We start from the raw sequence: 72,089 nt of genomic DNA, 5'->3' as shown, positions 1-72,089 counted from the left end.
GATTAATTTGGAGTTGGAATTATGATCTAAGCTTGGTGTTAAATGATTTCGATCGATTGTGTTTAGGTTTGGCTAAAGAGGCTTGAACAAGATCGCACTTGGGTCACTTTGCCGCTATTACTCGAATTGAGGTAAGAAAATTGTAACAGACACATAGAGTAAGGCATAGGCCCCAATGTTTATATTTATCATTAATAATTGTTTATTGGAAAGATAAGTTATGGTTGCGTACCTCATCTATATCTATGTTTATTGCCTTGATTGCATTGTGTATGATTCATAATGATCGGTATAGGTCGTATTCGGCAATACGTGCGGAATGTATGCCGTGATGGTGTGGGACAACTGTTGAGTGTTGTACACACTTGCTTGACATGTGGTCGTACGCTTAGTACCGGGAGAAGCACTTCGCTCGGCAATAGGTCATGTAATCTGTTTATGTACTGATATGAGTTATTTAATATCTGTGAAGCATATTGTTTGCTATTAATGTTTATTTGGTTAATTATTATGCTATGTTGGGTTTTCTTGCTGGGCCTTGGCTCACAGGTGCTCTATGGTGCAGGTAAGGGCAAGGGAAAATTCAACCAGCCATGAGTTGGAGGGATTTGGAGATGCTCTTACATGTTCAGCCTACTTGGACACCACGGTAAAGTCATATGAGGGACTTAGGATATAAGTCCAGTTATTTCACTTAGGTCAACTATTTTGTAACTTTTGTTTGCAATAACGTTTAATTAACTCTTTTTGGGATCCCTTGTAGATACATAAGTTATAAATGAAAAGTTTATATGTTTAATAAAAAAATTTAATACCTAAACATTTTTTTAGCTTTAATTACACTGTTTAGTCCAAATGACTTACGCCCACAGAAATCAGCCCAATCAGGCGAGGCGAGCAGGGACTGCATCAAGTAGAGTGGAAGTCCCTATAAATCCTCCATCACCTTAGCCAGCAGTCCAGGTGAGAAATAAGGGGACATTTCAATCAGTTCGCGACATAAGGGTGGATAACAGGCAAGATAGCTTGGTACCTTTTGATGGGAGGCGCATCGCCTCATCAATTATGCACCTTCCTTCACATATATGCCATCCAACACCCTCACGACCGCAAAGAAATGTTCCAGCTTGTGAGAACAACAGGAGAAATTCTGTACCCGTAGAAGATACATACGTCCCACGACCTCAATCACGAGCAGTAAGTTTCATGAATGACAGCTATTGGATAGAAAGCCATCGTGGGGGCAGGTCGGAGAATATTCACAATTACTCTCAAAGGCATGAAAGAGATCTGAGAAATCAATTTAGCTCAGCTCAAATTTACATTCCAACCCATAGTTTGATTTGCATGAACATTTGAACGCTTAGAGAGGGCAACCGCCCCATAACAATGATCTGAGTTATACTCAAGAAATGGGAGATTTGTTAAATGTTCGCGATAATGGGAATGTCCCAGATAATCAAGCTCTGGCTTGGAAGGACAATGACATGTATAACATACACAACAGGATGGGAGCTAATTAACAGCTCCCAAGTAACCTGGAGATGAAGGATCCAACCCTTGAATGATTGGATCTGATGGAGGAGCAAAAGAAAAGAGTTTTGTTCGGGAAAAAGGTGGACGACTACGATTTTGATGAGGAGCTTGAGGCGTTTGCCCCCCATTGCACCAACTCCATATCCCATTGGCTTCAAAATTCCAAACAAGCCAACGCACGATAGAACCATTGACCCATCCACATTGGGACCTTCAACACTTTGATGAGAGCCCATAACGTCAACATCGACCTGCATTGCATTCTATTCATAGCCACGTTGACAAGACTAGCCAAATTGTGGTTCAACAAGTTTAAAAGGAACTCGATCACTTCCTGGAAACAATTATCGAATGAGTTTCAAAAGCAGTTTCGAGTTGCGAAAGAAGTTCAAGTAGAGGCCAACTCCCTGGCCAATATAAAATAGCAATCGAGTGAATGCCTTAAGGCGTACATCATCCGGTTCACAAACATAGCAGCTCAAGCTAGGGACGCTGATGTTAGTGCCAAGCTCATGGCCATGTGGTGAGGATTCACTGAAGGAGGGGAATTGTGGAAGGAACTCCAAATGAAATGAGTGAAGAGTACGGACGAGTTCTTGGCCTGAGTTCAAGAATGGATTAATATGGACAAAGCAGAGTCTGCAATCACTGGAACTAGCCAAAATCCCATTAAGTCCACTGGAGGGGCAATGGATGATGTAGCCATGGCTTAGCCTTTTGCTTATAATAACTAGGCAGGGGGTAACAAAAGAAACGGGAATGGCAAAAGCAACCAGACCGAGTTTAAGAAGAATAAGCCCGAAGAGAAATACACTTCCATATTCATCGCATATACTGACCTAACAGATACACGAGAACATATCTATATGGCTCATTCTGCCCATCTTCAATGGAAGAATACATAGCCCATGAAACACCAGCGGGCAAAGAGAGATCTGGTCAAATTTTGTCGTTTTCATAATAACATTGACCATAACATCGATGATTGTCATCAATGGAAGGATGAGATCAAGACACTTATCTGAACTTGGGTGTTAGCACAGTATGCTCAGAACAGGGTAGCTCCCAATCTAACAGTTATGCAGAACCCTCAACCAGGCCAGGGACACAAAAAATCCACCTCTAGCTCTTGTAGCTTCAGAAAACCAGATTATCCCCCTCCTATTGAAGGTAGAGATATAGCCACCATTGCAAGAAACCCTCATTTGGCAAGCACAAGCAATGAGGCTCAGAAGAGGTATATTCAGGAACTAAAGACACACGAGGGCGTGCTATTCACCCCGAAGCAGAGGTATTCAAAACAACAATGATTGGATAAACAACAAATCATCTTCACAGACCAGGACACTAGCCACGTCTAATTCCTGAATAATGATCTACTAGTGATAACCATTCTGCTCGCAAATCAAAGGGTGAGAAGAATCTTGATTGATAATGGAAGCTCAATGAACATGCTCTTCAGGTACATGCTATAAAAGATGGGCTATCAATAATTGATCTTAAAGCGACCTCCATGACTCTCTACAAATTTTTGGGAGAAGGAATAGAAGCCAATGGGACAATCAAGCTCATGGTGACTCTGGAGAAGAAGCACAAGCTGTTGCTAAAATGCTCGAGTTCGTAGTGATAGATTGTCCAGCTGCCTATAATACAATCTTGGGAAGACTACCATTAATAACATTTGAAGCTATAACTTTTGTTTGCCTTCTGGCTATGAAGTTCCCCTTGTCCTCGAGGATATGTACTGTAAGAGGGAAAAACTCACTGCCAGGGATTGCTATAGCATTTCCGTGAAGGGAAAATCATGACCTGGATAGCAAGCTACGGTGATAATCAAAGAAAATGAGTAGCTTCACGCAGTGGTAGTTATTGAAGAGGTGGAAGAACCTCAAATAGCAGAAAATGATGTCGCACAACCAAAAGAAATTGATCTAAGGATAGGCGAAGATCGATCTAAGCTCTAGGCCTTAGAGGAGCTAGCAGAGGTAATCCTTAATCCAGAAAGACCTCCGAGAGTTGTAAAGATCGGAAAGAATCTAAATGTTGAACGAAAAAAAAGGATCTAGTCAAATTTCTAAGGAAAAACCTCGACGTGTTTGCCTCGTCACACGCAAACATGGTAGGAATCTTTATGAATGTGATTATGCACACATTGAATTTGAACAGAAATGTGTCTGCAAAGAAACAGAAGCAGAGACTTTTTGGGAAAAGAGTAAAGAGAAGCTTTAGAAGTAGAAGTAGCTCGTCTACTAAAATGTGGATTCATTAGGGAGGAAAATATCTGACCAGAATAGCCAACCTCGTTCTGGTTCCCAAACCAAACGAAAAATGAAGAGCCTACATTGAGTTCTTCAACCTTAACCAAGCTTGTTCAAAAATATTGTTTTCCCCTACCAAGAATAGACCAGCTAGTTGATGCCACGGCCGGCCACAAGCTTATGTCCTTCATAGATGCGTATTCTAGATATAATCAGATCGCGATGAACCCTGCAGACAAAGAGCGCATTAGCTTCATGACATAGCACAATGTGTACTACTAACAAGTCATGCCATTCGTGCTAAAGAATGCTGAAGCAACGTATCAGAGGCTAGTCAACAAAATGTTTATTGACTAGATCAGAAAGAACATGAAAGTGTATGTCAATGAAAAGCTTGTCAAATAAAAAATTACCAGTAACTATGTATCTGATCTTGAAGAATGTTTCAGCATACTGAGGAAGAATAATATGAAGCTGAATCCCCAGAAATGTACATTCGGGATCTCATCAGGAAAGTTTTTGGGCTTCCTAGTAAACTCTAGCGGGATTGAGGCAAATCTTGAAAAGATCAGACTGTTGTTAGAGATGCCATCGCCGAGATCATGGAAAGAACTGCAAAGGCTAACTGGAAAAGTTGCGACACTAAATCAGTTTATATCGAAGACCACAGACAAATGTCTCCTCTCTTTAACTTGCTTAGGGGAAATAGACAATTCAAATGGTCAAAATAATGGGAATAAACATTTCAAGATATGAAAAAGCATATACTTGAACCCCCATATTATCAAAATCAGTTGCTGGGGAGTGTCTATATCTATACCTAGCAATAACGGAGAATGTTGTTAGCCCCATATTACTTCGAGAAGAAAATTAGGCACAGAAACCAATGTAAGACATAAGCAAGAGGCTTCTGGGAGCTAAATCCTGGTATCCTCTGATTGAGAAGCTTGTGTTCTGCTTGATTTTGGCCTTGACAAAGGTCAAGCCATATTTTCAATCCCACACCATACACGTCTCAATTGATCAACCATTAGGGAAGGTCTTGCAAAAGCTTGATGTATCGAGACGTCTATTGAAGTGGGCTATCGAGCTCAGTCGGTTCGAGATATTATATAAGCCACAAACAACAATAAAGGGCCAAGTGCTCATTGATTTCTTAGCGAAATGTTCTAGGTTCCAAGACGAGCCTATGAGGGAACCAATACAAGATTTGTGGAAAATCTATGTTGATGGTTCACCCAAAGAACATGGATCTGGGGCTTGAATAATCCTGATCACAGCTGAAGGACATCACTTCCATACAACTCTAAGATTCAATTTCGATCCATCCAATAACGAAGCAGAGTACAAGGCTTTGTTGGCTGGAGTTCGGGTAGGAAAGAAGCTGAAGGTGAAAGCAATCCAATGCTTCAGCGATTCTCAACTCATGGTTAATAAAGTGTTAGATGAGAATCAAGCTCAAGGAATCAAAATGGAAGCCCATCTAGCTAAAGTAAAAAGTGAGCTGTCAAAATTTAAGTTCTATTCCATCGACCAAGTCCCTCGCGAGTAGAACACCAACGCAAATGCTCTTGCATGACTTGCCATAACCAAAGAAGTGGGCACATTAAATGTTGTCCCAGTGGAGTTCTTAGACAAGCCAAGCATAGAAGAAGATGCAAGCAAGGTCAGAATGATTCATAAAGGACAAACTTGGATGACCCTGATGGTAGAGTACCTCATGTCCAGAAAATTGCCTGAAGACTGCAAGGACGCTCGAAATTTGTTGTACCAGATCCCGAGGTATATTATGGTCGGGGGTATTCTACATAGGCGAGGCCATTCCATGCCTCTTCTGAGATGTGTTCTGCCCGAAGAAGGGTAGGTTATCCTCAAAGAAATCCACAAAGGATTCTATGGTGACCACACTGGGGGGCAAAGCTTGGCCTTGACAGTAATAAGGTAGGGATATTTTTGGCCCACACTAAAAAAGGATTCGACGTCATATGTCCTGAAGTGTGACAAGTGCCAATACTTTGCCACTATTGCTCGAGCTACATGCATGGAATTAGTCATGATCTCTTCCCCCTGGCCATTTTCAATTTGGGGAATTGACCTAATTGGTTCATTGGCTACTGGTAAAGGAGGAGTTCGCTATGCAGTGGTCGCGATCGACTATTTTACGAAGTGGGTCGAAGAGGGTACTGGATTTCGTAGTGAAGAACATAATATGTCATTTGGGCCTCCCAATAAAGATCGTGCCAGACAAAGGAACTTAATTAGATAGCAATCTATTCACAAATTTTTGCAAGAAATATGGTGTAATTAAAAGTTTCTCTTCAGTAGCATACCCATAGGCCAATGGGCAGAACAAGGCGATAAACAAGACTTTAAAGGCGAGTCTAGAGAAACGATTAGAGGATGCTAAATTGCTATGGCCAAAACATCTTCCACAGGTTCTCTGGGCCTATAGGACATCACTTCGCACCTCAACTAAGCACACTCCCTTCTCCCTAAACATTGGAAACAAAGCCATGCTCCCACTTGAAACTTTGGTGACATCACATATACAAAGAACCTTTGATCAGGAATGGAATCACGATCTGCTTAATGCATCCCTGGATCTAATTAAAGAGTGATGAGAAGAATATCAATTGCAGCTCGCCCATTACCAGCAAAGGGTGGCACGTTACTTCAATAAAAATAAAGTGAATGGCCTATAATTTCTCCAAACTGTAGTCATTGGGTTGGCCCATTCAAACACCCTCAACTCGGCCAACCCAACTGTAACGCCCTACTTCCTTCGAGTCATTACTAATTGAGCTTACAACGTGCAATTAACTCGCTAATCGAGGTTTTAAGACAAAAGTGTTGTTAAATCGTAACAAAAGTCACATACTTTGAAAATATATCCATTCATTGAAAATTATAAAGCATTTAACATTTGGGATCCCAAAATAATGTTTAGAAATATTTACAATTAAAAAATATAACTAAAATCAGCTAAACAACAAAATTTAGGTTTAATACAAACATCTCCCAAAAATGCCCCTGGCCGTGGCAGCCAGGCAGGCCAAACATGTACACATCGCCTCACGCTCTCCATACTCATGGTTGGTCGACCTTCCCCTTGCCCTTACCTACACCATAGAGCACCTGCGAGCCAAAGCCCAGCAAGGAAACTCACACAATAAAATAACATATGCATAACCATTATTTAGCACATAAAAAACTATTAACAAGCTTAACACATACGGCCACACCGTCCCATGCGCTTTACCAAGCTCTGGGTTCGCGGTCTACACCATGAGGATATCCCAGGTATCCTTTAAGGTCTCACCTTGGCAACTCACACTCTGCGTGCTTAACGCTGCTCCCGGCCCCTTGCCGTATTTGGCCTTGACGTTCCCGTCCTCGCCATTCTCGGCCCTCGCCGTTCTCGGCTCTTGCTGTTTATTCACATATATGCACACATAGCATAACTAAACAAATACTTAAACACATATAAATATAATCAATGGGGCTACGCCCAGCAACATAATCATATAGGGTCGTGCCCTGCAACACAAACTATAGGGTCTCGCCCTGCTCTATGGGTACAACAGTTTTCTTACCTGTGTCCCGAGCTTTCCAACCACCGATGTCCCGAGCATAGTCCCCTAGTCCGAGCCTCGTTGATAACCTAGCCACAATGCATCAACAACCTCCATCCATCAAGTTCTAATCTAGTAAATAGCTTTGGATCATAATTTTAGTCTCCGGGACCTTGAATTCTATCAATCCGGGTGATAAAATCCATCCTAAGCCTCAACTTTTGAATTCTCGAGCCTAAAACCTCCTTGAAGCCCCAAAACACACTAAGTGTCGTGGCCCCAGGAACCCATGCCGCGGCCTGCCTCAACCAGAAACCTCCAACCCCAAAATAAGGCAGGCACACCAAGGCCCAAGCTAGGGTGTGCTGCGGCCCGCCCTTCTTCCTAGCCACCAAAATGTCGCGGCCCGACCCTTCGAACCCAGAAAAATCCTCCATTTTCTCCACCAAATCCAAGCCAATTTACCCCCAAAATAAAACCAACAATCCAAATCATTCATCATAGAGGTTCTACTACAGTCTCAGCAACAAAACCTAACAAGAATTAACCCCAAACCTCATCTAATACTCAAGAACGATTTCTCACTTAGCTCACATGGATAACCGTAAAATATCACCAGAAATTCAACATAATTCAACAAGTTTAAAAGCTTACCTTGAGCTTAATTGAGTCTCTGAATTAATTCCCTAGGTTCCAAGCTTCTAGCCCCCAAAATCCTAGCTTTAAATCCTTAGTCTCTGGTTAGATTTCACAAAAATTCAACAAGCTTCTAAGAGAAAAGAGGGAACCGAGAGATAGAGAGAGAAATGGTTGGTTCCTTAGTTTTTGAGTGTTTCCTCAATTTGTTTTACTTAACTTAAGTCTCTTAGGTTATCTCAAAGGCTCAGGGTACCCAGAAACGTTCCCGAGGGAAAAATGGTAAATTTCCCCAATATTCTCTCCTAAACGTTCTAACTTCAAATATATCTCCAAATATTTATTTTCATAACCCGATAACCCAATAAAATGTCTAATGCCCGAAATACCCCTCAACTCATCCCGAGTTGGGTATTCTACCCCGTTGTGACTTTCTAGCTAACCGCTCCCTAAGACTGTCTCGGATCGTGTAGCACAGATATATCACAATATATCACAATAATTACATGTATGCCCTCAACGAGCTAAAATTTAAACATGCCCCTAATGACAAAACGGGGCCCACATGCATATTTAATTCACCTAAACATGCATTTATAATCACATACTCATCAAAATTCACATATTATAATAATAAGCCACTTATTGCCCTCCATGCACGCTAATCAAGGACCTAAGCCTTATTAGAAAATTTGGGACGCTAAAACTATCCCCTCCTTACAGAAATTTTTTCCTCGAAATTACCTGAACAACTCGGGATACCACTCCCGCATATTTGATTCAAGTTCCCACGTCGCTTCCTCAATCTTGTTGTTCCTCCACAACACCTTCACTAAGGCGATGGTCTTGCTACGCAAGACTTTATCCTTCCGATTGAGAATTTCAACTGGCTTCTCCTCATAAGATAAATCCTGGTCCAGCTCCAAATTCTCATAACTCAGTAAATGCATTGAATCTGATACATACTTCTGGAGCATGGACATGTGAAAAACATCATGAACCCCTGATAAAGCTGGAGGCATCGACAATCTGTAAGCTACCTCTCCAACCCGTTCCAGAATCTCAAAGAGGCCAACAGACCTAGGGCTCAGCTTGCCCCGAACACCAAACCGTTTTACTCCCCTTAAAGGTGAAACCCTAAGAAACACATGGTCACCGACCTGAAACTCTACGCTTCTGCGCTTCAAGTCTGAGTAACTCTTTTAGCGACTCTGGGAGGCTAGCATTCGAGCTCTAATATTTTCAATCACCTCATTGGTCCTCTGAACCATCTCAGGACCTAAATATCTTCTCTCACCCATCTCATCCCAATGGATAGGTGATCTACACTTCCTCCCATATAGCATCTCATACGGAGCCACTCCGATAGTCGCCTGATGACTGTTGTTTTACGAGAACTCAATCAACGGGAGATACTTAATCCAAGATCCCCCAAAGTCTAGCACACAGGCTCGTAGCATGTCCTCCAATATTTGAATCGTCCTCTCAGACTGTCCATCTGTCTGATGATGATAAGCGGTACTAAACTACAACTGCGTGCCCATAGCCTTCTGCAGACTCTCCCAAAACTTGGAGGTGAAGGTAGGGTCCCTGTCGGATACTATCGACCTCGGAGCCCCATGAAGTCGAACAATTCCCTTCACATACAACTCAACATACTGCTCCACAATATAAGTCATCCTGACAGGTAGAAAGTGGGCGGATTTGGTATACCTATTCACAATCACCCACACCGAGTCATGCTGTCCCACGGTCTTTGGTAAACCAACCACGAAGTCCATGGTGATATCTTCCCATTTCCACTCTGGAATCCCTAGAGACTGCAATAACCCAACTGGCCTCTGATGTTCAGCCTTTACCTGCTGACAAGTTAAACACTTGGCCACATAGTCCACCACATCCCTCTCCATGCCCGTCCACCAATACAAAGCTCTCAAATCTTGGTACATCTTCGTTGTACCTGAATGTAAGGAATAGGGAGTGGTATGCGATTCATCCAAGATCTCTCATCGAATATCAGAATCCATCGAAACACAAATCCGACCCTTGTACTTCAATAACCCCATCTCCGAGATAGAGAAGTCCTTAGCGGCTCCGACTAAGACATTCTCTCTGTGCCCTCTCAACAGGGAATCTTTCCCCTGTGCCTCCTTGTTCTTCTCAAGGAGTGTAGACTGAAGAGCGATGTTGGCTAACAGACCAACCACCTATTCTATACTCGCTCTAGTCATTTCCTCAGCTAGCTTATTCGATATCTGTCTCGAACTAAACAACTGTCCTGGGCCCTTCCGAATCAATGCATCAGCCACTACATTAGCCTTCCCAGGATGGTATAGGATATCACGATCATAATCCTTTACCAACTCCAGCCACCGTCTCTAGCGCATAATCAGATCCTTCTAAGTAAAGAAGTACTTCAAACTCTTATGGTCGGTGTATATCTCGCACTTCTCACCATACAAATAATGTCTCCAAACCTTAAGTGCAAATACCACTGGTTCCAACTCCAGATCATGCGTGGGATATCTCTACTCGTATTCCTTTAACTGTCTCGATGCATAGGCTATCACCTTTCCATCTTACATCAGCACACACCCTAAACCATGTCTGGAAGCATCACAGTAAACCACAAACTTCTCATTGTCTGTCGGCAAACTCAACACTAGAGCGGTGATTAGATGTCGCTTCAGTTCCTTGAAACTGTTCTCACATCTGTCCATCCAAACATACTTAGTCTTCTTGGCGTAGCTATCCGAGAGAACCTCTCAACAAACTGCCGATAATATCCTGCCAATCCCAGAAAACTCCTAACTTCAGGAACACTGCTCGGTCTAGGCCAATCTCTCACTGCCTCAATCTTACTTGGGTCAACCAGAATCCCCTCTTTACTAACAATATGGCCTAGAAACGTGACTTGCAGTAGCCAAAACTCACACTTGCTGAACTTAGCATATAACCTATGCTCCCTCAACTACTGCAATACCAAACGTAGATGTTGCTCATGCTCTGTCTCTGACTGAGAGTACACCAAAATTTCGTCGATAAACACAATCACGAACTTGTCCAAATAGTCCTTGAAAACCCTATTCATCATGTCCATAAAAGTTGTTGGGGCATTAGTTAATCCAAAGGACATAACCATGAATTCATAGTGTCCATACCTCGTGCAAAAAGCGGTCTTTGTTATGTCCTCTTCTTTGATCCTTAACTGATTGTAACCTGACCGGAGATCAATCTTGGAAAACACTGTCTTTCCCTGTAGCTGGTCAAATAAATCATCAATCCTAGGCAGTGGGTACTTGTTCAGCTCCTTGTAGTCAATACACATCCTAAGAAATCCATCCTTCTTCTTGACGAACAACACTGGAGCACCCCATGGCGAGAAACTCGGTCTGAGGAACCCCAAATCCAATAATTCCTACAACTGAATCTTCAACTCCTTCAACTTTATTGGAGCCATTCTGTAAGGTGTAATAGATACTGGCTCCGCCCCTAGTGCCAACCCGATAACCCAATAAAACGTCTAATGCCCGAAATACCCCTTGACTCGCCTCGAGTCGGGTATTCGACCCCATTGTGACTTTCTAGCTAACTACTCCCTAAGACTGTCTCGAATCGTGCAACACAGATATATCACAATATATTACAATAATTACATGTATGCCCTCAACGGGCTAAAATTATAAACATGCCTCTAACGACCAAACGGGGCCCATATGCATATTTAATTCACCTAAACATGCATTTCTAATTACATACTCATCAAAATTCACATATTATAATAATAATCCACTTATTTCCCTCCAAGCACGTTAATCAAGGCCCTAAGCCTTATTAGCGAATTTAGGACGCTACACCAACCCATGTGCACCCCTACGTTGAGCTCGGCTGACGGAATATGAGTAACACAGAATTGTGAGTAGAAAAGTCGCACAAATGTGTCCCATGAAGTGTGGTTCGAGGCTCTAGTTTAAAGAACCATTGTTGAGTAGATTCTGCTACGGTAGCAAGGAAAATTCTGCAATGAACATCATCTCTTATCCCTTGAATACATGTTTGTATTTCGAAGTTGTTTACATGGGAGATGGGATCTTCTTTTTCCGGTGTACATATTCCGAGTTGGCATCTTGAACTTGTGAGGAATGGTAATAGCGTTGATTCGGTCAGAGAAAAGAGAGCCTTTCTATTGTGAGAATTTTGAACTACGCAAGTGCATGTAATCGTAACTAGTAATAAGATGATAAATCAAGTATCGTTCACATGAAGACTGTTATTAACTACCAAAAATTAATCAATAATTCTAATTGATTCGAAAAATAATGAATTCAAAATTTATAATACTAAAGGAATAAAAAAATAAAATAAAACAATAGAGAACTCAATACTAAATATTAATGCAATAGAATAAGAATTAGGGTTATTAACTTCATCTACTATCCACCTATGCTTCTCTAATATGAATTTCAGAATTCATATTGTGATTGTGATAGTAGATTACAATTATAAAGTATATTCTTACTAGGACATATTACTCTCTACAATAAGCAAATCTCCTACATCTCTATGGTAAATTAACATATCGCAGGCATTAAACGCGTAATCCCTAAGCTACACAAATCATACAGGTACTCTAATCCAATATAAATCTATGATTATTTCACTACAGCATATTTATCCTTCACTTCTTACATCTCAAGTTAAAATCATATAAATCATGTAAATGGTGATCAAGCATTCACAAGCATTAAACATAAGTGAAACAATTCAAAATATTGATATGAAATTCATAAAAGTTGCATTAGATAATCATAAGGTTTCAAGAAGAATCATTTAACACCCTAAATGAGATATTAATTCATGCTAAACATAATCAAATCAATCAAACTAAATATAAACATCACTACAAGAGAAAGTAAAAGAAGAAGAAGAAAAATAATGATAGAACTAGTTGATCACCAAGATTTTGCCTCCACATAGTGTTTTCTTGAGTCTCTTCTTAGGGTTCTTTTTCAAAAATCATCATAATGTTGCTTAAATAATAGTTTGTTCTTTGAACGTGAAATTCCACTTTTGTTGCTGCTTAAAATGCCCTAATATGCACATTGACCGCCTCAGATGTCGCAGCTCCATAAGTGTGCACCGCGACCCGTGTCCTCGATTGCAAAAACAATGGTCTCTAACTTAACCAGCGCCGCCACGCCTCTAATTCCTCAAGTAATAGCACTGCGGCTCCAAAAGGTTGTGTCACATCCCTCGTTTGATCATACCTTTCAACTCACTGTTTCATCGCAACATCGCGACTCAAATACTCAACGGTGTGACTCTAATGTTTGATTTACATCAATTTACTTCTTTTCGGAGCCAAACACGGTCTTTTCATCAATTCTTCCATAAATACTGAAATATTAACAAACAAAGGAAACAAAAGTGTCATACTACATAAACATAACTAAATAACCTTTAAAATTCCCTAAAACAACTCTATAAAACACCATAAAAACTACTTTATCACTTTCCTTCTCTCTAAATCAATATCAGTTAGTTTTGGGGTAGTTAACTCCAGAACCATTTGAGTAAGGGCATCAAGTTGTGTTTGGGTTGTTGGAGCAACCAATGTCACAACTGTTGGGGCAATGACTAGGAGTGTTGCAACTTCTCCTTGTGGTGCTGGTGGGATTACTGGTGAAACAGGTCCTATAACATTATATCCATTGTCTTCTCGAAACTGGTCAAGGACATCTCACAAGTCGTGTTCTCTGTTTCCAAGTCTATTGAAGACACTACCTCCTCTAGGCCGCCCCCAACATTTTGGATGTCTGCTCGAGGAGGACCAAAAGGTGGTCTTGCTGGATACTTTGCTGGCTTTGGTTGCCTTGGTGGGACAAACGGTCCTTCAGGCTGCATGTTTCCCCTAGCATGGATATCTTGGGGCCCAGGTGGCCTTGGATGAACAAATTTCCCTCTTGGATGCTCATCATTACGACGATCGCAAAAATATTGATTGTCATAGGGTTGATAGTATCGACTATCTCCTTCATCTTCATCATAGCCATCTCCGTAAGTTGTTTGATATCTACTGTTAGCTTTTTTATCATTCATTTTCTTCTTGATCATTCCTCCGTCTATTTCTTCTGGGAGGATAAGAATGACTGCATCCAGCACGATAAGGTGGCAGGCCTCGATTTTGACCAGCTGCAATCCTTGGTTGTTTATTAGCAGACCTCCAGCTCTAGAAACTTGTCTAGCATAGCCTTGCTCTCGATTGGGCAGCACCTGCTCATCTTGATGGAGCTGTCATTATACTTCTGTTTGAGCACCCATGTTGGAGTGAACCACATGACCTTGGGACCTTGATGGTTGAGCAGGCCTTGGGGCTCGACCAGCTGGCCCTTGAACTTCAGGGTTTTCTCTCCCAATGTTTTCAAGTTGAGGATTCACTGGTCGAGGTATTACATCTTGAGTTTGTGATGAGACAACTTCTAGCAGCCTTGCTGCTTCATTATTGCGATGATCAACTTCCTCTTGAGGAGCTTCGAGGGCTTGCTGCCGTTGAATGTCTACATGGTTATTGAATATATGTGGCTATGAATTATGAATTATGAGATTGTTATATATATGACTAATATATACGTGATATGATTTATTAATCAGATGAATTGTTATAAATACATGATGTCCTTATTATGTATGTCTTGTGGAACTTTTCTTGTTGGGCTTAGGCTCACGACTACTCTATGGTGCAGGTAAGGGAAAGGGGAAAGTCAACCAACCATGAATTTGAGGGTTTTAGAGCGGTGCATACATGTTCGGCTTGCTTGGCCACCACAATCAAAAGATTTTGAGGGACTTAGAGGAGAAGTCCACTTTTATTGCGTAGGTCCATTATTTTGAGAACATAAATGTAATTGTATTTTTATTTTAACTCTTTTGGGATTCCCTATAAATGTTTAAAATTTTAAAGAAAAAGATTATACTTTTCTACCATAATTTTTAGTGCCTAAACATTTATTTAGTTTTAATTATACTTTTGAGTCTAAATGACCCGCTTAACGAGTTAAACACTATTTCAAACACATGGTGTAATGACTCTAGATTAGTAGAGCGTTACATGATTCATAAACCAAGTAGTACAAAGAATACATATCTTAATAACTCTTTGGACAAGTTCAATTACTGGGGATATAATTAACCTTGGAAGAATAGGGATTTTTAATGTCGAAGGCTAAATAAGTCCAGGCCTCTCTAGAACGAAAAATATAGCCCACATTTAGGAAACTATCTAAATTTTAAAGCTCATTTCAACAACTATTTTTTTATTAATTTAATTGACTATTCTATATATAAGAAAATGAATAAAAGAAATCATATGAACGAAAAAGTTTAACATTAATTTTGCCTAACAAAATATTAATACTTCTATATAAGAATAACTTTGGGACCAAATAAGTTGTATTCTAATTAAGAGGTTATAACTAAATAGATGTATTGCGTAAAAAAAAATTTCCTAGCAGCCAAAAGTATTAACTATAATAGTAATAACAATAAGAACTTCTAAATAATTTTTATTCAAAAAATATTTATTTAGAGTTGTTTGACACGTTAATTTACTCCTTAGACTTGTTGCCATGTCATTATAAATAGTTAATCTCATCCACAATGAGTAAGTGACTATATACATAGTACTGAAAATTTTTATAACTAATTACAATTTAGAAGTTATTCATACCCAAATTGAGACCAATTATTTTTTTTTATAATAAAATAGAAGTTATTCTTATATAGAGTATTCATATAAAAAGATTTTAGTGTGTATAATTATTTGATTGTTAATGATGGTTATAAGGCTCTTTTATGAGGTTTTTTTTATAGTAAAAATAAAGAGAAATTATTGGAAATAGTCTCTTTTTGATTAATAAGTAGTAAATGTCCATGTTCTAGTTTAACTAAACTAATAACCCTTTTAGTTATTCTTCCAACTTTGTTCCAGATATTTATGTTTAGGTTTTCTTTACCCATTTTTGCACTTTAAAATATTGTATATTATTTTATATTTCCTTTTTCATAACTAAAAATATTTTCTCTATTTATTATTTAGAATATTATTGATAAGTTTAGTTATACCAAACATTGTAAATAAAATATTATTGATGTTTTAATAAAAATAAATTCAAATTCACAAAAGTATTAAATATTTTCAATAAATTTTCATCGTTCAAAAACATAATATATCAATTTTTTTAATATACATTCACAACTAATAAATAAAATATACTATACTCAAAAGAATTATACACCACTTTATATCATAACAAATAACCAATCGTATACAATTCTTTAAGAAATGATATACCACTATTGTATAAAAAAAAGATGTATATAATAATAATATATACCAAGTATAAAAATATATACAAATATAATACACACTAATCTATACCACATAGAGAACCACATAGATATAACATACTCTATAAGATGATATACCACCAACATTAAAAACAAATATGCAATCAATATACCAAACAAGATATACTACAATACCAAAAAATAGATATACCAAACTAATAAAATCATATGCAATCAAAATTTAAATTATATGTAAACATAATTTTGAAATATAATTAACTAATTACCAAATAAAATATACTACAACACATAAAAAGATATTCCGAGTTAATAAAATTATAAATCATCAAAATTAAAAACAAAGAAAGTATAAACATAATTTTGACATAAAATTTGGCAAGAAATAAAATATACCCGTATCATAAAAAAACAAATATATTAAATAGATAAAATGATATAACATCGAAATAATATTGACCAAACAAATCAAATATATCATAGAAAACAAATATATAAAATGATAGGAGAATTCTCCTATAGAGGCTTCACTTGAAGCCCTACCGGTGGGGCTCTCATTTAGAAAATTACACGCGTGACTAATTTTTTTTTATGCGAGTAGAAAGCAATATGTTTGAACCTAGTTTTCGGTACTGTAAACTATTCGGAATTTTCTGAAAATTTGCAGGATGCTCTAAATAGCTATAATATACACGGTCATAAAAAAAATTGCACCAAAAACTGTTCACGGGTCGAGAAACACTGAGAGCCCCACCGGTAGGGCTTAAAGTGAAGCCCCTATAGAAGAATTGTCCTAAAATGATATACCATTAAAATAAAATAAAAATATTAACATAACTTTAAAATAAGATTTTCAAAACAAATATGATAAAAATATAAAAAAATTACCATTGAAATATTTTTTTAAAGAAAATATCAATATAAATTTGTCAAGAATAAGAAAACAAATGTGAAATATAACATATATATTGCTCTCTATTTGATTAGGATAATACTGTATATCTATTGTTTAATATTGTGTTATATTTAAATTTAGTTGAACTTATGTCATTTTGTTAACAAATTAAAAATAGAGATATTTTTCTATTCCTATACACTATATGGGGTCATTTTGCTTCATTGCCCAAAGATAAAACACGCCAGAAAATAATTCACATATAGGGGTAAGCAAAAGTAAAAAAATTATATAATTTGAATTGAAGAGTAAATGTATTTGTATATCGACTTTGATCATGATGAACAGCGAAAAATGTTTATGTCAAAAGTGTATTGGCAAATCAAATACCCATGTCCACGCTGCGAATGGTCACGTCTTCGGTTGTCCGAATTAAATCATTATCAATAAAATATGAGTAATAGGATAATATATGTAGTCCATACCACTTGATATAAATTGATGTAATTTAGTATCAGTTTTATATATTTTATTTTAAATTAGAATATGTAGCAACCTATATTAAATTGTTCTAATTACAATATACCCCATTATCATTAGTACCCAATGACAATTCGCTTAAATATAGGTGTACTAAGATATTTATTTTGAACACAACGTTAATCATCAATAATAAACAGCGAAAAATGTTTATGTCAAAAGTGTTTTCTATGTCTATTTTTTGTTTTTATTATTGTGTCGTTGTTGGTGTCTTGCTAGAAGCTGTCATCCTTTTTTATCTATACTACACTGTGATTTTCTTATTCAAAATATGATAACCACGTCCCCAACAACCACAAAAATAACTTTATTTATTAATAGGTGAAAGTCGAAGTCAAAGCTAACTAGGCAGACATTTGGCACAATTGAGCCAAGCAAGACACTTCCTCACGTTTGTGGAAGAGTCCAAGTCATGCTTGGACAGTGCTACATCAATCTCAATAGAGCTTGGGACTATTCTTATGTTCTCTGCATTTTTAACATCTTTTGTGTTTGGTACGAGGTAAAGTAAATGTGGGAATGAGAATCTAAAATCCTCTTATGTTTGGTTCAAATTTTAATGGGTAAAGTTAATAATTTGTATGGGCTCCACGTATATTTTAAGGGTAGAGTAAACCCTTTTGTATATTAGAGTTTAATATTCTCTCTATCCTAAACCTCTCTACACTTTCTAAGACAACTCAATTACTCAAAACAAACACCTTATTAATTGGAAAAAATAAAGAGTATTTTACATTTGTATACTTAGAATCAAAGTATTTATTATTAGAAATGGAGAAGTAAAATGGTCATTCCTATTATTTCCAAACGGTCAATTTATACAAGTGTCATTAAGCCAATATCTTGCTAATCAATACTAACTTCCTTGAATCAAGATTTGACCGTTAATAGCTAATTCCTAAATCATTAGCTAATAGACAGCTATATACATGATTCTAATTCCTAGAATTAGGCAAATGACTAAATATACACTCATGATAAATTATTCTCAATAACTAGCTGTCGTTTCCTTCTATATGGCCCCTCAAGTTGGAGCTCCTAATGGAGAGTCCAATCTTGTCCATGAGATGAAGGAATTGAGCACGTGAGAGTGGCTTTGTTAGTGCATCGGCGAGTTGATCTGCAGAGGAGACATGGGCAACATGGAGGGCCCCACTTTGAACTTGCTCACAGATGAAGTGAAAATCAATGGCAACATGCTTCCTTTGAGAGTGAAAAACAAGGTTGGAGCAGAGGTGGGTGACTCCAATATTATCACAGTAGATGACTGGAGGTTGCGAGATATGTATTCCAAGTTCGATAAGAAGTGAACAGATCAAGTGCAATTCAGCAGCAGTTGTGGCAGCAACACGATACTCAACTTCAGTTGATGAGCGTGCAATTGTGTGTTGTTTCTTAGAACTCCAAGAAATTGGACTACGACCAAGATAAACAATGTAGGCACTAGTTGATGTGTAGTCATCTTTGTTGCCAGCCCAATCAGCATCCGAGAAAGCATGGAGAGAAAGTGTTTGATTGTAATGAAGTACTATGCCATGATCAAATGTTCTACGAAGGTATCATAACAGTCGTTTGGTTGCATTCTAGTGTTCTATCGTAGGACGGTGCATGAACTGAGAAAGCTTGTTAACAACAAATGCGATCTCAGGTTGGGTGAGAGTTAAATCCTGAAGACTACTAACAATAGTTTGATATTCTGAAGCGTCTGTCAAGGGAGTTCCACTATGAAGACTCAGAGTTTGATATGTTCCCAAAGGTGTAAGAACTGGTTTTGCATCTTACATTTGAGTGTGTGTAAGAAGATCATTAATGTATTGACGTTGTGAGAGAAGGAGACCATGTTTGTGTGGAAGGACCTCAACACCCATACAATAAGAGAGACTACCAAGATCTATTAGAAAAAATCATGCTGAAAGTTGAGTAACAAACTGTTGCACTATAGAGCTGTCGCTTCCTGTGATGATGATGTTATCTACATAGACTAGTAAGTAGATCATAGTATTCATATTGTTCTAGATGAACAAAGAGGTATCCGCTCTGAGTTTTGAAATCCTTGGGTGAGAAGGAATTGTCGCAACTCATGGTACCATGCCCGTGGAGCCTATTTCAAACCGTAGATGGCTTTGTGTAATTTGCACACATCATATGGATATTCTCTATCAATAAAGTCTGGAGGTTGTATCATGAAGACATCTTCAGTGAGATGGCCTTGTAAAAAGGCATTATTAATGTCAAGTTGTCGTAGCAACGATCCATGATTGATTGCAATGGTTAGAACTAGGCGAATTGTTGTTTGCTTGATAACTTGACTGAAAGTGTCATGGTAGTCAATTCCTAGATGTTGATGGAAACCTTTGGCTACTAAATGTGATTTGTACCTGTCAATAGTACCATCCGGTAAGTGTTTAATACGAAAAATCCACTTACATCCACCAAGATTTTGGGCTTGGTTTGATGGAACAATCTCCCATGTACCATTCCGAACAAGAGCATCATACTCTTTACACATGGCACGACGCCAATTGATATCTTTCATGGCTCGGATCATTGTTGTTGGTTCTAAGTCAGTAGATGAGATGAGTAGAGCATTGATGTTGACGCCATTTTTCGTCAACAGTGAAAGGAGAGCACGTAAACAATAACTGATAATGGCCAATTACAATATGACAATGCAAACACACGATTTTTACGTGGTTCAGCAGTTAAATCTGCCTAGTCCACGAGTCTTTGTTATTAAACTCAAGATTATCTCTTAAAATTCTTCAGAGTTTTCTCTCAAAGTTCAGAATTTCGGTCCATTACAATGGTGCATGACCTCTCTATTTATAGAGAAGGCTGCAGAATACTATCCCACATATTTTGGGTAGTTACTCTTTTTGTGTAAATAAAATAAATGGCTTTAAATGCCTATAATCAGATATAAAAGGAAACGTCCCCTGATGACCAGGGGACGTATAACTGACCAAATAATATCCCACAATTCTAGGGGATTTACAGTAATAAATGAGGATTACATCTCATATGGACAACATTTATAGATATACAGGTTTTTTATCATATATCTCCAAGGCCTTAGCTTCCCAGGTTTCTCGTCATCTTTCGAGCTAGAGACATCTCCCAAGGTCACATGGCTTTCGAGATCGTATGTGCGTCGAGCTCGGGACCCCTGATCCGAGGTCATCCCTGAGGATGGATGCGTCTCCGGAGCTACCTTCCGAGATCATGAACACTTCGAGGTCACCTTATTCGAGGTCGTATCGAGCCTTGACGGCTCGATATTCAATCCTGGAGCATACTTTAAACCTTATGAGTCCACTTGCTGCGAATCCAACTTTCGAGGTCATATTTAACATAGCTCGAAATCTGGGTATAACATCTTGCCCCCTCAAAAGTATTTGTTCAAATCCTAAGAGAAGGAAACTTTTGAACTACTTTCTTTGAGAACTGTACCGTCATACACTTTTGAAAATGGACACGCGTCAGCTGGGTATTGCTCATTTTTGGTACTTGAGTACCTTGGAAACATGCCCACGATCATCCGTCTGCCACCTTTTCGGCGCCATCTTGTCATTGACCCCTAACCGTTGGATTTTACAAGGATTTCATTCAACGCCGCGGATTAATCCCCTCCCCTTGCTCCGCCGGTTTCGAGCTCCATCGCTGCGGCGACTTCCCAGGCCGGCGCTTCCACAACGGCGCCGTCCTCGCAGGTCGTCACCTCTACAGTGGCGCCGACTTCGCTGGTCGGTCCCTCCGTTATGGTTGAGTCCCAACCTCCTGTGGTTGTTCAGCCATCCTTAGGTCCGCCTTCTAGAAGGCCTTCTGCTTCTCGAGCTCAGAAGCTATCAGTTTCCACCCACATGGATGCATATGTGGTCGACAATGCTGCTGGGTCCCATGGATCTACGCTGGTCTCGGATGTCATGTCCCGGATCGGCCAGAGCTTTGGCAGTCTCGAAGCTCCTCAATGGCAATGCTTGAACGATACCCAAGACTGCACTGTTCTCTATGAGAAGAGTATCGAGCTCGCTGCCGCGGTAAGTATCCTTCTATAGTCGTTCTTCTTGGTTATAATCACACAGACTTGGTGTTAATGATGAATTTTTCTTTTTCAGTCTCTTGCCTTTACCGCCCAGCTCAATTATAAGTTGAACAACGAGATTCATTCGAGCAAGTCTCATGCTCAAGAGGCGAAGAATCTCCACCTCAAAGCGAGCGATGATCTGAAGGCAGCGAATGCGAAGCTTGAGACAGGAGCCAAGGAACGTGAGGACATGGCCACCGAGCTCGGGAAGCTGAAAACTGAGCTCGAGGAGCATAAGAAGGAGATCACCCAGCTCCAGGAGACCAACAAGAAGCTTGAAGAGGAAAAGGCTGCTACCTTTGACATCATGGAGGATGCAAAAGCTCGTCTCCTTGCTGAGTACAAAGAGAAGAAGGATCAAGCGGTTGACTTGGCCATGTACCGAATGTGGGCCTACAATGAAGATCTGGACACCAGCTTCTTAGGTCCTCACGAGGCGACACTTCTTGACAGGTGGAATGCTCGGCTCGAGAAGGAAGAGGCTGATCAGCTCGAGAAGGAAAAGGCTGCTCGGGATGCCGTTTCGGAGGGAGCCCAGGAGGACAGCCATGCTATTCGTCCTAAGGAATCCGGTGCCGCTGATGCTGAGAAGGCCAAGGAGACTCCTCTTCCTTAAATCTGATCTTGGGGAAACCATCTATTGGGGCTACGTCCCCTTATTTTTGTAATTATTTTAATTTATGCCCTCGGGGCTAATACAATTTCTTTAAATATTATTTATATATGCTTTACATTTCTTGGCTCGAAATATTTGGCACATTTTTTATGGATGAATCATTTATGTTTATTTATTCATACAAACATATTGTGGATTTAGGTTCGAAGCTCAATGCATTCATGCACAGTTTGTTCAAATTATCCGCTTCCGACCTCGTTATTTTTCAAAGTTGGATATTACTTTAACCATGAACCCAAAAGTACTTATATGGTATGTAATGTGAATGATTTGGTTATATCTTTTTTGCTTAGTCACTTTTCCTCATCCTCGATTTTCATTCCAAGGTTAAGAGTTCAAAACTATTTTTCTTTAAGACATTCCAGCCTCGATCTCGACTTATCCCGAAGTAGGTTTAGGTTCCTACTTATCGTCGATTAGTTTTTTGGCTGGTTTGTTCCAAACCTATTAAGTTTGCACATCTGGTTAACTCCAAACGTTTTCGGTTTTTGATAATTCAGTTATGTCCGAACTATCTAAGCTCGCGTATCAGGTTACATCCAAATACTTTATATGTATTTTATAATTCGGTTATGTCCGAACTATCTAAGCTCGCGTATCTGGTTATATCCAAATGCCTCATGTTTTTGATAACTCGGTTATGTCCGAACTATCTAAGCTCGCGCATCTAGTTATATCCAAATGCTTCATGTTTTTGATAATTCGGTTATGTCCGAACTATCTAAGCTCGCGCATCTGGTTATATCCAAATGCTTCATGTTTTTTGATAACTCGGTTATGTCCGAACTATCTAAGCTCGTGCATCTGGTTATATCCAAATGCTTCATATATTTTTTATTTTTTAAGCTGATGGTATATATACCGATGATGCCCCCTTAATATCCTATGAGTGTGACCATAGGTTATTAAATTAAGAGAGATTGCAAAAATACAAAATAAAAAGAGATAATATACTGAATGAAATAAATCTTTATTTGATAGTAATTAAAAGGCAATCAAACTAATACAAATAGAAACTCATGGTTATAGGCAACACTTTTCCTACACTACTGATAGTAAGGTCTAAGGTGTTCGCCATCCCATGCTCGTGGTACTAGGCTCCCGTCCAATCTCGCAAGTTTGTACACACCAGGTCGGATGACTGACTCTATCTGGTATGGTCCTTCCCAATTCGGCCCGAGCACTCCAGCTGCCAGATCTCGAGTTGCCAAGAATACGCGTCTCAACACCAGATCTCCCATTCCGAACTTTCGATCTCAAACTCTCTTGTTGAAATATCTGGTAGTTCGTTGCTGGTAGGCAACATTTCTCAGCTGAGCCTCTTCTCTTTTTTCTTCAATCAAGTCTAAGGTTTCCTCGAGCTGAGTATGGTTTGAAATTTGGTCGTAAATCTGAGTTCGGATCGTTGGGATTTCGAATTCTATGGGAAACATTTCCTCGCAGCCGTATGCTAGAGAGAACGGGGTATGTCCTGTTGAGGTTCGAGCCGTGGTCCTGTATCCCCAAAGGACTTGGGGCAATTCTTCGGGCCACCGTCCCTTTGCTTCTTCCAACTTTTTCTTTAAAGAACTTTTGAGAGTTTTGTTCACAGCTTCGACCTGGCCATTCGCTTGAGGGTGAGCCACTGATGAAAAACTCTTTATTATGTCGTTCTTTTCACAAAAGTTGGTGAACAAGTCGCAATCGAACTGGGTTCCGTTATCGGATACGATCTTCCTCGGCACTCTGTATCGGCACACGATGCTCTTTACAACGAAATCAAGGATCTTCTTTGAGGTTATAGTTGCCAATGGTTCAGCTTCCGTCCATTTTGTGAAGTAATCCACGGCGACTACAGCATATTTCACTCCGCCTTTGCCAGTCGGGAGAGAGCCTATGAGGTCGATGCCCCATACCGCGAAAGGCCATGGGGATGTCAACATGGTCAGCTCAGATGGTGGGGCTCGGGGTATCGTGGCGAATCTCTGGCATTTGTCGCATTTCTTCACATACTCGAAAGAATCCGTTTTAATGGTTGGCCAGAAATATCCCTAGCGTATGATCTTCTTGGACAGGCTATGCCCCCCGGTGTGATCTCTGCAGAACCCTTCATGAATTTCTTCAATGATTTTCTTAGCTTCGGGAGGGGTTACGCACCTGAGTAACAGCATGGAATATCCCCTTCGATATAGCCTTCCATCCAAAATTGTGTAACGGGGAAGTTGATACATCAACTTTCGAGCTTGGTTTCGATCTTTTGGAAGAACTCTGTTTTCGAGATAATCAACTATCGGGGTCATCCAGGTCGGCTCTGTTTCGATCATACACGCATCTTCCTCTTCTGGCTTGTTAATGCTAGGTGCTGATAGGTGTTCTATGGGTACAACATTCAGCTCTTCGTTTTCGGCGGATGTGGCGAGTCGTGCTAAGGCATCTGCATTCGAGTTCTGCTCGCGGGGAACCTGTTCGATTGTATATAATTCGTAACACTCTAACGCGGATTTTGCCTTCTCCAAATAAGCTGCCATTCTCGTGCCGCGAGCCTAGTATTCACCCAAGATTTGATTAACCACTAGCTGGGAATCACTGTAGCAATGTATAGCTTTAGCTTTGAGCTCCTTAGCTATACGAAGTCCCGCGAGTAAAGCCTCGTATTCGGCCTCATTATTCGATGCTTTGAAGCCAAATCTTAGGGCAGAATGAAATCTGCTTCCTATGGGGGTAACTAAAATGACCCCTGCCCCCGCTCCATTTTCATTTGACGAGCCGTCGACGTAAAGTTTCCACAGCTCGTGGGCTGTGGTTATTACCTCGTCGTCGGCTATACCAGTACATTCCACTATAAAGTCCGCCAATGCCTGTGCCTTAATGGTCGTTCTCGGGTGGTAGGTGATCTCGAACTGACCGAGCTCAACAGCCCATTTAAGAAGTCGACCTGAAGCTTCTGGTTTAGACAGGACTTGCCTAAGTGGTTGATCAGTCAGCACATGGAAGGGATGTGCCTGAAAGTAGGGGCGGAGCTTACGGGATGAATGAATTAGCCTGAGCGCGAGTTTCTCCATCAATGGGTATCTTGACTCTGCCCCTAGTAATCTTTTACTGATGTAGTAAACGGGTCTTTGCACCCTCTCTTCTTCTCGAACGGGCACTGCGCTTATCGCGTGTTCGGTGGTTGAAAGGTATAGGTACAATACTTCTCCCGTTTCAGGTTTTGACAGGATGGGTGGTTCTGCTAGATGCTTTTTGAGCTCCTGAAAGGCCAGCTCGCATTCCTCTGTCCATTCAAACTTCTTGCCTCCTCTCAGTAAGTTGAAAAATGGAAGACCACGATCCGTAGATTTCGAGATGAATCTGCTTAGGGCTGCCATCCTGCCAGTCAGACTTTGGACATCCTTGTGCCTTCGAGGTGAGGGCATGTCAATCAGGGCCTTGATCTTGTCGGGGTTAGCCTCGATTCCACGAGAATTCATAATAAAGCCCAGAAATTTTTTTGAAGATACCCCAAAAGTGCACTTCTGAGGATTTAGCTTCATGTTATATTTCCTGAGCACGCCGAAGCACTCTTCGAGGTCATCAACATGGTTCTTGTTGAGTTGAGACTTTACAAGCATGTCATCAACATAAACCTCCATATCGTTCCCTATTTGTTCTGAAAACATCATGTTTACGAGTCGCTGGTATGTGGCTCCAGCATTCTTGAGCCCAAATGGCATGACATTATAGCAGTATAGCCCTTTATCCGTGATGAAGCTCGTATGTTCTTGGTCGGGGGCATGCATGGGAATCTGGTTATATCCAGAATAGGCATCCATGAACGACATCAGGTCGTGCCCCGCCGTGGTATCCACGAGCTGGTCAATCCTTGGTAACGGAAAACAGTCTTTTGGGCAAGCTTTGTTGAGATCTGAGTAGTCAATACAGGTTCTCCACGTCCCATTGGGCTTTGGGACCAACACCGGATTGGCTACCTAGTCAGGGTAAAAGGCATCCCTAATAAATCAGTTCGCCTTCAACCTGTCAACCTCCTCCTTTAGCGCCTTCTTTCTGTCTTCGTCCAGCTGTCTTCGCTTTTGTTGCTTTGGGGGAAAGATTTTGTTTATGTTTAGAGCGTGGCTTGCTACATTCGGGCTTATCCCTACCATGTCTGAGTGTGACCACGCAAAGACATCCTGGTTTTTCTTCAAAAAACAAATTAATTGTTATTTTGCCTCGTCTTGGAGGTGTTTTCTGACCTTCACCTTCTTCGAGGGATTAGTTTCCTCGAGCTGAATTTCTTCGAGCTCCTCTAAAGGTTCGAGGTCAACTTTCTCCTCAATCCTCGGATCAATCTCCTCGTCAATTTCTAAAATCGTTCCGTCCTTGTTTTGTATGATAGTGAGTGCTTGAGCGTTCGTTTGTTTCTTTCCTCTCAAGGAGATGCTATAGCATTCCTTCCCTGCCAATTGGTCTCATTTTAATGTCCCGACTCCGCTAGGGGTCGGGAACTTAAGGGCCAGATGCCTCACTGATGAAACTGCCCCCAGCCCGACCAGGGCGGGTCTCCCGAGCAGCACATTGTAGGCAGATGGTAAATCTACTACCACGAACTCCATTATCTTGGTCACCGAGACTGGATAGTCTCCCAAGGTCACGGGGAGCTCAATGGATCCCATACAGGCAGTTCCTTCTCCTGAAAATCCGTACAAAGTAGTTTCACATGCTTTCAGGTCGCGAAGGGAGAGTCCCATCTTCTCGAGGGTTGCTTTATAAAGGATGTTGACTGAGCTCCCATTATCTATGAGAACTCGGTGGACCCTTTTATTGGTCAGTTGAAGAGTAATGACCAGCGGATCATGATGAGGGAGCTGGACATGGGAGGCGTCTTCCTCGGTGAAGGTTATTGGTTGTGTTTCAATCCTCTGGCTTTTTGGTGCCCTAGGCTCGGGTTCATAAGGAAACCCATCCCCTGTCTTTAACTCGTTAACATATCTCTTTTGGGCATTCCTGCCTCCTCTTGCGAGATGAGGCCCTCCCGAGATGGTTATTACATCCTCTCCATCAATCGTCGGGGGCCTGTCTTCTTCCCGAGCTCGGGAGTTGTTGTTTTGTGTCGTCGGAGGCGCGGCTACTCTTTGGCCTGCGGCCGTCTGTCCAGTACTCTGGTTTTTGACATATTGCCGGAAATAACCTCTCGAGATCAACCCTTCGATCTCGTCCTTCAGTTGTCAACATTCATCGGTTGTATGTCCGGTGTCTCTGTGGAACCGACAATATTTACTGGAATCCCTCTTGGATTTTTGATTTCTCATCGGGTCTGGACGCCTAAAGGGGACCTGGTTCTCATTAGCCAGGTATATGTTCTCCCGAGACTCATTGAGCTCGGTGTATACTCTATACATGGAGAAATATCTCTCCCCTTTCTTTTTCTTTCCTCCCTCAGCTTCAAGGTTACTTCCTTCGTTCTTTTTCCTCTTGGAGGGGTTCTCCGTGGCAGACTTTGGAGCTGCTGGGTCCGCCGAGGTTGAGGCAGAGTTGATGTTTATCGTTGTAGTTTCGGACTGGGAAGTCGCTTTGAGCGTCGACCTCGCTTCCTCCACATTGACAAACCTCTGCGCTCGTCTGTTAAACTCGGTTATTGACCTTACTGGTTTCCCTTGCATGTCGTCCCAAAGGGCACTTCCCGGTAATACACCAGCTCGGATAGCCATTAGGTGCCCACTGTCATCCACGTCCCGAGCTCGGACTACTTCCAGATTAAATCTCGTTAAGTAACTTTTTAGTGTTTCACCCGGTTGTTGTCGAACGTTAGTTAAGATGGATGCCTCTGGTCTGACCCCCATCATCGCTCTGAACTGCTTCTTAAAGTCTTTAGACAACTGCTCCCATGAGGTTATTGAGTGTCTCTTATATTTTTTGAACCAACTTTTGGCAGGTCCTGCCAATGATGTTGGAAACAACATACACTTGAGCTCGTAACCTACGTTACTGGCTCTCATGATAGTGTTGAACGTGCTCAGGTGACTACACGGGTCGGTTTTTCCTTCAAACGTTGGGACGTGAGGAATCCGAAACCCCTGAGGAAATTGAGTGTTGGAAATATGGGGAGCAAACGCCTCGAGCTCCTCATCAGAGTCCTCATATCGACCATTTCCTCGTTCATTCTTTAAAAGCCTAAAGGCTCTTTCGAGCTGATCGATTCTTTCTTGGACTGGGTCAGTAGGAAGTGTTGTCTGGAATTGATTGTCATTGATCGTGATTCCAGGCTCGCGTCTGCGCAAGGGATCTCTACGCTTATTAAAGCGATCCCTCAGGTTTGGATTTGTTTGATCTCCATTACCCCGACTCTAGTTCAGGTGATTTCGCAGGTCGGGACGATTCTTGCGGCTTCCAGTATTATTACGTCCTTGGTCATGTTTACTGACGGACCTAGTCTCTTTGGACTCATCACTGGTGAAACTCATTGCTCTGTTATTTCGCGATGGATTCTTCCTATGTCGCCTCGTCTCTGCCGTGCGAGACCGAGACGTTTGACTTTTCTCAAATGGAGCGCTTCCCCGCTCCTGGAAAGTCTCCCTGTTTCCTTGTCTTTCCCCCGCACGCCCTTCATCCTGACCTCAAACGGGCTGAGCGTTCCTGCGGGGGGGCGAAGGATATCTTATGGGTGACGGAGGGAACCGTATAGGCGACGGTGGCTGCCACCCTTGTTGTGGCCTAGAGGGTCCGGAATTCGCCCGAGATGGGTCGGTCGCATTTGGTGCGCTCTCAGGTACCTGAGTCCTAGCCTCTGCAGGGGTTCGGTTATTCTCAGTTCCTGCAGGCACTTCCACAGGCGGGTTAGCCGGGGCCCGAGCCCAAGTACTCCTCTGGGGCCTAGGTGGAGCTGATGGCTCTGCTAGTGCCGGAGGTTGAGTCGGCCTCCTTGTGGCAGCATCTTTTCGTGGACGCCCACGGGGTCTCCGGGGAGGAACATGCACGTCCCTTGGAGGAGGGACTTGGTTTTCGCGCAGAGGCGAGGGCTGAGCCACCTGCACCTCTGCGGCTATCCTTGTCAACTCCTCATTCCGTTTGTTGGCCTCTGCCAACAGCTGCTTCAGTTGCCGGTTTTCAAGTTCCACAATAGGAACGTACCGCTCAGGATTGTAGTACATATCCTCATCTCTTGGCGGAGGAGGTGGTCCCCGGGAATCAGAAGACCCACTTCTCTCTTCAACATCCGGATTCTCCATTGGCTGTTTTCCAGGACGTCTTGGGTAATTTTCTTCAGGTGTGTTCTGATTGTTTGTGGCCATGATTTTCTCAGGGATGAATGCTTAAGGCTCTCAATGAAAGCACCAAACTGTTGATGCCGTTTTTCGTCAACAGTGAAAGGAGAGCACGTAAACAATAACTAATAATGACCAATTACAATATGACAATGCAAACACACGATTTTTACGTGGTTCAGCAGTTAAATCTGCCTAGTCCACGAGTCTTTGTTATTAAACTCAAAATTATCTCTGAAAATTCTTCAGCATGAATTCTTCAGAGTTTTCTCTCAAGGTTCAGAATTTCGGTCCATTACAATGGTGCATGACCTCTCTATTTATAGAGAAGGCTGCAGAATACTATCCCACATATTTTGGGTAGTTACTCTTTTTGTGTAAATAAAATAAATGGCTTTAAATGCCTATAATCAGATATAAAAGGAAACGTCCCCTGATGACCAGGGGACGTATAACTGACCAAATAATATCCCATGATTCTAGGGGATTTACAGTAATAAATGAGGATTACATCTCATATGGACAACACTTATAGATATACAGGTTTTTTATCATATATCTCCAAGGCCTTAGCTTCCCAGGTTTCTCGTCAGCTTTCGAGCTAGAGACATCTCCCAAGGTCACATGGCTTTCGAGATCGTATGTGCGTCGAGCTCGGGACCCCTGATCCGAGGTCATCCCTGAGGATGGATGCGTCTCCGGAGCTACCTTCCGAGATCATGAACACTTCGAGGTCACCATATTCAAGGTCGTATCGAGCCTTGACGGCTCGATATTCAATCCTGGAGCATACTTTAAACCTTATGAGTCCACTTGCTGGGAATCCAACTTTCGAGGTCATATTTAACATAGCTCGAAATATGGGTATAACAATTGATATTGAGCTTTTTGATTGGTTTATGGATATGATTTTTTGCTCTTGTGTTCATGGAATGGGTGTTAGTTTGGTTTAAGAGATTGGATGTAGTGAGCGATGACTATTGGTTTGGTTCTAGGTTGGAGATGGATGAAGTGGGTGGCAGGGTTTGGTCATTGGTGGTGTTTGGTGCACCAGTGGAGGTAGATGGATCAACCACATTTTGTTTAAGGGTGGTTGAATGTTCGGGTGTTGGTGTTGGTTGTACAGGAGCATCATTTGAGAGGCTTTCTGCCGATGACGTATTGAGTGGAGTAGTGGCAGGTGTATCTGTGTAAATTTCGTTGGCAAGTGCTACCCACTGAGAAACGGTGGTTGACTCCATGTAATTGAGACGAGTGTGAGTAGACTTGAAGGGAAAGATTGATTCAGCGAATTTTACATGATGAAAGATATAAAGATGAGATGTATTGGCATAAAGACACAAATATGCTCTCTGGGTGGAGAAGTAGCGAAGGAAGACACATGGAGTGGATCGAGGTTCAAGTTTATAATTAGTGTACGGTCGAAGCCAAGGATAACTGTAACGCCTCAGATAACCAAGATCGTTACACTGTGTAGTTAAAATAGTGCTGAACTTGCTAATCAAGTCATTTTATTAAAAATGTGATCCTAAGGTCAACAATTGGATTAGGGTTAAAATATTTTGATCATAAACGGTTAATTTTTCATTATAATAGATGTTTGGCACATGGAATCCAAAAAACAAGGTTTAAGTATCAATTTACAAACTCTCAAAAGTTATATACAGTCAGTGGCCACTCTAATGGCAAAATAAAAGTTTTAGGCTTTTGTCCCTGTACTTTCCCTCGGCCGTGATGGACGAACAGCTGACAATGTACACCTCGCCCCCAGAGCTTTACAACTCACTGTTGATCCAGCTTACCCATGCCTTTACCTGCACCATGTAGCAAGAAAACCAAAACAACAATCACATGTAGCCTTAAGGATATTCAATCAAGCTTATCTCAAATAAACATAAAGTAGAGTACGGATATTCAATTAATAAATGGTAATCACACAATCTCAAGTAATCAGGGTTGGCACCCTTAGGCCGAGCCCACTGTTGATCTAGCTGGCCCGCTCACTTAGGCCAAGCCACACTCAGTATGCTTACCATTAGCCCTGACTCCCTTAGGTCTGTCTTTCTTGTATGAAAAATCAATCTTACAAACACATAATACAAACAATCAATAATTGGGAATCTCAGTCCCATTCACAACCACGCAAGGTGCAGTTTTCTTAGCTTGAATTTTGAGCGAAGTTAATAGAACGGTCCTGAGTGGGATCCTCAGTCTTGAGCCTTGGCGATAAACCTAGTCACAGTGGCCAATGGGTAATCGTCAACTTCTAATCCAAATTAATACTTAGGAGATAAAAACTAGCCTCTGGGACCTCAATTTCTACTAAATCGGGTAGTAGAAATTGTTCTGAGCGCCTAGGTTCGAGCTCCTTAGCCTTACCAAACCTAGAAACCAACCTAAGGCAAAAATCCCTAGGCGGGCCGCGACCTGGCCCTAAGGGTCACAACTTGCCCCCAAATCAGAGGCTATACCCCCAAGGCTCAAGGGGAGGCGGGCCACGACTTGCTCCCTAAGGTTGCAGTGCGCCCCCAATCAGAGAGCACACCCAAGGCCTGAGCTGGGTCGTGGTGCGCCCCCTTCAAACCTAGAAATTCTTGGTTTTCTTCATAATTCTCCCAGCCAATTTTCCCAGAATTCAAACTCAAAAGAACCTTCCAACCACAACTAAGCCTAGCTATGGGTTAAGACCTTTAATCACATATTTTAATCATAAAATTCCTAACAATTATACTCAAATCAATACCCCAATTCAGTGGAAATCATCACCCAAATCAGAACTAACCAAGCACCTATAATTCTATCTAAATCCAACCGGAAACTCAAAGATGAAGATCTAGAATTTTACCTCAATTACAACTCAATTCTCCAGTACCCTAGCTGAATTCTCCGGGTTGTTGCTTCAATTGTTCAAGGCTTTCCCCTCAGAGTTTTCCTAAGCTTTTCCTCAGATTTAAACAACTCAACTTAATCCCCAGCTGAACTTCTTCAAACTCTAACCTTCAATCAACCCCTTTTCCTTCCCTTAGCTTCACAACACAAGTAAGAGAGAGAGAGAGAGTAACATCGTGAGGGAGGGAGGGAGGAAGAGTCGTGAGGGAGGGAGAGAGGAAGAGCTGAGAGCTTCCAAGAAATTTATTGATAAGTCTAGGGTCAAAGGAGATATATCATTTAATCCCTAAAAAGACTATTTTCCCTCCCATGTATTACTTAGCCCTTAAGTTGCTATAAGGGTAAAATGGTCATTTCCCCAATTTCCACTAATTCCTCAAACGTTCCTAATATTTACCAATTAATCCTGTCGAGTACAATTAATTACCAAATACTCATTCAATATTTAATAAATCCCAAAATATTCTCTAAATTCTCAGAAAATACCCTTGGTTCCCCCCGAGCCGGGTATTAAACCCCGCTGTGACTATTTCGCTAATCCACTCACTAGGACTGTCTCGGGCTATATACTACAAATATATCGACATAACAATGTGCTCTCAACAATTTATCACAAATAATCACATTTATGCCCTTAACGGACCAAAATTACATATATGCCCTTATAATCTAGAAAGGCCCACTTGCATATTTAATACTCATAACACATGCATATAATATATCCATATGATCATACTAATCATGCATGCCACCTAATTATGCATTTAACCATTTAATCACTCATATACCAATTATGCCCTCCCCGCATGTTAATCAAGCCCCTTAAGCCTTATTAGTGATTTTGGGTCGTTACAATAAAAAAGACAACCAAATGTTTTAAGTTTAGAATAGTTGGGAAAGGTGCCAAAAAATTTCTCAAAATGGAGAGAACATGTTGAGTGTGGGTGTAGGAAGCCGATTGATGAGGTAAACAACTATAACAAAGACATGATTCCATTAGATTAGAGTAATGGATGCATGTGTGAGTAGTGAAAGACTAGTTTCTACAATGTGACGATGTCGTCTTTCAGAGTATCCATTGTGTTTAGGCATATGTGGTGGGGTGGTTAAATGAGCAATGCCCGCGGTAGCTAAAAATGAATCAAGCACTTGATATTCCCCACCATTATCAATGTATATAATTTTAATTTTACGGTTGAAATAATTTTCTACAAGTGCTTTGAATCGAATGAAGACTTCATAGACATCAGATTTTTCATTTTAGTGGATAGTGCCATACATATTTGGTGAAGTGATCAACAAAAATGACATAGTATTTGAAGTCGTCATAGGAATACTCAAGAGAGGTCCAAACATCAGAGAAAATTATTTTGAGAGGTTTTGTAGAGATAAGAGATAGCATGTAAAATGGGAGCTTATGACTTTTATTACAACTGCAAGCATTACAACGATGATTTATTGAGGAGACAATAACTGGTAATTGAAATTTAGAAATAACATGTTTGGAGATTATAGAAGCAGGATGACTTAGATGATTACACCACTCGAATGTTGTTGTATTTACAGTGGAAAAGAAAACAAGAGGAGTTTGGTTTGTTGAAGTGATTGGCCACTCATACAAGCCATCCTTGGTTGGTCCCTTCAAAAGAATTGCTCCCACACTTAGGTCCTTCAAAAGAAAACTAGAGGGTAAAAAATCAATAGAAACATTATTGGTGAGACACATTTGAGAAATTGAAATAAGATTCTTCTTCATGGTGGGAACATGCAAAACATTATGTAATTTAAAATCACGAGTGGGTGAAGAAAGAGAAGTATAACTAGTATGGGTAATTTGAAGCCCCATGCTATCGCCTATCATGACATCATCATGAGCATCGTTCGGTGCATGAAGAGAGAGATTATTCAAGTTGGTGGTGACATGGTGAGATGCCCCACTATCAAGAAGCCACATGGAGTTTTTGTTGGCCAGTTATAGTGTAGTTGACTCGAGGTTTCCAGGGGGATGATGAAAGTGGATTTGTTGGTCAAAAACCCGAAGACTTTGGGGTTATTGATGAGTAGCCTGTATTGGTTTAGGTCAGAATTAATCAAAATTGTGAGCATCGTTTGGCTGTGTGGCCTTGAGTATTGCACGCTTAACATGTTCCAAGATAAGGACGCGGATTTCTTTCAATCCGAGAGCTTTTAGACGACAACCCTTTGTTTGGTGATGATTGAGTTTATGATTTGAAATGAGGATGCCATGGTTTATTCCGAGGATTCACAGGTGTTGGATTTGCTATTGCTGGAGGAGAGGTTGGTTGTGGTGGTTTAGAATGGCGCAACATCATTTCCTTGTTTAGAAGTTTTTCATGAAGCTCATCAAATGAGATAGTTGTATCTAGAGCGTTGAAGACATCAACAATGGATTTGTATTCCTCATCAAGACCATCGAGAACTTCTTCAATCAAGTTCTCTTCATCATATGGCTTTCCTAGAATCGCAAGTTCATCGACACGACTTCGAATGTATTGCATATATTCACTAATTGTACGTGAGCCTTTGATTGGGTTCTTTAGTTGCTCCTTAATTTGCTTAATATGACCACGAGTGGGTTTTGCATATGTGTTTTCAAGGATCATCCAAGCCTCACAGGAGGTGGTAGCATGATTTAAAAGTGGAACAATTGCAGGCAGCAATGATCCGACCATGGCGCTAAAGATTAATTTGTCCTGATACTACAATATGCTCAATCATCAATTAAAGGAGCTAGGTATACATCTATATTGATGAGTCTAGTTTTTATTATGTTTTGGTGATGTTTTTAGTAGTCTTTTATTTTGTTTTTCCTTGTTTTAGCGCGGGTTTACGCTTTGTTTGGTTGTTTTTGTGAATATCAGGAAGAATTGAGCATGTGGAAGAAAATGCCAAAGAAAGGGAAGAAATAACCGAGTTTTTCATCATATTTTGATCAAGAATGGTTCTCAACACAATTTGGAAGTGTTGGTGAAATTTTGGGATGAAAACTTGAAGAATTGAAAAATTCCTTAAGAGCCACGGCATGATCAAAGTAAGGCCGCGGCTAGGGGGAGAAACAGAAGCATGGTTTTTGAGGACATCTTCGGGCCGCGGCATAGCTATGGAGGGCCGCGGCATAGATGGGCATTTTTCCCAGAACTCGTCGATGCGGGCCGCGGCATGGCTTCAGAGGGCCGCGGCATGAAAAGGACCTCCTGCCCAGAAATTTTTATACGGGCCGCGGCATAGTGCATGTAGAGCCGCGGCCCGCCTCTCTAAAATCTAAAATCCTAGGTTTTAAAGGACGAAAAAGGAAAGAAACGTATGTACGACGAAGGGAGGAGTTCTGGTTTTGAAGGCTCAAGCTTAGAGTATTTTTACATGTTTTTTTTCTTGATGTTATCTTTAAATTCTGTTGTGATTAGCACTATGACTATGAACTAATTTTCTGTTTAGGATGTTCAATTGAATCTCTTGAATTTCTGTTATGACCTAATGCAATTTTAATTTCCTCTTCTTCAATTTTCTTCAATTCCATATAATCTGTTCTTATAGAGTGATTATTGATTGGCCATCTTTAGTCACATTCATATGTTTTTAAGTCAAAATCTGAGAAGTGAGATTTAATTATGCTATGGTTATATTGGACATAATTTGATTTAGGACGAAAGTATCTGAATTAATTGTGTAACTGTTATTAAGTTGTGGAATTTAATGCTACCTTTGTGGTTCAATTTACCATAGAAATATAGGAAATTGTCACCTAGGTTGAGTTTATAATTCATAGTATGATTATAGGCTGCTGTTTCAACTTGTTAATTGAATTAGGTAAAAAAATAAGAAGAATTCACATTTTGCATTAGGGAATAATAGGAAGGATAGTTGATGAGATTGAATATCCTAATTGTTTCTCAGTGATTGAATTAAAAGTTTTACTATTAGTTATTATTCTATTTAATTGTCGATTATTATTTTTGCACTTTATTGGTTCTTTTGTTGTATTTTACAAAAATCAAGAATTTTAATTCATCAAATAGAACAAGAAATTAATTGATTGGTAATTGATAACTCAGTCCTTGAGGACGATACTTGGTTTTACCATTTTATTATGAGTTTGCGACTGTGTGCACTTGCATAGCAAAAATATCGCAACAAGTTTTTGGCGCCGTTGCCGGGGACTGAAAATTATCAATATCAGTCTAATTAATTTTTATTCTAATTTGATTTTAATTTCTCTCGGTTCTAATCTGTTTAGTTGCTTAATTTGTCTATCTCAGGTGAATTTTGATATATGCGTGGCAGAAAAGGAAAGGACACACTTGTTCCTCTGAATCTTGAGATTGAGAAGTCTTGCAATCAAATCAGAAAGAAGAAGAGAGAGGCCCATAAATCTGTAAAGATGGCACATAATGAAGGGGATGGCAGGAATGTTCAAACTTCTGGAGTTGTACGAGGGGTTCAGGCTCAACCCAATGCTGAGAGGAGCCTGCGAGATTATGTGCTACCCACTCTGACGGGAGTACAAAATAGTATATGCCCACCAACTGTAGAGGCCAACAACTTCGAAATAAAGCCTGCTATTTTACAAATGGTGCAGTCCTCTGTGCAATTCAATGGGTTGCCCTCTGAAGATCCTCACACCCATTTGTCTAACTTTCTGGAGTTGTGTGGAACCTTCAAATATAATGGGGTGAGTGATGACGCAATCAAGCTTAGGCTCTTCCCATTTTCTCTAAGGGACAGAGCTAAAAGTTGGCTGAACTCTCTGCAGCCAAACTCCATTGTCACTTGGCAAGATCTAGCTCAGAAGTTTTTGTCCAAATTCTTCCCTCCGTCCAAAGCTACTAAATTAAGGGGAGAGATAAATAACTTTTGCCAGAATGACGGAGAGTCATTATATGAGGCGTGGGAACGGTTTAAGGAACTCCTGAGAAGATGTCTTCATCATGGCATTGAACAGTGGATGCTAGTACAGAACTTCTACAATGGTTTATGTCCGACAACCAGAACCATTATAGATGCTGCAGCGGGTGGCACTTTTATGAGCAAGAGCGCAGCTGGTGCTTATGAGCTGCTGGAGGACATGGCTACAAACAACCATCAGTGGTCTGAGGAAAGATCATCAGGAGTCAGAAAGGTAGCTGGGGTGCATGAGCTGGATGCAATTACCGCTTTAACAGCGCAAGTAGCTTCTTTGACCAAGCAGTTGCAACAGAGCAGTCTATCTGCTAATGCGGTTCAGATGGCAGTGAGGTGTGAAATGTGTGGTGGTGCTCATTCTGTCGATCAGTGCCCTATCTGTATGAATAACACCCCAATGGATCATGCTCAAGTTCAGGCGGTGGGAAATTTTCAGAGGCCACTCAATAATCCATTCTCCAACAACTACAATCCAGGGTGGCGAAATCATCCAAATTTTTCGTGCAAGAATAATCAAGGCCAACAACCTCAGTTTCAGGGCCAGTTTCAGAATAACATGCCTCAGCCACCTATGAATCAAGCTTCATCATCACAACAGCCTAGGCCTCAACAACCAATGCCTCAACCTGAGAGACCTAATGAACTGCAAGCTGCCCTGTTGACTCTTACTAATACACAGACTCAATTTATGACTGAGACCAGATCCTCTATTCGAAACCTTGAGACACAGGTTGGGCAGTTGGCCAATATGCTCAATAACAGACCCCAGGGAAACTTGCCAAGTAATACTGAAGTCAACCCCAAGGAGCAAGTTCAAGCAATCACTCTGAGGAGTGGGAAGCAAACAGAGCACCCTAGACCTCCACAGGCAGTAGTTCAGAAAAAAGAGATGGGTGCACAGTCTGATTCAGAAAGGGTTACTGAAGACCAACAGAAGTCAGAACAGAGTCCCCCAGTTGTCATTGAGCAGCCAGTTAGAGTTCCATACCCTCAGAGGCTTAGAAAGACTACCCTTGATAAACAGTTTTCTAAGTTTCTTGAGGTGTTTAAAAAGCTGCACATAAACATTCCTATTGCGGAGGCCTTGGAGCAGATGCCCAGTTATGTTAAGTTCATGAAGGAGATTCTGTCAAAGAAAAGGAGAATGGAGGACTATGAGACTATAGCACTCACTGAAGAGTGCAGCGCTATTTTACAAAGGAAGTTACCCCAAAAGCTGAGAGATCCGGGGAGTTTCACCATACCTTGCACCATTGGCAAGTTTGAATGCAAGCACGCCTTATGTGATCTGGGGGCAAGTATCAATCTGATGCCCTTATCTGTGTTTAAAAGACTTGGTTTGGGGGAGGCAAAACCAACAACTGTCACTTTACAGCTCGCAGACCGATCGTTAACACATCCACGAGGTATTATTGAGGATGTTCTTGTGAAAGTGGATAAGTTCATATTTCCCGATGACTTTATTGTTCTGGACATGGAGGAGGACACAGATGTCCCTATTATTCTTGGTAGGCCATTTCTAGCCACAGGCCAAGCTCTTATTGATGTTCAAAAAGGAGAGCTTAAGCTTAGAGTTCAAGGAGATGAGGTGGTCTTTAATGTCTTCAAGTCTATGAAGTATCCGGTGGCTAGTGACAGTTGCTTTAGTGTGGATGTGATAGAAAAGGCAGTCTCCAAGAGAAGGATGAGCAGTGATGCCTTAGAGGCAGTATTATTGGGTGATGAGGGCGATGATGATGAGGACGCTGAGATCAGAGAATGTGTCAACTGGATCAATTCTTTCTTACCATATTGGAAAAAGTTCCAAGAATTAGCGGATGCGACTGAAAAACCGCTAACCTCCATTCAGCAGCCACCACCGTTGGAACTAAAGGTCCTCCCAGATCACTTGCAATATGCTTATTTGGGAGAGAATGAAACTTTACCGGTCATTGTGTCAGCTGACCTGTCAAAGGTAGAATTGGAGAAACTGTTGAGGGTTCTAAGGGAGCATAAATTGGCCATTGGGTGGACCTTGGCAGATATTAGAGGAATAAGCCCAGCGACAGTGATGCATAAAATCTTATTGGAGGAGAATAGCAAGCCATCCATAGAGGCCCAGAGAAGACTCAATCCAGCCATGAAGGATGTAGTACTTGAGCAAATTCTTAAATGGTTGGATGTTGGGGTAATCTACCCAATTTCTGATAGTGCATGGGTGAGCCCTGTGCAAGTGGTACCTAAGAAGGGTGGAATGACTGTAGTGAAAAATGAGAACAATGAACTCATTCCGACAAGAACTGTAACGGGGTGGCGGATTTGTATAGACTACCGCAAGCTCAATAAGGCAACAAGGAAGGATCATTTCCCTTTGCCTTTCCTTGATCAGATGCTTGACAGATTGGCAGGCCACAGCTACTACTGTTTCTTGGATGGGTATTCTGGGTATCATCATATCGCTATTGCACCAGAGGATCAAGAGAAAACAACCTTTACATGTCCTTATGGCACATTTGCTTTCAGGAGAATGCCATTTGGACTATGCAATGCCCCTGCAACATTTCAACGGTGCATGATGGCCATATTTTCAGACATGGTAGACCGGTGTATTGAGATTTTCATGGATGATTTCTCTGTTTTTGGCTCATCATTTGACCTCTGTTTGGGTAATTTGAAGAACGTGATGCGTCGTTGTGAGATGGCTAATCTGGTGTTGAATTGGGAGAAATGCCATTTTATGGTGAAAGAGGGGATTGTTCTTGGCCATAAAATTTCAAGTGAGGGAATTGAGGTAGATAGAGCGAAAATTTCTACCATTGAAAGGCTGCCTCCACCAGTTTCAGTCAAAGGAGTTAGAAGTTTTCTTGGTCACGCTGGGTTCTATCGAAGATTCATCAAAGATTTCTCAAAGGTGTCTAAGCCTCTCTCGAATCTGCTTATGAATGGAGTTGTCTTTGATTTTAATGACGAATGTTTGAGGGCGTTCAATTTCTTGAAAGAAAAGCTTATTTCTGCTCCAATTGTGATAGCTCCGAGATGGGAATTGCCTTTTGAGTTGATGTGTGATGCCAGTGATTACGCAGTGGGGGCAGTTCTGGGACAGCGGATTGACAAGGTATTCAGGTCTATTTACTATGCTAGTCGGACTCTAAATGATGCTCAGCTTAATTATGCCACTACAGAAAAAGAGTTGCTAGCTATTGTGTTTGCTTGCGATAAATTCAGACCATATCTGATTGGTAACAAGGTGATTGTCTACACTGATCACTCTGCCATTAAATACTTGATGTCAAAGAAAGATGCCAAGCCCCGCCTGATTAGATGGATTCTGTTGCTTCAAGAATTTGACATGGAGATTCATGACAAGAAGGGCAGCGAGAATGTGGTAGCTGATCATCTCTCTAGACTTGAGGTGGAGGAGACTGAAAATAAGAAAGCAGTGCAAATCAATGATCATTTTCCTGATGAGCAGTTGTTTGGGGTAAGTGAGACTTTAGCTGTCCCGTGGTTTGCAGACATAGTGAACTTTTTGGTTGCAAAAATTGTGCCTTCTGAAATGTCAAAGCAGCAATTAAAGAAATTCTTTTATGAGGTGAAACACTACTATTGGGAGGAACCTATTCTCTATAGGCACTGTGTTGATCAGATTATCAGAAGGTGCGTTCCTGAAGAAGAGATGCAGTCCATTCTTAATCACTGTCATACTCAACAATGCGGAGGGCATTTTGGAGCATCAAGAACGGCGACTAAGGTATTACAAAGCGGTTTCTATTGGCCTTCATTATTCAAGGATGCCAATGAGTTTTTCAAGGCTTGTGATAGATGTCAGAGAACTGGCAATATCTCGAGGAGAAACGAAATGCCTCTACAAGGGATTCTTGAGGTGGAACTGTTTGACGTATGGGGCATCGATTTCATGGGGCCTTTTCCACCATCTTACAACAATGAATACATTCTATTGGCAGTGGATTATGTATCCAAATGGGTGGAGGCTGCAGCAACTAGAGCCAATGACGGTAAAACTGTGCTTAATTTTCTGCATAAACATATTTTTACTAGATTTGGCACTCCCCGAGCTCTGATTAGCGATGAAGGGAAACACTTTGTGAATAAGCAATTGGATGCACTGCTGGCTCGTTATGGAGTTTATCACCGAAAAGCTTTGCCTTATCATCCTCAATCAAATTGGCAAGCTGAAGTTTCGAACAGAGAAATCAAGAGCATCCTTGGTAAGACCATTGACAGTTCGAGGAAAAATTGGTCGAAAAAGTTAGATGATGCGATTTGGGCATACAGAACTGCATTCAAAACACCAATAGGCATGTCTCCTTATAGGTTGGTGTTTGGTAAAGCGTGTCATCTACCAGTCGAATTGGAGCATAGGGCATTTTGGGCTATGAAAAAGTTAAATTATGATTGGAGTGCCGCTAGTGAAAGAAGACTGTTGCAACTGAATGAACTTGACGAGTTCAGAAATGAGGCTTATGAGAATGCCAAGATTTATAAAGAAAGAACAAAGGCTTGGCATGACAAGAACTTAATCAAAAGGGAGTTCCAACCAGGGCAGCAGGTACTTCTGTTCAATTCAAGACTTCGACTGTTTCCTGGCAAATTGAAGTCAAGATGGTCAGGGCCATTCACTGTAGTTCAAGTTTTTCCTTATGGTTCTGTAGAAGTTCGGGGCAACTCAGGTGATTCCTTTAAAGTCAATGGTCAGAGATTGAAGCCCTACTTGGGTGGTAGTTTTGATCAAGCGAAGTCTATCCTTCTTCTGAAGCCTCTCTGAAGAGGGGTTCAGCGTCCGGCTAAATGACATTAACGACAGCGCTTGTAGGAGGCACCCTATATTTTACATGTTATTTTTTTACTTTTGTATTTGTAAACAATGGATATTTGGTTTATTTTTGGACTTTTAGAATCGTGAAAAACGTGAAAAATCAAAAAAAAAACTTTAAAAAATCAAAAAAATCAAAAAAATAAAAATTCCTTAAGGGCCGCGGCATAGCCCTATGATACCGCGGCATTGGGGGTTCCAGAGGCTCACGAATTTGGCAGTATAGGGGCGGGCCGCGGCATAGATGAGGAGGGTCGCGGCATTAAACCCAAGATTTCCCAGAATCACAAGGCGGGCCGCGGCATATGTTTGAGAGGGCCGCGGCATTCCAACCTGGAAATTTGATGTGGGCCGCGGCATAGTCAAGGTAATGCCGCGGCCCTAGTTCGAAAATTGGGATAAAAAGCCCTAAATCAGCCATTGTCTCATTCATTCACAATCACAATACAAATCACATTCCAAACATCTTTCTCTCTAATTTTTTTTTAGACTTCCATCAGTCAAGGAGACCACAAGAAGGATTTATGTACCATTCAAGTAAGTGTATCTTCTCTAGTCTTATGCTTTTGATTGGAGATTAGATTGCATTGTGGTGTTGTGGATTGTTCTTTGTTGTTCTTGTGAGAAGATTAAGGGTTTTGCCAACTATTGATTGTGGGAATTATTGTTTGAGACTATTGATTGTTGGAATTACTGTTTGAGGCTATTGATTGTGGGAATTAGTGTTTGGGGTTGTTGATTGTGGTAATTAGTAAGTTTGGGGGGAGTGACACCAAAAAGGAAATTATACTCAAGTTCTTGAGAGCATAATTGGGGGTTTAGTTGGTTCTTTTTGAAAGATATTATGGGTCCTAAGCGAAATCCCCTTAGAGGCACCTCCTCCAAGAAAGCATCCTCATCACGCACTCAACCACCACCAACACCACCTGCCCGAGCTGAGTATGACACTAATATATTTGTTAGTAAGGACGCTGCCGAGTTGTTTAAAAAGATTTATAAAAGATCGGTGGTAAGGGAAAGGGGGTTTGACTTTGATGAGGCCCCTGCTGTACAACACCCTGGCTATGAACTTATAAAAGCTGAAATAGTGCGTCGTAGATGGAATTTGTTTTGTGACTCGAACCATGTGGATTCAACCAACTGCTCTATTATATATGAATTTTTCGCCAACTTCTCATATCAAGATGCAGAGCAGAATAATTTTGTCAGAGGCAAATTGGTGCCTACATCAGCCTATGCATTCAACCAATTACTGGGTCTTCCCTCTTTTTCTGCACAAGAGGATGAATACTGGCAGTTAGCCCATTTCGAGGAGCCAGACTATGATGCAGTGGCTGCGGTCTTGAGTATGGAAGGGGCATGTTTCAGTTATCATAATGGGAGGCCCAAAGAGTTGTTCAGGTGGCAGCTAAACCCAGTTGCGAAGGCGTGGTTTTATTTTGTGTGTGCACGTTTACTGCCGACGTCTCACCTGTCTTCTGTTGATCGAGAGCGTTGTTTGTTAGTGTATGCTATCATGACTCAAAAGAAGGTCGATGTGGGCCGCATTATTCGATATAGCATACGCAACATCAGTAGATTCAACACTACCGCTGGTGTCGCCCATGGTACCTTCCTTTCGACTTTATGCAGCACTTATGAGGTACCAACCTTTTCCAGCGATCTAGTCCGGAGGCCAATGGGGGCCATCAATCAGACCTTGTTTACGGCCTTCCCTCCAGCCTCTCTTACGCAGCCTGCCTCTATTCAGCCAAATAAGCGCAGCCGGGTTGATGAAACAGGGGACCCTGATCAAGCTGAGGAGGAGGAAGTAGAAGAAGCGGGTCCCAGCAACCCACCTGAAAATTTGGCAATTGGAGGTCCGATTGATGAGCACACGCAGAGTACGCATGCTCGATTGGATTACATTATTCAACAAAATCAGTATTTAATCCAATCGCAGCAGGCGCAAAATCAGCACTATAATGACTTTATGGTGCAACAAAATGAATATGGGCGGGCTCACATTGAGGAGTTGAATACTTTGGTCATGAGGTGGACTATGAGTTCAGCTGATGAGAATTATTTCACTCCACCGCCACAGTACACTCCATATCAGTGGCCACCTCCACCACCTCCACCGCCATACTGATGTGGCGTCAGGTAAGTTCTCTTCCCTTGTTCTTTTCTTTATCACATTGGGGACAATGTGCGTCTTAAGTTTGGGGGGGAGCTTATTTTGTTTTATTTTTGTTTTCTGCGTGTTTAGTTTAGTTTTCTGTAGTGTAAAGGTTAAACCATCATTCTTGTCTGTACTTGCTTTGTCTTTGCTCGTGAAAAGGAAATTGAATTCAACTGTGTGCTTGGTTCAATTGTTTTAGAGTTGAATTTAAAAAGTTCTGTGGGAAATTTTTAATATGTTTTGAAAAGACAACATTTTGGATTGTATTATATGTGTTTGACTAGGGTTGGTGGAATGACAATTTGAATCTAATAGAACTTGCATTATTTGGCTTTTGAGGCGAAATTCTTGATGACATGTGTTTAGAAAAGTGATTTAGGCAATTTTTTTGGATCGATTGTGCCTTTCAAGCCGACCTTGAGTTAATTATCCTTAGTTACCCTTTTGAGCCTTGAACTTGGTTTTTGTTCTTGATCATACTATTTGAGCCTAAATTTCTTAACTTCTTTATTTTTGTTTTCCTTTCCTTTTGTTATCATAAGCATATAATCTGTGGGAAAGAAGAAGGAAAAATAGTAAGAAGTTGGTATGATTGGAATACAGTACGATTGTACAAAAAGAAGAGAGAGAGAAGTCTTTGAAAAAAAAAAAAAAAGAATAATATCACTTTGTCACACTCCTTGATCATATATATATATAGAAAATAATAAGTTTGGGGGAGTGTGATTTGAAAAAAAAAAAAAAAAAAAGTGATAAGTCTAGAAAAAGAAAAGAAGAAAATAATGAAAAGTGTTGTCATCTCTCTCTCTCTAATTGTATAAAAGGGTGATTTTTGGTGTGGTAAAGAGAAATTTGGTGGGTTTCAAGGTTTTTTTTTTATGCTTATGGTAACGACTGAGCCTAAATGAGAATTTCATCTACCCTTACCTAAGCCTAACACTATAACATGTGAAAGTCCTTTTGATTTCAAAACATGTGTTGTTGACATTAGTGGAGAAGGTCAAGTAATGCAAGCATATTGTAGATTTGGTTTGTGGAATTGTCTGGAATGAGTTGAGCATATATGATAGAATGCAAGTGTTGTAGTCATTTTCATGATATATTATTGATTTCCCTAATTGAATTGTATAAGTTGGACTTTAAGGCAATTGAGCTGAAATTCTGGTTATAAATATTGCAATTGAGATTTCATGAGTTTTGGCAAAGCAGCGTAGATGGTAATGATGGTTTAGCTTGTTCGTCTGTGTTTGTTTCTTTTTGATTAGTTTAATTTGGTCTTTACTCGAGGGCGAGTAAAGGTTAAGTTTGGGGGAGTTTGATGAGTCTAGTTTTTATTATGTTTTGGTGATGTTTTTAGTAGTTTTTTATTTTGTTTTTCCTTGTTTTAGCGCGGGTATACGCTTTGTTTGGTTGTTTTTGTGAATATCAGGAAGAATTGAGCATGTGGAAGAAAATGACAGAGAAAGGGAAGAAATAACCGAGTTTTTCATCATATTTTGATCAAGAATGGTTCTCAACACAATTTGGAAGTGTTGGTGAAATTTTGGGATGAAAACTTGAAGAATTGAAAAATTCCTTAAGAGCCACGGCATGATCAAAGTAGGGCCACGGCTAGGGGGAGAAACAGAAGCATGGTTTTTGAGGACATCTTCGGGCCGCGGCATAGCTATGGAGGGCCGCGGCATAGATGGGCATTTTGCCCAGAACTCGTTGATGCGGGCCGCGGCATGGCTTCAGAGGGCCGCGGCATGAAAAGGACCTCCTGCCCATAAATTTTTATAAGGGCCGCGGCATAGTGCATGTAGAGCCGCGGCCCGCCTCTCTAAAATCTAAAATCCTAGGTTTTAAAGGACGAAAAAGGAAAGAAACGTATGTACGACGAAGGGAGGAGTTCTGGTTTTGAAGGCTCAAGCTTAGAGTATTTTTACATGTTTTTTTTCTTGATGTTATCTTTAAATTCTGTTGTGATTAGCACTATGACTATGAACTAATTTTCTGTTTAGGATGTTCAATTGAATCTCTTGAATTTCTGTTATGACCTAATGCAATTTTAATTTCCTCTTCTTCAATTTTCTTCAATTCCATATAATCTGTTCTTATAGAGTGATTATTGATTGGCCATCTTTAGTCACATTCATATGTTTTTAAGTCAAAATCTGAGAAGTGAGATTTAATTATGCTTTGGTTATATTGGACATAATTTGATTTAGGACGAAAGTATTTGAATTAATTGTGTAACTGTTATTAAGTTGTGGAATTTAATGCTACCTTTGTGGTTCAATTTACCATAGAAATATAGGAAATTGTCACCTAGGTTGAGTTTATAATTCATAGTATGATTATAGGCTGCTGTTTCAACTTGTTAATTGAATTAGGTAGAAAAATAAGAAGAATTCACATTTTGCATTAGGGAATAATAGGAAGGATAGTTGATGAGATTGAATATCCTAATTGTTTCTCAGTGATTGAATTAAAAGTTTTGCTATTAGTTATTATTCTATTTAATTGTCGATTATTATTTTTGCACTTTATTGGTTCTTTTGCTGTATTTTACAAAAATCAAGAATTTTAATTCATCAAATAGAACAAGAAATTAATTGATTGGTAATTGATAACTCAGTCCTTGAGGACGATACTTGGTTTTACCATTTTATTACGAGTTTGCGACTGTGTGCACTTGCATAGCAAAAATATCGCAACATATATCATTTCCAGGTTGTTTACGACCAGATATCAAAAATGTCAACATGGTAAACTTCCTCTTCATACACAACCATGGCGGTAGATTATAGATGACTAGCATTACAGGCCAACAACTATATTTACTACTAAGGGAAGTGTGTAGATTAATTCTGTCAGCAGAAAGACTCAAACAAATATTCCTTGGTTCATTGCCAAATTCAGGCCATTTAACATCTACTATTTTCAAGCTGGTGAGTCAGCTGGATGTCTTAACTTGCCATCCTTTACTCTATCTTTGGCATGCCAAATTAAATTTTTAGCATGATCTTCATTTCGGTACAACCGAACCAAATGAGGTATCGTGGTAGATACCATAAAACCTTTGCAGGGATACCTTTTCTAACTGCATTTGATTTTTTTTTTCTTTTGCCATCTAGACTCGCCACATGTTGGACATGCAATTTCATCAACAAATCTCTTTCAATATAAGATGCAATCGTTAGGACAAACATGTATTTTTTCATATTGCATGCCTAACGAACGCAATGTCTTCTTTACTTCATAAAATGAAGACAACATTTCATTACCTTCGGGTAATAATTCTCCTAAAAATGTTAACAACTCTGTCATTCCCTTATCACTCCACCCATGTTTGGCTTTTAAGTTATACAACCTAGGCAGTGCTAATAATTTAGTGAACCTTGTACAAATCTTCTAAGATTTATTGAAATTTAATTGGATCCGCATGTGATTCATATTGTGCATCATCAATCATTTCTGCAATATCATCAACTTCATAATCCACATCAAAATACTTATTATTCTTAGATGATCCCTCATCAGTGACTTTCATTCTTTCTATGTGCAAAAACCATACTTTATAACTTTTGTCTATTCCATTCATAAATAAGTGATCTTTTATTTTAAAAATTGACACCCTGACAACGTTACCACATTTAACACAAGGACAAGGAATACTATTAGGAGATTGAGTATTTCTTCCACAAAATTGCAAAAAAAAAAAAAAAAAACTCAACTCCATTCCTATATTTCACGGATAACCTATCCCCTGACATCCAATCTCTATCCATTGTAAAACTCCACACAAAAAAAAAAAAAAAAAACAAAGCAACAAACATTAACAATTAGGTTCGTGGATTACCTAATTGACAAGTAAATAAAAGAAAAAATATGTCCAAAAAAAATTGGGCAGCATTTCTCCTATTTTTATCACATTTCCCAAATTTAAAACGTGCATGTATACAACACATGATATACACAAAAATACACAACAAATCAATCAAATATGCATAATTCTCATATTACTAAATCTTAAAAATAATTGGGCAGCATTTCCTCTATTTCTATCATATTTCCCAAAATTTAAATAAATTCATCAAATAAACACAACAAACCAATTAATCAACCAAACATGCATAATTACAACCTTATATCACCGCAGCATTAAGTCTCAGAACCTATCTCCACTATTTTATAATTCATACATTCCACTAAGTTCAATATATTAATTATACATTAAGGTTTAAAATATTACCTCTAATATAAAATCCTCCAAAGCTTGATCTCACCAACAAAGTTGTCAACAAAATAATTAATCAAATATAACAATAAACAAAAATAATAATAAAAACGTTGACAAAATATAAAGAAAAATATATTAAAGCTATATTGTAACTAAATAAACAATAAAGTGCTTAAATAAAATAAATAATTTGTTATATGTAATCATTTAAATAAACCCGAAATAAAATAATTTTAAAAAAAAAAAAGTTAATAAATCACATAAAAAAATGGACTATAAATATCCTAACTAAATCAATAATAAAATATAATTTAAAGAAAACAAAAAATTTAATATATACACATTCAAACAATTAAACCCAAAATTTAAAAAGTTAACAAAATATAAACATTAATTTACTCAAAATATTCAAACTAAATAATTAATAAATTGGAACTTATACAAAATATATACATTAATATATATACTCATTTACATAAATAAATCAAAATTTGAATTAAATTTTTAAAAAAAATTGAAAAAGTTAACAAAAAATAAAGCAATTATAATAAAAAAATTCTAAAAAAATAAAATATTAAAATGCAAAGTTTAAACCTAAAAAAATTACATAATCATTAATATAAAACTATCCAAAAATTAAAAAAAATCTTAAATATAGTCAATTTATAAAAAAAAAATCACAAAAATTAAATTTAAATCATAAAAGTTAATAAAATTACACTTACTTGTGGTAATTGAGCAATCTGGGTTCTTGAATTAGAAAACCCCAAAAAACTAAGTTTATGGGTTTTCAACAATAATCCTCAAAAATACAAAATCTATACAAATTTTTTAAAAAAAAACTATGTACAAGGTTCATAAACATATATACATCATTATTTTTACATTAAAATTGAAAAAAAAAAATTGAAAAAAGCTTACCAAAATGAGGGAAAATCGAAGGGGGCGCCGCTGGTTTTCTCCATTTTTTTCTCTGAAACTATTTAGGTTAATGTGGCTGTCGTGGACGAAATGGGGCTTAATTCACTAAACGGGCCATTACCGTCAGTGGGCCACTGATGCAAACGGTCCCACTCAACGCCGCAAGTGTATGTTATGACGCAATTGCCCCTACATTTGTGGCAGTGCCCAACTGCCACAAATGCTAATTCTTGGTCAATAGCGTTAGTCAAATACGTTGACTGACACGTTTGGCTGACACAATTGCCCTTTTTTATTGTAGTGAACCCATGTTTGGAATGCTGGATTCGGTGAGTCCTTGCCATCAATATATCCTTCAAGATTGTATCCAAATAAAGTGGCGTGAAACTGTAATTTCCATGAGAGGTAATTTGTAGCTGTGAGTTTGATGGTGGAATGAGAGGAGATGTTTATGGCAATAAGAGGATGATTAGGTTTATGGGTATTGGGAATAATTGGTTGAGGGTTGGCAGTGAGTTTTGAATTTTTAGCAGCCATTGTTTGAAGAAGAAGAAATATGTAGAAGTGAGAATGATATTTTTTTTTGTATGGTTGAACAGAGTGTGTATATGTGAGAAAAAAAATTAGGATCGTGGTTGTGATACCATATTACAGATGAATAAGCAAAATAGTCATTCCTATTATTTCCAAACGGTTATTATGTACAAGTGTCATGAAGACAATATCTATCTAATCAATACTAACTTCCTAAAATCAAGATTTGACCATTAATAGCTAATTCCTAAATCATTAGCTAATAGACAACCATATACATGATTTTAATTCCTAGAATTAGGCAAATGACTAAATATACATTCATGATAAATTATTCTCAATAACTAGCTGTCGTTTCCTTATATATTTATAATACCAGTCATGATAAATTATTCTCGAGGTACCGCTGGCAAGCAGTAAATGAAGATTATTGGACTCTGAAGACATTTCATTAGCTCCATATTAAATAGCTCGAGCTCAAGCTTTGTGGGACCATAACCCAAATAACGCCCAGAACGGGATAGGAACCAATAATCAGCTCCCAAATAACCTGAAAGTGAAGGTTCTAACCCTTGAGCTGCTCACTCTGATGGAAGAATAAATGAAGCGTCTCATGTCAGGGAAAAATCAGGATGACTGTGATTCTGACAAGGAGCTCGAGCCTTTCACTCCTCATATTGCAGGATCTCCATATCCCATAGGGTTCAAAATACAGAACAAGTCCACCTATGAAAGAACTACTAATCTGTCGAACCACATCAGGACTTTCAATACTCTAATGAGAGCCCATAACGTCAATATTGATCTGTGTTGTGTCAAGTTCCCAATCTCATTGACAGGACCGACCAAATTATGGTTTAATAAATTTAAGAGGCACACAATCACCTCCTGGAAACAATTATCGATCGAGTTCAAAAAGCATTTTCGAGTTGCGAAAGAAGTTCGAGTATAGACCAACTCCCTCGCCAATATAAAATAGCAACCCGCCGAATCCCTCAAGGTGTACATCAACCGGTTCACAAACATAGCAACTCAAGCTAGGGATGCTGATGATATATTCAAGCTCATGGGCATGCGATCATGAATCACTATTGGAGGTGAATTGTGGAAAGATCTCCAAAGGAAATGAGTGAAAAATACAGACGAGTTCTTGGCCCGAGCTCAGGAATGCATAAACCTCGAAGAGGCAGAATCTGCAATGACGAGAACTAGCCAAATCCCACTCAACCTCCTTGAGTGGTAGCAAATACTGCAGCTACGACTCAGCTCACTGCCCATAACAACCAAGCAGGAAATAACAAGAGAAAGGGAAACGGTGAAGGCAACCAGATAGGGTCCAAGAAAAACAAATTTGGAGAGAAGTACACTTCGATATTTACCTCTTATACCAACATGACGAGTACGCAGGAACACATATACCTTGCAAATTTAACCTGCCATCCTTGGAAGAAAACATAACCCTTGAGAAATCAGCAGACAAAGAGAGATCCATCCAAGTTTTATCGCTATCATAACAACATGGGCCACAACATTAACGATTACCGTCAACTAAAGGATGAGATCGAAACACTCATCTAAGCTGGACCACTAGCATAGTATGCTCTAAATCGGGTCATTCCCATCCAACTAGCTATGTCGAATCCATAACCAGCTTAGGGACATCAAGCTAATCTTCCACCAGCTCTGGAAAACCAACTCATTCCTCCTCATGTTGAGGGAAGAGACATAGCCACCATTGTAGGCGAACCTCATTTGGCGGGCACAAGTAATGGGCCCAAGAAAAAGATACATCTAGGAGCTAAAAACTCAGGAGGTCGTGGTGTTTACTCCATAACAGTGACTATCACAAATAGCAAATGGATAAATAAACAATCATTTATACGGAAGAGGACACTATCCACGTCCAATTCCCTCATAATGATCCGCCTGTAATAACCATTCAACTCACGAACTGAAGAGTTCGAAAGATTTTGATTGATAATGGGAGCTCAATGAATGTGCAAGTGAGGTCCTCGTGGGAAGGAATTGTAACACCCTAGATAACCAAGACCGGTTACACTGTGTGTTTAAAATAGTGATTAACTTGCTAAGCAAGCCATTTGAACTTAAACGTGTAATTAGAAACTAAGCTAAGGTCAAGTGATAAAACATTAGGTCAACAAAATGATTATTTTTCATTAAAATATTAAGTTTTTATACGGGGTCCCAAAATTCAAGTTACAAAGTTGTAAAAGATAATCAGGCACAATATGGCCAACATAAGCGGAAAAAACAGGGTTTAAACCTAGTTCCTCTCAAGCTATCCCAATCGTGGCGATTGAGCAGGTTGGATATGTACACACCGCCCTTGAAGCTCTCCAATTCTTGGCTAGTCCAGCTATCAACTCCCTTACCTGCACCACGTAGCACCCGTGAGCCAAAGCTCAGCAAGAAAACTTAAAACAACATGCACAACTAGGCAATAGTATAAAAGCAGTAAATATAATTCACTAGATTCAACTGACGATAGAATATATGCAACAATCTCAATAAAAGTACTCAACTTAATCAAGCATATAAATCAACCTCATAAGCCAATACAAACAGTTAAGCATGAACCATGCTTCTGTTTATTGTATAATGTCCAGGCCCGACACCCTTAGGCCTAGTCCACTAGCTTTATGGCCGACCCCGACACCCTTAGGCCTAGTTGCATTCTGCACGTTTGCTATCGGCTCCCGACACCCTTAGGGCCTGTAAACAAATATAATCACAGATGCACAATGCATAACAAGTAATCAATTGTAGCACATACATGCATGCCCATTCAAATATTCTCAACTACAGATATGTTCATGTTCATAATATATTCATACAAGGGGGTTTAAGCCCCAACCACAACTCGGGTGAAGTTTTCTTACCTCAGATCCTGAGCACCAAGCATATGGTAACCCCGAGCACCATCCCTAATCCTTAAGCCCTTGCAGTATAACCTAGTCACAATGTGATAGTGGACAACCATAAGATTATTAACCATTTAAAATATTTGAATTCAAATACTAGCCTCCGGGACGTCAAATTCTACTAAACTGGGTAGTAGAATTCTTCCCGAGCGCTTAGGTTTGAAATCTCGTGCCTCCCTGAGCCTAAAAAACTTAGTTCCCCTTATTTTCCATTTAGGGTCGTGACTTGCCCCTAAGGGCCGCAGCCCGCCCCTAAGTCAGAAGCCAGGCCCTCCCTGGTGGAGGACATGGGCCGCAACTTGCTCCCCTAGGGTCGCGGCGCGCCCTCAAGTCATCAGCCCTCCTAGGGAATTCTGGGCACGCGGACCGTGGCACCCAAGAAATGGGTCGCGATGTGCCCCCGCGAACCCAGAATTCCTTGGGTTTATCTCAGCATTTCTCCCAACCACAACCTCAAAAATCTAACCCCAATCACCAGCCAAACTCAGAGCGAAGCTTAGAATTCTTATCCTTATATCCTAAACTTCATATCTAGTCCATAAACAATTCCCTTACACCCATAACCAATCACAACCTAGAATTTCTGCAAACTCTAAACTTCAATAGTAACACAACATAATTCAATGATTTAGAACTTTGAAGCCTTACCTGAGAGATGTTTTGATTCTTGAGCTAATCCTTGAATACTTCTAGCTTGATCTCTCAACTGCTACTTGTCCATTCTTAGCTTTGCTTTCCAAACTTTCAATTCTCAACCTTCTCCTCAGCCATTTCCCCAAGCCTTTCCACTAGCTTCAATGCCCACTAAGGAAAGGTGTGCCAACCGACTAAGGAGAGAGAGGGCGAAATAATATGTTTATTACCTTGTGTCTGCAGTCTTCTACCGAGTCTATTCACTTACCAAAAGACAATATTGCCTCTTAAGCATACCCTTAACCTTAAATGACCCTAAGGGAAAAATTGTCATTTGCCACATTTTCCGCTTATTCCTCGGATGGTCCTATAAATTCCCAATTAATCCCGACACGCCCACTTAATTTCCAATTAGTTTCCAATTACTCAATAAACCCCAAATATACCTTAAATTTCCCAAAATACCCCTATGCTCGCCCCAAGCTGGGTATTAAACCCCGTTGTGATTATTCCGCTAATTTGCTCACTAGGATCGCCTCGAGCTGTATACTACAAATATATCTACATAATAATGTGGTCTCAATCATTTACTCACATATAATAACATTTATGCTCGCCACAGGCCAATACTACAAATATGCCACAACTATCAAGAATGGACCCACATGCATATTTAATACAAATAAGCATGCATTTAAATATATTCGTTTCATCATATATATGTCATGCATTCCACATAGTCACGCATTTAATCAGTTATTCACACATATATCTAATTATGACCTCCCGACACTCTAATCAAAGCACTAAACCCTATTAGCATATTTGGGACATTACATGAATGGCAGCCATTGGGACAGTCTAGCTAGTAGTAACCATGGGAGATGAAGCACGACCAGGGGCCAGGATGCTCGAGTTCATTGTAATAGACTATCTGACTGCCAATAACACCATTTTAGGAAGACTGACATTGATGACGTTGGAAGCCATAACTTTAGTTTGCCATTTATCCATGAAGTTCCCCTCACCCTCAGGGATATGCACTGTAAGGTGAAACTAGCTCACTCCAAGGGAATGCTACGACATTTGCGTAAAGGGAAAATCATAACCTGGGCAATAAGCCATGGTGGTAATCGAATAAGCCGAGGAACCTCGGGCAATGGTAATGCTGAGGAGGTGGAAGAACCTTAGGTGGTAGTAAATGAGGTCACCCAACAGGAAGAAATTGACAAGAGGATAGGCGAGGAATGATATGAGCTCTAAGCTTTAGAGGAGCTAGAAGAGGTAATTGTAATGCCCCGAATTCTCCGATGTGGTTTAATGGCGTGGTTAGTAGGCCGGGAGGGTCATACCTGCTTAATTATTCCATTAAATGGTATTATGCATGTATACGTGAATTATATTATAATATGATGTTAAATGTATGCATGTGGGTCCACGTTTTTAATTACAGGGGTGTGATGGTAATTTGTCCCGTTGATGGTATAATTGTATAACTGTATGCATGTCGGTGATATGTTGTTGAGACCATATTATAATGTGGGTTGGTTCGAGCTATTCGGCATGAGACGATCTTGGATTATTGATTAACGGTCTAGTCACAACAGGTTTAAGCTCGGGGCTCGGGGTGAGTCTCAGGGTGATTTTAATGATTAGAGCATTACCGGGAGTTAAAGGGTAACGGGATATGAATTATTGGTGTTTGAGATTATTGAGAATGAGCGTTAATTATGATTAAAGAGATAGGAGGAAAATACCAACTTTGCCCTTGGGAGCCTTTAGAAACCTTAAATTGACCTAGGGGTATAATGGTCATTTCACCCCTAGGATAGATATAACCATTTTGGCTGTGAAAGAAGAGAGCAAAACAGTGTAACTTGAAGCTTCTCCCGTATCTTCTTTCTCCTTCAGTTTTCTTTGTGATTTTTGAAACAATCTTGAGGATTCAAGCTTGGGAAGCAAGCCTTGGGAGTTTGGGAGTGTGTTCCTCCATTGAAGAGCATCATAAGCTGAGCTTTGGGTAAGTTTCTAACCATATAATTCCCTAATTTGCCTTGTTTTGGTTCTGTTTTGCAGTTGAGATTTCTATGTTGAGATCTTGGTTTTGTTGGGAGTTTTGGCTAGGGTTCCTATGGTTGGGATGTTTGGGGTATGTTGAGATGGTTTTTGGGTTCATTTGGCATCAAAAATGGGATTTAGAAGCTTTGGAATCAGGTTGGAATCGAAGGAAATGAAGAAGGTCGTTTCAGGGGGTTCCTGGTCTGGAGGTAGCACTATAGCACCCACCCTAGGGCGCTACAGCGCTACTCAGGGGGCATTTGGGCGTGTTGGAGGTTCTAAGTATAGAGCTGGGGCGCTAGGGGTCAGCGTTGTAGCGCTACCCTATTCCTTCAAAGTCTCGTTTTGAGTGTTTTTAAGGGTTTTTGACTTGGGGTTTCAATCCTTAAGGCCCGAGATCAAATCTACCCACTGTGTGGGCATGTTTCGAGGTCCCGAGAGTGGTGCTTAGGTTAAGACCCTATCTATGTTGATTTTCATTAATGGAGGTTATAATTGATTGTGATTAGGTAACCGCTAAGGAACCAAAAGATCAATCGTTCTCAGGGGTCGTTCTTATAATATCTCTTGCTCGAACCTAAGGTAAGAAAACTGCACCCTGTGTATATATGACATGCGTGATTGCTATTGAGGCATGTTGATTGATAAATGTGGACATGGATTGCATATTAAGTGCTAGTGAATGTTGATTACTTGTATATGGCACTGACTAGTCAAGGACACTGACCTAAGAGTCAGAAGCGGCATAAGCGTCCTGAACGCAAGGCCGACTGAAGATTAGATCTAATCGATATCAGTGTTGAATGGCTCTAAGGCAATAACACTGGACCGACCCTAAGGTTGATGAATTCATAAGCGCTTGGCTAGTCTAAGGCTAGTTACTGAGAGTCAGGGCATAAAGCCCAGGTGACTGCTTGTCACATGGCTAGGGAACGATGTTCTAGGGTTATGACTCTATGACTCTATGACTCTAAGGTTATGTTGGTGACCAGTCACCATGCACCTATCCAGCTAATGAAAGGTTTACTTACTTGTTGAGCCCCAGTGACCCTATCGTCACAAGGCTTCCCAGTTAGTGATTTTTGCGACTGTCACCTATTTGTTTTGGACTGATAGTCCTGAATGATTATTATGATCATTGTTGATATTATATCATGTTTTATTGTGTTTTCTTGCTGGGCCTTGTCTCATGGGTGCTATGTGGTGCAGGTAAAGGGAAAGAGAAGTTCACTCAACCTTGAGTGGAGAGCTTAGGTGGTGATGTGTACATATGCGGCCACTTGACCACGACGGCCAAGGAGTTCTCAGAGGAACTAAGGGGTTACCCTATTTTTGCCGCTTAGGTCGGCAGGGTTGTAAATTTTGAAATAGCAGTGACCATTTTGTATAATGAACAACTTGTAAATGTTTTGAATAGCTCATGAGCAGTTTATTTACTTGATAAAATATATCATTTCCTCTTTATTGTTTTTCACCTTAACCTGTTAATAACACTTGGAACACGTTTTTAACCAAAGAACTTGGGTAGCGGGTCAAATTTCCGGTTCACCGAACACCGTAACTGTTCTGGAGTAACCAAGGTGTTACAACTTGGTATCAGAGCATGCCAAGGTTAAGGTTCCTGTAGATTGGCTGGGCATGTACACACATTACTGAAGTCAAGCTCGACTCATGATTTGGTAACTATTTATGTAGTTATATGTATAACTGCTTAAATGTGGTATATATGTGCTTTACCTGTATGCATGAGGCGCCATGTTAAACCTGTGCCCTGAAATATTATATCATCAGCAAATGTGTGCTAATTAGTACTGAGATTGCTGGAACATACTTATTAGTGTTGTTGTTTATGGATTATTATGTGATACATGCTAAGTGCTAGATGCTATAAACATGTATATGTTTTTATATTGTATGATTGTGGAATGTGATAATTGTCTGCTTGTTCTTGGACCGTAAGGCGGCAAGGATTTATTTATTACTACCTGACTAGCCGTATTCATCATTATTTCAGCAAGGTATCAGTGATAGAATTATGAATCCAGGGCAGACAGACACTTCAGCTGGCCAGAGTGATCAGGGCCAGAATAATAATAATAGTCAGGGTCAGGAAAATGACCAATCTCAAATTCCACAGCCAGCTCCTGTAAACTGGCAGCAGATAGTCAGTGATCTGCAGGCTACAATATGGAGAAGAGTTACGTCTCCTGAAACAGCAGCAAGTGCCTGTAGTGGCTAGTGTATCAGAGGCACCTTCTGCGTCGGTGCCAGCAGCTGGGCAACTGCCTAAGGAAGGAAATAAATGAGAACCTGTTTATGAAAGGTTCAGGAAGCAACAACCTCCTGTATTTGAGGGCATTGCAGATCCTGCCAAGGCTGAACAATGGATGAGCATGATTACCACTATCCTTGACTTTATGAGGGTATCTGGTAATGAGAAGGTGGCCTGTGCCACTTATATGTTTCGGAAGGATGCCCGAATTTGGTGGGAAGTGATTACCCAAACCAAGAATGTGAATGCCCTGAGTTGGGAAGAGTTTCAGACTCTATTCAATGAAAAATATTATAATGACGCTATCAGGGCAGCTAAAGCTGAGGAATTCATTAGGCTACTTCAGGTGAACTTATCAGTCACTAAGTATGCCTTAAAATTTGATCGTTTGGCAAAGTTTTCCATGGAGCTAGTGCCCACTGATGGGACCAGGAGAGAGATTTTTGCAGGGGCTACAACCCAGATTAGCCCGTGACGTACGTATCACCATTGTGGCTGGGGTTACTACCTATGCACAGGTGGTAGAGAAGGCACTCACAGCTGAGAGTGCAGAGAACAGAATCTGGCGTGACAGTGCTGCTAGGAAGGAATTGAGGAGGCCAGGTCCTCCATTTGTGGGTTCAGGTAGGAGTGTTGGCCGTAGTGAGCAGAAGAGGAAGGTTCTTGACACATTCCCAGTTCCAAGTCCTGATAGGCGGCCCCGTGGTATTTCTATGGGTCGTCCAGGTGGTAGTGAAGCCTGGAAGTCTTATCCTGAGTGCCCTAGATGCAAGAGGCATCAATTGGGAGAGTGTAGGGCGAGGACCTGCTTCTCATGTGAAGCAATGGGTCATCTTAAAAAGGATTTCCCTAAGGCAAGAAAAGAAGAACCTAGAAAAGCGGACAGCTCTACTCCAGCTCGAGTGTTCGCATTGACACAAGCAGAAGCTGAGGCTTCTCCCTCAGTTGTTACAGGTCAGCTTCTTAGTGCTGGAACCCCTTATAATGTCTTGATTGATTCTGGTGCTACACATTCTTTTGTTGCTAGTAGTGTTATTAATAGATTGTGTAGACTCTGTGATTTTTATGCTGTGGGGTTTGGTACTTTGCTACCCACTGGAGAGTTAGTGGTGTCTAGGAGATGGGTGAGATCTTTGCCAGTGACAGAGGATGGCAAAGAATTATCAGTGGATTTAATAGAGTTGGTTATGACTGATTTCGATATGATATTGGGTATGGACTGGTTGGCAAAGTATGGGGCAACCATTGATTGCAGAAGGAAGATGGTCACCTTTGAGCTTGAAGGTGAGGATCCTTTTGTGTTTGTTGGTGCTGTGCATGGACCTCGCATTCCTAAGATTTATGTGTTGAGGGCTAAGGATCTATTGCAAGGAGGTTGCATTGGATTCTTGGCCAGTGTGGTTGATACCACTCAGGTCGTGCCAGTAAGACCAGAAGATACCAGACTTGTTTGTGAATTTCTGGATGTGTTTCCAAAAGATTTGCCAGGGTTGCCACCGCACAGAGAAATTGAGTTCATTATAGAACTGGCACCAGGGACGGAGCCAGTGTCTAGAGCACCTTACAGAATGGTCCTAGCTGAGTTGAAAGAATTAAAAGTGCAGTTGCAAGAACTGTTGGATTTGGGTTTTATCAGACCTAGCTTATCACCTTGGGGTGCGCCAGTTCTATTTGTCACGAGTTCATGTCCTTCATGGATGCATATTTTGGATATAACCAAATCACGATGAACCCTACGGACCAAGAGCATACCAGCTTCATGACCGAGCACAATGTGTACTTTTAAAAAGTCATGTCATTCGGGCTAAAAAATGTTGGAGCAACTTAATAGAGATTGGTAAACAAGATGTTCGTTGACCCGATCGGGAAAAACATGGATGTGTATGTTGATGACATGCTCATCAAGTCAAAATCTACCAATAGCCATGTATCTCACCTGGAAGAATGTTTTGCGGTATTAAAAAAGTACAATATGAAGCTAAACCCCCAGAAATTACCATCGGGGTCTCCTCGGGGAAGTTTATGAGCTTCATTGTCAATTTGAGGAGGATTGAAGCTAATCAGAAGAAAATCAGATCGCTGTAAGAGATGTCATCTCCCATATTGCGAAGGAGGTCCAGAGCCTAAATTGGAAAGTCTTAGTCCGTAACCGATTCGTGTCTAAGTATACTTATAAGTGTCTCCCCTGCTACCATTTGCTTAAGGGAAATAAATGGTTTGAATGGATAGAAAAATGCAAACAGGCGTTCCAAGATTTGAAAAGGGATCTAGCTAAATCCCCCGTCTAGCTAGGTAAGACCTGTTGCTGGGGAAAGCTTATACCTCTACCTAGCAATAACTGAGAACACGATGAGTGTTGTACTAGTTCAGGAGGAAAATTGGGCACAGAAACCAGTTCACTATATAAGGAAGAGGCTTCTATAAGCTGAATCTTGTTATCCCTTGATCAAGTAGCTCGCAGGGACATCTGTTAAAGTTGGGCATCGAACTCAGTCAGTTCGAAATTTTATATAAGCCACGAACAACTATAAAGGGTAAGGCTCTCGCTTATTTTGTGGCCAAGTGTATCAATTTCTAGGACGAGCCAATGAGAGAGTTAGTGGAAGAATTTTGGAAACCCTTCATCGATGGATCATCCAATAAGCACGGGTCTGGAGCTAGAATAATTGTGATTACACCCGAAGCCCATCATTTTCATACGACTCTCATATTCAGGTTTAAAACACCAATAATGAGGTTGTGCTGGCTGGAATTTTGGTTTTTCACAGAGCTAAGAGCAAAGGCTATCCAATGCTTCAATGATTCTCAGCTCATGGTGAACCAGGTGTTAGGCGAATACCAAGCTTGTGGAATTAAGATGGTAGCATATCCACACGAGAAGAATACGAATGAAGACGCTTTCTCCCGACTTGACACCACCAAAGAGGCAGACACATTTAATGTGGTCCCAGTTGAATTTTTATTCAGGCCCAACATAGAAGAACAGCCATGAGAAATTTAAATGATCGTGAAGGCTCAACCTGGATGACCCACTACTACAAAAACAGGATTTACAGACAGTTTTTAACTGTCGCTATTGAGCAACGACAGCAGTCGACTAATTGTCGTATTTGCCTATGTCGGCGTAGGAGTAGCTGCGCCGACAGTTATTAAGTGTCACCATTGCTGGCTACGCCGACAGTTATTAGGTATCGTCGTTGCTGGTTACGCCAACAGTTATTAGGTATCGTCGTTGCTGGCAACGCCAACAGTTATTAGGTGTCGTTGTTGCTGACAATACCGCCAGTTATTAGGTGTCGTCATTCCTCGTAAAAAATTATTTATTTTTATTTTAAATTAAAAATTATGATTTAAATGAAACATTTATATACAAATCTAAAAAATTATAGAATAAAATAACAAAACTTATACAAAGTATTTACAAATCTTAATAAAACAAATTTTGGACAAATATAACACTACTACTTGACTCGAAATTTTTGTCAAGTAGTCGTAGCAAGTAAGTATCCAAAATACATTTTTATTAATTATCCAAAATCAAACTCAAATATACAAATCATACTCATATTTACACAAAAAATTATATAAAGACAACAAATAAACATCAAAATGAATAAAGAACAATCATAACAACTCATATATAACTTCCACCTTTGACACAAATAAGCCTTAGAATCTTGTTACTTGAATCCCGAGCCTCAATTTTGTAACTTTCAGATTGAGACTTCTTTTACTATTAATAGTGGACAAAATTGAGCAGTGTACGGAAGAAGAATCTAATCATCCCATAAATTTGAGCATAATCAACATGGCTATATCTCATATGCAATGACAAGTTTACAAAATGACACAAAGTTAATTGCCAATAATAATTAGTAGTACCACTCTTGAAGAGAATTTTTTCCATAATAATATTTTTTTGTAGAAAAGCTTTCTGGTAAGCAACTAATGAAAAAATGCATCAAACTAGTCAAGTAATTAATGGTATATAGTTGGATGAGCTTAGTGTATTTTCTCTAAAAGCAATATATATGTAAAGCAAATTCAAAGTCAAGTTCTTTACCAAACACGAATATTATAACTTCTATCAATATTAACCATGAGAATAAGAACTTTACAAGTCATTACAAAAGAACAAACAACACCAGCTACCACAACCAATTATATATAGATTGCACTAGGTGGAAACAAATAATCGTGTTTTGAAAAGATAAAAAAAAAGGTCATCGTCATGCATTCCATGGACAACCTATCAGACATCCATTCCTTGTCCATATTATGCCTATTTGTTTTGATAAAAAAAAAAACAAATTAAGACAATAAAATAAGCATACAAAATAACTTAAACAAACTCAGTAGTCAAAATTCATATATATTTACCATAATCTCTCCTTGAACATATATATTTACCATAATCTGTGTTTAAGATGAAAAGTAGCTTTTCAAGTATAAACACTAATAAAAATAGTATATCATATTCTTACTATCATCCTGATGTTACTTTACAATCTCACTGCAGCAATTGCCGAATTTACTCCTAAGTAGTAGAAAGCAAGAAAGTGTTCATGCCACTAGAATTTGAATAGATCAAAATAGTAATATTATATATATTTATACATATATACAATGAAGATTTAGGTAATTATAGATGAATAGTAATAGCAGTTAAAGTGATAGGAACCACTGATGGCTATTACACTTAATTTACATACATAAATGTCATAATTATATATATATATATAACTTTTAGTGCTTGTATAATATTTGAGCATAGACAATAAGATAAAACACCACAATGGCATCATGAATTTGCATTTTGCAGCATAAGTTGTCATGTCAATAAGAATCAGTTTATGGGTTATTATAGAAGTGAGTCAAGAGACAGATATAATACACCTTCTATGTCTACTTTCGTTATCATACGTACAAACTACAAACAAACAACAAATGTCTCACAGAACGACACCAACCATATTCTGTGCTTGCTTGGTCTTAAAAAAATCAATACATACAAACATGCATATGTTTAACATTGTTAATCTCTATTTATTAGAATACACAGAATTTGGTATCAAACAAGGAAGGTCTACCATAGTAGTGTGTTTTTTTTTATTAAGAATCAGCCTAGAAATCATTGTCAAAACAAGATACCATAACCTTGGAAACCATGGACCTAGTAAAAGGGATGTAGCTCAAACTGTACATGCCTCATTTGATTACAAGGCCAAATTAATACACATAAATTTTACATAAAAGAAAGAAAGAAAAAAGGGTAATTTAATTCCATAATCAAACATGTGTGTGATACATAATACAAAGGCATTGAGTAACCAAAAACAAAACAACAATTCCATAATCAACTCATAAACAAATCAAACAAGCTTAAACTTCAGCCACCACTTTCTTTAGTCACCATTGTCTTAGTCAAAAATACAAGTTCAATCACCATTCCAAAAATAAATAAATAAAACTAACAATTGGTTCTTTAAAACTGAAGATAATACCAATTTCTTTACTAAGAATCTCAATCAATCCAAAATGTGAGACCAAATCATAAACATAGAAAAGTAATCAAAACCCAAATTAAGTAAAATAGAATGAGAAACCTTGGGGCCAATAACGGTCGCGAGCGGCGGCTTCGCACGGCTCGAGGAGTGTCGGTGTACCGTCGACTAGAGGAGTGTGGTCGGCTTTAGAGAAGACAACACCACACCGAGCCGTGGACTGAACACCCATGGCACCCCGTCGCACCACCATCTCCAGCCCATGCAGCCCAGTCATCGGTCAACTACAGAGAGAGAGAGATCTTTACCTGCACCAACGAATCTCCGAGTCCCCGTCGTCAAGCATCCAACAGTCCCGCTGAGCCTCTGTCACCCCAATTGACCTCCACCGTTGTTGAAGCCTCATATAGCCCCTCGCCGTCGTAGTTGAAGCCCCCAGCTGCCGGTGTTTCGAGCAGGAGAGAGAGAACGAGAGGGATCAGAAAAGAGTGAGAGGGGAGAGTGGCTTGGAAAAGAAAGAGATAGGGTTTTCGTATCAGACATTTTATTTTGGGGAAGGATTTTTTTTTGTTTACTTTTGGGTCAACTACACATTTAAAAACAATTAAAAATTTCATTACTCCAAAAAAAAATTTTAAAATATATGATAATCTTAATAAATAATTTTGTAATAGAATTATAATTTTTTATCTCATTAAGTTATTAATTAAAAAAATATTATTATAAAAAATTTAATAACTTATTCTAATAAATATATAATTTTTATAAATATATATTTATATAATTTAGTTTATTTTTAAAATTATATATTCATTAAAACTGTCGGCGTTGAGTCCTGCTAAGCAATTACGACAGTCAACAGAGTTGACTGTTGTTGTTGGGTGTCAAGAAAGCCCAGTTTTGTAGTAGTGACCCCAATCATGTAATACCTCACCACTGGAAAACTACCCAAGGATCGAAAGAACGCTAAAAAATTGTTGTAGCAAGTCCCGAGATATCTATGGTCAAGGGAATTCTTTACAAACGAAGTCATTCCATGGCTCTCCTTAGATGTGTTCTGCCCAAAGAAGCCCGACTATCCTCAAAGAAATACATGAAGAATTCTGCGGAGTCCATGCTGGGGGGCAAAGCTTGGCCATGAATGTATGGAGGTAGGGTTACTTTTTGCCTACACTAAAGAAAGACTCAACATTGTATGTTCAATATGTAATAAATGCCAACACTTCTCCACGATTGCTCATGTTGCGCCTAAGGAGTTAACCATGATTTACTCGCCCTGACCGTTTTCCATATGGGCTATAGATTTAATTGGTTCATTGCCAACTAGAAAATGAGGAGTTCGCTATGAAATGGCCGCGATTGACTATTCTACAAAGTGGGTTGAGGCCGAACCACTATCGACCATAACCTTGAAGAGAGTGCTTGTCTTAGTGATAGAGAATATAATATGTCATTTGGACTCCCGAAGATGATCGTGTTAGACAATGGAAGTAAATTACCTTTTTTCCCATTTAAGTCCCCTCTTCACCTTCTTCTCCTTCACTTTTACTTTCCAATCCTCGAAACAAAGAGACACGAACCAGAGCCTTGCATGTTTTCTAAGAAGAAAAAATTAGACATCTAAAAAGTTCCTTAATTTCCCACTCAATCCCCCTTCGAAGGCAAGTTTCTGAGGATTTCATTACACCATCATTACAAGTCGACTCTTCAATTCTTTCATCAACTCCCTACGTGTAAGTTTTCTAAACTGCTCTTCGTATTTTACATGTAGGTTTCACTAGTTCTTGCTTTATTCTTGAAACATCCTTTGTAAAATGGCATTATTGATTTGTAAGGATTTATAGTGAACAATGATCTATTTAGGAAAAACCTCTAATGAACACAAATAAAAATGGAACCCCTTCTTTTTTTTTTTTTCAGGATATGGCATAATAGGTTATAGGTTTCGCGCAGCTTAAGAAAAAGGTTTTTGAATTAGTGTTTCAACGCACGTATCCCGATAATATCTCTTTTTCTGGTAACTGCCCATTTCTTCCTAGAAATTCGAGATTCCCAAAACTGCAAATAACCGCCCCACTCTCACGTTGGTACACTCCCGATGCCCTGAAATTTTAATAGATTGCTTTTGGCATTTGAGGTAATCTCCCTTTCCAAGGTTTCAGGCTCGATTAATGCGATCTCATTATCTTGAGCTTGAAAACTCGAGCCATTCTTTTAAATATTGGGCCTTCACCTTTTTCTTTATTTTTTGATGTCCCAGTCCTTAGAGAATCGATGGAGGGTTGAGATTACGATCCTTTACCACCCACCATATTCTCAACCTGAGTCGCCCTTTACTAGAAACCAGCGGCTAACCCAGGAACACAAGGAATGTCTCGAACGGGAAGATATCTGATACACTTTTGACATCAGATCGACGAGGTCGAATAGGGAAAAATAAGGAAGCTTTAGTTTGCCATGTATTCCAACCTAGACCTCGAGATCCGACCAATCCCGCTCGACCCCAATTCTAAGGTCACCATAGCCTTTTCCCCTGGTGAACTCTCATTCAGCTTCATGGAGGGCTCATCAAATCAACCAACCAAACACACAGCCCCTAGAATCCCTTCCACCCTTGCCTCGAATGACTCTTTCTTCGATGTTGAACACTACCAGAGTTCTAATATCTCTACCAAACAGATTTCAGAACTCTTAGCTTGCCATAGGCTAAAGCTAACAGGGAAACTGGTGTCTTGGCCCCCCAATCCCGATGGAAGGAGCTACTTTGCTCCAGGCGAAAATGATCCCGACAAGAAAGTCCAGCTCGCGGCCTGGAGTCGTGAATATAAGCGAGTTGCGGCATTGCTGCCACTAAAGGACTACTTCCAGAGCTTCACCGACTATGTCGTCATTGCCTCATTCCAACTACAGTCCAACTCTTATAAGGTCATGCCAGCCCTAAGGTCGCTCTACCACGAGATGAATTGGGATGGCCCTTCGACATGTGAGATCATGTACATCTTCTGCCTCAAGAGTAACCCTTCTCGAGCTCACGAGGGAGATGGATTTTACTACCTTTCGAGCTATCCCAAGGAGAGAAGGATATTCGAGGACATCCCTAATCATCCACCCAACATCACGACCATCTTCTTCTGGACCAATGTCCTATTTCTATCCAAATTCTATTATTTTCAATAAGTCTGTAAGTACCATCATAATTTTTTTTGACCCCTTTAATTAAATCCTCTCCTTTTTTATACTCCGAGCTCACAATTCAATTTTCTCAGCCAACTTTCACTTTCCACAACCCACTAAGGACATGAAGAACCACCAGAAGGAAATTTTCAAGCTCCCACATGGTCGTCGGTCCCTCAACTACCTTCTTCCTGAGGATAGGCTCCGACAGTGTGGTCTCTTGGGAGAGGGCGAGACTACAGACGATGTCGAGATTCACAAATTTGTGATGTGGGAAGACATCCCACTACCAACAGTCAAGCTTCCTACAAGGGGGAAGTGCGTGAGTTTGAGCTCACATGGCCCTATTCTCGGCTCCATCGAACCCTCATGCTCAGGTAATTAAGCACAAGACGAGGCCTCAATGAGATCGTCTGATGGAGGTAAAGTCATGCTTGACCTATCCAAGTGGTCTCCTACCTTGATTAGAGTGAAACCCAATGTCATAGTCCTGTTTAAGAATCCCCATAACAATTTTATGGTCTTGTCAGGGGTAGATCTTAAGGTAAATAGGTTCGATAGTTGGTTGGGGGAATACCAAATAATATATTATTTAAATGAAATCTTGACTGGGATAGCTGTCCAATATGAGACTAATGACTATAGGGACCTTTCAAGGATGTCCCCTACTTTTAAGGAGGGGAGTCCCTTAGCCTCATCAAAAGATAGGGGGATTTCATGGACCCCGAGCTCGAGCTCAAAGGAGTCCTCCAGTTAGGTTCCTTGTACTTAACCATTTTCAATATTAGACTTATATAGATTTTTTTTCCAAACATAATCAATGTTTTCTCTTTTTCAAGCGAGATGGACTCAAAACTTGATAACATCCTCGGGATGCCCCCCAAGGCCCGAGGTAGCAAACGAGGACGAACATCCTCGAAGAAGGGCACCCTTCCTCAGAAGGCCGCAAGGGTTACTGAGGTCCCTCTTTCAGCGACCTCGAAGGTTGTACCCACCGATCATAAGTCCAACACTCCCCACCCCAAAGTTATGGAGGTGGCTGAGGATGCCTCTCTTGTGACCTCGAAGACTGCCATGGACAAGCCCAAAACTATAGTACCTTCTCCCCAAAGAAAGAAGACTCCTCCTCCTCCTCCTCCCTGCATGGTCCACGTCAAGGACAAAGGTAAGAACATCATAGATCTTCCTGCCTCGAAAACAACTGGCGCTCCATATCCCATTGTGGTCCGTAAGTTTTGCACCGTGCCCCACATGCCAGAGTATCCCATGGAAAATGAGGCTAGGGATTTAGGGGCCGACTTATGCTCAGATTTGTTGTTGCGGACAGGCCAGCTGTGTAGTAACCTCGGCTCTAATGTGTGGAGGTTCTAGAAGGGAGACAACACAATGACCCTCTTCCACTAGACCTTAGAGCTCGGAGTCTTTGTAAGTCTGCTCCACTTTTCCCTTCATTTTCAGTTATTTTTCCATTATGTAACTGTCACTATTTTGCCTTTCATACTCTCTTTGGGTTCATACGCTAGTGCTCCCTCTTATCCTCAAAGGTAGCAGCTATTGAGAAGTTGGTCAATGATGCCCACCAAGCTCGATCCAGGTCTTGGACGACCTAAAGGAGGCAAAGGGATCCATGACTAAAGCATAGGGCTTGCTCAAAGAGGCCAAGGAGGCCCAAGCTAGAGCTGAAACCTCACTATGAGAGGCCAGGGAGGCCTAAGCCAAGGCTGAGGATGCCCTCAGAGCCTCCCAGGCTAAGCTCACTTCTTTAGACGCTGATGTTAGTCATCTGAAGGTAGAGCTCGACACCAGGACAATTGACTTCGATGATACCAAGGCTGAGATCAAGCGTCTGAAGGAGGAGAAGAGCTTTGCTTATGAAATCCTTGAGGACGAGAAGAAATGAAAGCTTGAGGAATTCAAGGCCAAGAAGGAGCGGCCACCAGTCAAGCCATGTACAGGATGTGGTCGTTGAATCCCGAGATGGACAACTTGTTCCTTATGGACAAGGAAGAGGAGTTCCTGACCAAGTGGATGGCTCGATTGGCTGAAGAGGAGATAACGGGCACCTCCTTGGAGGGTGGCATTGAAGAGGAGAAGGACGAAGAGGCTGAGTCTATTCCTGCCATTAAGAAATGATCAATGTCTTACAAGGGTTGCATCCCTTATATTTTATTTTGTAATTAATTCTTTTTGATTCCCTTCGGGAAAAAACACTTAAATGACAAGTTTATATTTTAGTGATAGTTTTTTTGAATGCTTAAATCTCTTTCTCGAAATCCTTATGCATATTTCTAGTTCAAAATATTTCAAGCATACTACAAAGTGCTTGCTTTTATATTTGTTTATTTATACAAATACTGTCATGCTCAAGCTCGAGCTTCCATGTATTCATACATAGTTCATTTGATTGCACTTTTCCGACTTCGTTAGTGTCAAGATCGAATGCTACTTTTACCACATACTTTTATTAAAAATACTTATTGGCACATAAAGTCGTTAGTCTAGTTATTTTTTTCTTATCTATTGTAACTCTTCCTCATCCTCAAGTATGGTCTTGAGGTTGCAAGATAAAATCTTGTTTGCAAAAATTTCCAGCTTTGTCTCGGCTCATGACTTTTGTTGATTTATCTAGAATTCCAACTTTTAATTGTGTCGATTGGAGTTTGCTGGTTTGTTCTAGACTTGTTTAATCCGTGTATGCTTAATAATCCATACACTGCTATTGATTTTTATTTTTATTGATGTTATATTTTTTTTAGCTTATGGTATGATTGTAAACCACTTATGCCCCCTTAATATCCTATGATTGCAATCTTATGTTATTGAATTTTGAGAGTTTGTAAAAAATATAACGATAAAAATATAAAATTGTAATAAAAATCAATACTTTATTAATGAAAAGCAAGAACTAAGTACAAGCTTGGTTACAACTGAATAAACATCACTCCTACATTACTGGTAATAAGGTCGTAGATGTTCACCATTCCAAGCTCGTGGGACCAATTCTCCGTTTAATCTCGCTAGTTTATAAACACCAGGTCGAATAATGGATTCAATTTGGTAAGGTCCCTCCCAATTAGGCCCGACCACGCCTGCAGAGGGGACTTGTGTGGCCAAAAACACACGTCTGAGCACCAAATCTCTCAATCCAAATTTTCTGTCTCAAACCCTCTTATTGAAGTACCTTGTGGCCCTTTGCTGATATGCATCGTTTTTATGTTGGGCTTCTTCTCGTTTAACTTCAATCAGGTCTAGAGTTTCTTCGAGCTGAGATTGGTTTGAGGTCTAGTCGTATGCCTTGCGTCTGATTGTTGGGATTTCGACCTCAATGGGCAGCATTTCTTCGCAACCATAAGCCAGGGAGAAGGGGGTGTGGCCTGCTAAATTTCAAGCTGCTGTCGTGTAAGCCCATAGGACTTGTGGTAATTCCTTTGGCCATTTTCCTTTAGAATCTTTGAGCCTTTTCTTAATGGAGCTCTTCAGAGTCTTGTTCACAGCTTTGACCTAACCATATGCTTGTGGATGAGCTATTGAGGAACAACTCCTTATTATCCCATTCTTTTCGCAGAACTGTGTAAATAGTTCGCTATCGAATTGGGTTCCATTGTCTGACTCTATTTTCCTTAGTACCCCATATCTATATATTATATAATTTACCATGAAGTTTAAGACTTTCTTTGAGGTGATAGTGGCCAAAGGTTCAACTTCAGTCCACTTAGTGGGGCAATCAACAGCAACTACGACATATTTTACTCCCCTTTTCCCTATTGATAGGGATCCTATGAGGTTGATTCCCCATACCGCGAATGGCCACGGGGTGCTTGTGGGATTGAAGTGAACCACTGACACTTGTCACAATGCATGATGTATTCGAACGATTTTGCTTTTGCCGTAGGTCAGAAGTATCCTTGGCTAAAGATCTTTTTTGATAGACTATGCCCCCTAGTGTGGTCTCCGCAAAATCCTTCGTGGATTTCTTCTAAGATTTTTCTGGCTTCGGGTGGAGTTACACAACTTAACAATGTTATAGAATACATGCCTCTATACAATTTTCCCACCCATATATTGTACCTTGGTATCTTGTAAATAAGTTTTCTAGCCTCATTCGGGTCTGCTGGGAGGCTCCCGGTTTCGTGGTAGTCTATTATGGGGGTCATCCAGGTAGGCTGGAAGTCTATCATGTTAACTTCATCTTCTTTAGGCTCAACTATGCTTGGTATCGGTAGAAATTTGACCGACACTACATTGAGTGAATTTGCTTCCTTGGTTGTGGTGAGTCCACCCAAAGCATCTGCATACGCATTTTGCTCCCGGGGAACTTATTCAATGGCGTAAGATTCGAATTGCCCGACTGCTACTTTGACCTTCTCCAAGTAAGCTTCCATTTTAATTCCACGAGCTTGGTATTCTCCTAAGACCTAGTTGACTACCAATTGGGAATAACTATAGTTGTGGATGGCTTTTCCCTTAAGCTCGAAAGCTATCCGAAGTCCTTCTAAAAGTGCTTCGTATTCGACCTCATAATTTGATGCTTCAAAGCCAAATCACAAGGCTGAGTGAAAATGATTTCTTGTCAGAGTGATTAAGAAAATTCTTACCCCCCATCCATTCTCATTCGAAGACCCATTTACGTAAAGTCTCCACAGCTCACGGGCTGGAGTTATGATTTCATCATTGGTGATTCCTGTACATTCAACTATGAAATCCGCCAAGGCATATCCTTCGATCGTCGTTCTCAGATGATATGTGACCTCGAATTGTCCGAGTTCGACCGCCCACTATTACAATCTCCTGAATGCCTCAGGTTTCGACAACACCTATCTCAATGGTTTATCAGTCAATATGTGTATAGGATGCGCCGGGAAGTAAGATCAAAGTTTTTGAGATGCATGTATCAAGCACAAGGCTAGTTTTTTTCCATTAATGGATATATCGACTCTGCCCCCAGTAACCTTTTACTGACATAGTAAACATGTTTTTGTACTTTCTTATCCTCCCGAACAATTACTGCGCTAATTGCATGCTCAGTTGTGGTGAGGTATAAGTACAAAATTTCCCCTGTGACTGGTTTGGATAAGATTGGTTGTTCAGCAAGGTGGTTTTTAAGGGCTTGAAAGGTGAGCTTGCACTCATCTGGCCATTCAAATTTCATGCCTCCTCTCAAAAGATTAAAGAACGGAAGGCTTTTGTCTTTAGATTTCGATATGAACCTACTTAAGGTCACCATTCGTTTAGTTAAACACTGGACATCTTTATGATTTTGAG

General features: G+C 40.1%; 1 long non-coding RNA gene and 1 other non-coding gene across 2 annotated transcripts; both read right to left on the bottom strand.

The window, feature by feature from the left end:
- Nucleotides 1-37,516: 37,516 nt before the first annotated feature.
- LOC133813716 (small nucleolar RNA R71) lies at nt 37,517-37,623 on the bottom strand. The gene has a single exon (XR_009884719.1). It is a non-coding gene; the product is annotated as a small nucleolar RNA R71 (small nucleolar RNA).
- Nucleotides 37,624-52,399: 14,776 nt separating this feature from the next.
- Nucleotides 52,400-64,226, bottom strand: LOC133796648 (uncharacterized). The gene is made up of 2 exons (XR_009875518.1): nt 63,756-64,226; nt 52,400-52,637 (listed from the first exon to the last, which is right to left on the bottom strand). It is a non-coding gene; the product is annotated as an uncharacterized LOC133796648 (long non-coding RNA).
- Between the last annotated feature and the right edge of the window lie 7,863 nt (nt 64,227-72,089).

This window comes from Humulus lupulus, chromosome 1, assembly GCF_963169125.1.
Source record: "Humulus lupulus chromosome 1, drHumLupu1.1, whole genome shotgun sequence".
Classification (NCBI taxonomy): domain Eukaryota; kingdom Viridiplantae; phylum Streptophyta; class Magnoliopsida; order Rosales; family Cannabaceae; genus Humulus; species Humulus lupulus.
The sequence above is the reverse complement of the archived record's forward strand: the minus strand, read 5'-3'. Positions and strand labels throughout refer to the sequence as shown.